Raw genomic sequence first — 65,729 nt, forward strand, 5'->3', positions numbered from 1 at the left:
TGATCTTTTAGTAAATGTCAAACTATATTATATCTTTATTTTTACCCTACTCTTCATGCAACCTTAAGTAATCAGACGTTTTTACAGAGAGTTGTATAAGAGTATCAGTCACAATGATGACACTTTGGGTAATGTATTGATTTAAGTGTAGTGATGTGCTTGATTGATTATCATAAATCTAAAATGTTGCTTATGACTGTATAGCCTGTAGAATGTTTCAGCTAATTGATTTAGCCAATGAGTCAGGAGGTACAATGGGAGAAGAACATAGAGGTTGTGTCACCCTGAAGTGATGTCACTAATGGCTTCACAGCTTTATCTACAGCTCATTAATAATCCATCACTAACATCTTAAAATACAATAGTTCTCCTTTGTTTAACCTGAAGCGGCTTTGAGGTTGTTAACAAGATCCTAGGCCACACTATGTTATTGTGTGTTGTTAGATATACAATAATGTATTAGATTGTTAGATATACTCTCTATTGAAGCTATGTGATGTTTACATTTTTTAATATTCATGTATTTATTTATTTATGGCTCCACTTCTTCATCAAACTGAAGTATTCTAAACATTTCTGGTGTATCATTTGAGACACATTTGACCTCATATCCAGTCTGACAAATTCAGCATTTTTGAAAACCTGGTTAATCTAAAACACAGTAATGTGGGTTTGAGCAATGAGCACTGGATGCACAACCTGAAAATATAATGACCCCATAGTCCTTGCTTTAGCCAAAACTGATTCTTAAATGTGGGTTGAAGAGCTGTTCAACAGCTCAAATGCTTCTAGAAGATCCACAGTGTACTCCTGCATAGAATATGTCTGTGTACAGTTTTTATGCCATTCATAAATCAATGTACAACCCACTTTCCCATTTATTGATAGGTCAGCATTCTCAACTTGGAGAGAGCCATATTAGTCAATCTTCCCGCTTAAATTCCATTTTCGGCCTGTCAGGGAGGGATGCCTCCTGAGGAGTGACTCATCCTAGACTCTTGGTGATGTGTTTAAAGAAATACTCTGAGCGGGACAGAGCTGCGATTTTCCTAGGAAGTGGGGACGCACTGAGATCAGGGCTGTAGCCTGTGTTCTTTCAGAATGACTCACAAAGCTGCATCCTCCAGTGAGGCCTCACTGTAGCTAGTTGCAGTCAGGCAGACCCTTAGTCTATATCCCACACTTAGGTGCATCTGGAGCTCAGTGAGCAGGTAGTTTTGTGTTTCTTTGTCTCGGTTATGAAATTCCATCGGCCGAGTCAGGAAAAAGCATGAGGAAGCTTCCTCAAGCTGTTTGTGTTTTGATATTAACTTTATGTGTCAGTGAGACACAATCAGACCGTAGTGCCACTGTGTGTGTGTGTGTGTGTGTGTGTGTGTGTGTGTGTGTGTGTGTGTGTGTGTGTGTGTGTGTGTGTGTGTGTGTGTGTGTGTGTGTGTGTGTGTGTGTGTGTGTGTGTGTGTGTGTGTCAGCTCCCCAAGGTGTCCGTTCTGTCAGGCTGTAAAGTACTGCAGTCACCTCCACAGGGGCACAGAGGGGTCCCTCTGCTGACACCGACAACAACCAACACACACACACAGATGGAGAAAGAGACAGTGTTAGTGATAGACGAAGGAATCCCTTCACTGACATCACAGCATCTAAATTACACCATATCCTGTTGGAGCTAAAACTAGTGCTTCATTTAATTATGGACTAATCTCTTGATAATACAAAATTTCATTTATAGTCAAATATGTCCGTCACAATATTCTGGAGCTGCACAAGATATGTGTTATATTTCAAACACACAAAAACCAAGGGAAATTCTTGGCTGATAAAATCTAGAAACAGGAAATGTTTGGAATCTTTGCTTGATACATTTTTTTTAACTACTAGTTGAAATATTCTCTGCAGTGTGTGCATGGTAATGAAGGAACATGTGACCGTGTCGGTTATGGTGTGTTTTTAATAGTCATCTGACAACAGTAGAGCTATAGAGATATATCAGGCATTGAAACACACACAGTACTAGTAAGAAGGATGAATGATCCAAATTTTCTGTCGATCAACTTGAGATAATGCAGTAAACCCACACTCTGAAACAGGCACATTCAGTGATTGATGGATGCAATTTTACACTGCAGTATATATTAATCGGTTATTTTATATATTTTCAACACACAGTGTGTGTGTGTGATGGGGGGTATTGCAGAGGAGTGATGTGCATCAGCTTGTAATTGTGAGGGTTCGATAAGTCTTGTTCTTGGCATGAGGTGTGTAAAAGGACGTGGACAGACATATTGCTGTGATGGTGTCTGTCCGTAATGACTGTCACATGGTTCACAAAACATTTGAAAGTTTGATGAAAAAAATGACAGTCAATCCAATTCTGCCATGCTGTGTAAGTTATATTGCTGCAGATGTGCTTCTGTTTAGTATTCATTGCACAGTGGTGCCGAGTACGAAGTATTTGGTGCCTGATAACAGAACAATGCTCAAATGACGGGCTAAGCAAGACAGGTGTCAAATTTACCATCATCCCACAGAATGGTTAGAAATAGAAGCACTTTTGTCAATTTTGGATACCCACAGAACACCTTGTTTATCTACATCCATTTTCAGAGAATCGGTCACTAATCCCCCATCAGGTCAAAGCTTTACAGAGCGCTTGAATTGGGATTATAATGGGAAGTTGGAACGTTTTAGAAAAAAAGCACTGGCATGAGTCCAGATTGAATCAACTCAGTTGCCTTTCCTGAGGTCATGTTTTAGTTGGTGCTCTTATACCGACCTCTTGTCCCCTCTTGTCTGAGTGTTGATGGGTGCAGCCGTGACATTTCCAACAGTTACATGTACACAGATTTTTTTTGTTTTTCCTTTAACCGAATAAACTCCTGCTTGTTTATGGAACTGGCCCCTCCCTGCTGATGCTATATGACTCTAAGAGGCCACGTGCACACGTGAGGAGGATTTACGTATTCCTGCAACTGTGATTAAGGTTTTATTCCGTCATAAATCCCTGAATGCGTTTTGTTTGTGCGTGTGTGTGTGATGTAGCCATGCTCTGGTAATCTTGTCGAGTCAGGGATGCCCAGGCTTTCCTCATGTCAATCACAGCAGATCTTATTTCAATATCAGGCCTGAGTTATCTCGAAATGCAGCCAATCCACATACATCAGCCCAGTGGCCAGTTCATCATTTCTCTCAGTCAGTTCGAAATGCAAAGTGAATTGATTCAGATGCATAAGAGCCATACATAAGAGCCGTATATAATTGTTACTATTTTTGTTATAGTTTTATCATTAAAATTTTCACACAAATTGCAACCTCAGTAATTTTTCCCTCTGCAGCATTTTGTCATGCCTGGCACATGTGTACAACTTAATGTAAATGTATATGATGTTCTAGTGTTTATTAGTGGTAAAATAATATAGCAAGTGCTTTACAACAAACAAAACAGAAATAAATATCATATTCACAAACAATCATAGTAAAGAAATAATAATAATAAAGATACAAATAATACGGTCATAGACATCCTATAAAAAAAAAGCTGATTTAAGTATCTTAAAAAGAGAAATAAAACCGTTAACTGTTCTGCTGGTCTAATCTCTTCTGGCAGATTGCTCCAAAGAGTAGGGCCCCTCACTGCAAAGGCTCTATCTCTTTGGTTTTCTGCCTTGATTTTGGAATGGCTAGCAATGCTTTACCAGAAGAGCTCAGACTGCGTCCTGGCTCGTAGGGAGATACAATGTTTAAAATTGAGGTTCAAAGCTCAGGTTTTAGTCAAAGACCACACCTTGATTTCTAGTTTAGGAATAAGTAAACAGTGCTAGGTTTGCCTTGATATTATCCATGCACGAGGTGGGACCAAGGAAAATAAGTGATAAGGAATTAGTTAATTAATTAGTTAAAGCAGGTTAATAATTAGTTGGAAAAAGTTGTTTGCCATCCAGTGTTTTATTTCAACATATTCATTGTAATGTATTGAATGAGATCAGTAGTACTGTTATTGAATGTGCCAGATTGAAACAAAATTGAACTAAAAGTCAAAGCCAGTCCAATCTATACCCAAACATTCAGTCTAGATTTTTTGTGCATGCAAGATTATCTCACGCCATAGAAGAGACTATAGCTTTGGATTTTTACCAACTGTTTTTAAGACGGTCTTAGATTTGTTCTGCCTGTCACTTTTTGTAGCTACTCGACAGAAAGTTGTTAGTGGGTGCAGTTTGCAGTGAAGGGAAGGCAGAGTAAATAGGTTTTCAACAAAAATGGGCGCCATTGTACACATTGAAGAAGTCTTTTTCAAACTATGATGTCTTCCTCCCCAGGGGCATAGACAGAGAGACTGTCCTTTAATTACCGCTTAAGTCAGTTTGCAGCAACTTATTACAAAACATAGCTCAGTTTTATTTCTCGACGCAGTTTTGTGCATGAATGCGTTTATGTTAATTATTTTCGTGAACAAATTAGTTTTCATTCGATGAACGTCACTTCTCCTTCTTCCTCCTCGACTTTGAACTAGTTTATTATATGTGTGAACTGGCACAACACTGGCTCGGCGACTTGTAGAGGCCACAGTATTGATGGCAGGAGTGAAAGAGGTCAACTAGCTGTCTTCCCTGTTTCAGGGATGGAACAATATTGTAGCATAAAGTAACTCTTGTATTACTTTACTACAGGTACGTCTGTCTTTTCATAATTTTACCTTTAACACTAAGGACGGCATGGCAATGCTGTGGTTGGCACTGTCACCTCATATCAAGAAGGTTGCCTGTTCAGTGTGGAGCTTGCATGTTCTCCCTGTGGTAGTGTGGGTTTTCTTTGGTTAGTACAGCTTCCCCACAGTCCAAAGACTTGCAGTTAGGGTGAGGTTAATTGACCATAGATATGAATGTGAGAGGGAATGGTTATTTTCCTCTACTAATGCAAGGCCCTTTGTAAACATGCCTCTTTGGAATGGGCTGTTCTCTTGTCCTGTGTAAATGCCCTGGAGCTACATCAGAATTAGTCTTTGTCTTTAGTGAGTCCTCCTCAAACAGTTCTACAATATACCGTCACCTTTTTATTGTTGGCATGATAAACGTTGTGTGCAGAGCTTTTTACATACTCTCAATATTTCAGATTTCTGTAAAGCAACCGGCACAATTTTGAGACCCAAGTTCACAACTCTGTAATTCAGCTTGGTAGAAAGCATTGCAGCGACACAACAAATGTTGTGATTTTACTTTGAAGACAACTTATAAGGTGGAATTGATTCTATGAATGTTAAGCTCAATTCAATTCAATTTAATTTGTATCGCACCAAATCACAACATACATTTACCGTAAGGCACTTTACAAAATAAGGTCAAGACCTTACAAAATGATAGAGAAACTCAACAGTTCCAACAATGAGCAAGCACAAGCATTAAGGCATGTTGTTGCCAGGATGGAGATTAGCACCTGTGCAGTGTCAGTCCGATGACCTGCTGTTTGTTGCAATTTTGTTGATGTGTTCAGTTACATGCTGCATCTGTTCCACATCCGCCCTGGGAGAGGGACCCCTCACATGTGGCTCTCCAAGAGGTTTCTTAACTTTTTTTTTAGGTAGTTTTCGCTACTCTTTTTGAGGGTGAAGGACAGACGATGTTGAGCCTTCTCAGGGCTCGTGACTGCGACTGATCTGGTCGCATATGCGACTGGAATTTTGGCCGTGCGACTTGATTTGAAATCACGGTCCCACGCGTGCGCCTATAAATATAAGCAAAAATTTCAGGTGTGCGCCTAGATAATGGGCTGCAGAACCAAGTCATAAGCTGGTATGAGCGCTAGAAATAATAAGATCCACGCCCCGCTGGCGAAAACTAGTCCCCTGACAGAAACAAGCGATCAAATAAACTACTCTGACACAAGCGATAGAATGATAGTTGCTGTCACTCGCCCGCTTACACAGAACCCGGAAGACAGAGACGAATCAAGAGCTCCACTAGAGCCAGCATGGGTGTGGGCACCGTGGAGGATTTAATCCGCATCTCTGCGGATGGTCCTTCACTGGAGGACTTTGATCCACTTCCTTCTGTAAGGAAGTGGATCAGAGCCGGCCGTAGAGCCAGGAGACCGGAGTTCAGCCGTCCCTGCCCTGTCTAATGAGCTGACTGTTAACGTTGTTGTTTTTTCTTATGTACATGTATGATGTTGAGTAAGTAAGAAACTTAAAGGACATTATATATATAGTGTTGTAACACTATGGCACATGTAGTAGATAGTAATATGTTGTTCTACTGATCATGACTGTAAAACTGATTATATTTTTAGCTATTAATGTCAAAATTAATCCTGATCTGTGAGGCCATTCTTATGTATGATGTTAAGTTATTAAGAAAGGACATTATATATATAGTGTTGTAACACTATGGCACATGTAGGAGATAGTAATATGTTGTTCTACTGATCATGACCGTAAAACTGATTATATTTATAGCTATTAATGTCAATATTTTTCAACAGTTGACTGCAGGTACAAGAGCAGTCTGAGTAATAAAGAATTTGGTTAAAACAAATGGTGTGATTTGTCCTACTTCCCCTACCATCTAAACCACCTAAAATACCGTGCAATTATTTTCCACCTATCAATGTAGGCCTTTATCTAAGCAAGGTCATGCCTTACCTTTTATAATCTGTTCAAACATGTTATTCCAGGTTGTTAACATTGATCAATAGTAGTATTACTTGGTTTGGCCAACGTTTTGTAGTGGTGCGCCTAGATTTTTGCTGGTGCTCCCAATTTTTCTGGGTTAGGAGCACAGTGCTCCTAAGCCAAAAAGTTAGTCTGGAGCCCTGCTTCTTAAGCACTGAGAGAAATTGTGATTTGTCAATATGGGCTGTACAATACATTTTGATTGAATGATTATTTGACCCAGTTGGAGACCGTTGCTGTAGTTTTTCTGAGGTTAGGAAGAAGACATGTTAAACTCAGTCCGCAGACTGAAGACACATGCCCCAACCCCACTGACTCCTACAGGGTGCTGGTCACCTTTTTATTCATAAAGTGAACGAATCATGTGTCGAAATCACACCAAAATTGGCACTGCATTTTCTGAGTAATTCACCATAGACGTGCATCACTGGTCAGCTCAGTTTTTGAGACGTTGCACACATGTAGGCAACTTGGTTTTTCATTGAGGGCACCCAGCACATATTTGTTGAATGTTACCAAACCTTTCGGTAAAAAAACTGCCTCTCAGACCATTATAAACAGGCAGATTGTGAAGGAACATGCTATCCGTCCTCAAATAACGAGCTGGCTGTGGTTGAGACTCTGACAGCGCTCCCCAGACATTTCCAAAACTGGTTACTGTTAATTGAAGAGCTTCCTGGGAAGCAGATGCAGCTGCATGTCTCCCTTCTCTGTTTTTACTGAGGCTGCTTTACAGAAACGCAGTTGCAAAGATGGGTATGTGTGTGTCTGTGTGTGAGGGCTAAGAAAATGTTTCATGCATTTCTTTTTCAAGTAATCTCACAGACATAATGGATTTCAAATTAGATATTTTCAGTTTACGCTTCTCCACAGGGGGTAGTGTTTGTAGCAGCAAGACAAACATATAGACTTTCATTAAGTGTTTCATTAATCATTCAGAGAAGTAAACAGAACATTGTGTCAGCAATGAACCAATAAAAATAACTTAAATGTGTTCTAAAAATATAACAAATTGTCCACAGTTGAAACACATTTCCTCCTTCGTTGTTAATGGGATGTCAGAGAAGAAAGGACAGAGAGGAATGACTGCAGGATTATTCATGTTGGTGACAGGTTTTTTGACAGCAAACAACCTGACTGGTGACTAATGTTTGTTCAGTCATTTGCTGGGTGCAACTCACAGTTTACAATTATTGCTTCTGTTGTGTTGCAGCAAATGTGTCACTGATGTCTCTCTGTCTCTCCCTCTTTCCCCATCTACAGGCTCCAGTTGCCATTGGATTACATGGAGTAAGAGCGGCAAACATTGGGACTTTTGTGGATATCTTCAACTGCAACAGTTCTGTTGTGATGCATGGAACAAACGCGCATATATCCGGGGTCTATGAGTAGAGGAGATTGCCCCATTATTTTTACGGCTCCTCTCAAGTCACGCCAACTTCAAGCTAACTCTCACTGTTGAAACATGAGAGTTTAAGATGAGTCAGCAAGTCGAAAACAGCAAAATGCCTCATCACATCAGCAGTCAATAAGACTTCTTGGGCTTCTCCTCAACTTTTTTTACTTCTTGTAGCTGTTTCTTCACCAGATACAGACATGCGCCCGTCCCTGGCCACAGCGGTCCTACCACCCAGGACCCGCTCCCACAATCCACCCAACCTGGCTGTGGGGGTTCGGGATCACCTGTCAGCTCCAAGAAGGCGCAGCCCCCACCTCCGGCACACCCTTAGCCCAGACAACCTGCGGACCCTGGCAGAGAGGGGTGGGGCTGCTATTGACTCTGCCTCTGTGATCAGCAGTCCTATAGGGCTTGCACGTGCCAACAGTGATACAGACCTGGTGACCTCCCAGAGTCGCTCCTCGCTTACAGCGTCCACTCTGGAGTACACGCTGAACAGGGGTCAGAACCTCGTCATATCTTGGGACATCAAGGAGGAAGTGGATGCTACCGACTGGATCGGGCTGTACCACATAGGTTTGCTGATTTTTTGAACTCATGTTGTTACTAGTTGACCTACTCAAATTATTCTGGCCAGACCAAGGTTAAATCTCAAGTCTTGGTATATATAACCTCTCAAGTTTTGGAAGATAGGTTAAAGTAAAGTCACCGATCCTCATAAGAGGAAATACCTGAATGCAGCTTATTTAAATGATATTTGAACAGTTTTCTTTCAAAATTGTGCCGTTGGTGTGCATTTTGGAACAGAAATACTTGAGGAGTACCTATAATAAATACTGTATGCGAGGCAATGCCAGACCTGCAGTTAGCTGGACCAGGGGTTTTTAACTGGTTTTGTCCCAGGGACCACCATTCTGACTAGAAAGTAATCCGCGGCCCAATGATGTGCCTACGCGCGCGCCTGCCTACGTGTGTGTGTGTGTGTGTGTGTGTGTGTGTGTGTGTGCGTGCATGTGGATAGAAGGAAGTTTTAACATTTGGTTTTCCATGTTGGTTTTATTTAAAAACCTCAAACAAATCTTGAGAAATCTGTGTAAAAAACAACAAAAACGGTTGATTTTCAGTGCTTAAGAATTGAAAACAAAATTAAAATGCAGTTTGTACTTGTACTGAATCTCAGACCCATATGTACATCAATATATAACGTTCATGACTTAAATGTTCAGACATGTTGAGAGAACATTAATGTAACGGTGATCAATAACAATCAACATAAACTGGGGCTACAACTGAAGTAATGCAGAATATGTCAAAAATGATAATCATACAATATCACACAAACAATTGAGTCCTACTTAAGTTTAACCTCTAATCACCAGCAGCAAATCCCACCTACTGCTAGTGTTGGGGTGGAGGATGGTGGGTAGGGTTGCAAAGGGGCGGAAAGTTTCCGGTAAATTTCCGGAAACTTTCCGGAAACTTTCCATGGGAATTTTGGCTCGGGAATTTTGGGAATTTTGAAAAAAAAAAAAAGCTACGCAAATTAAACGCTAAGCAATAAAAACATCATTCAAAACTCTATTTTAAAGATGTATGGAAAGCAGCACACGCTGCATGTTGAATTTCAACCCTCCACTGTGCATTCTTCCATCACATGCACAGATAACTCCCAGCATCCTTCACTCTACAGCAGGGCTATTTAGGCCTGCTGTAGTGTGCAGGACTAGTCAGGTAAATTTCTATGATATTACTGGGGAAAATATATTAGCATGCTGATTGAGGATTGTTCATCTGTTCATCTAGCCGATTTCCATTCATTTATCCATCAATTGTAAAATAGGTTTACAGCGGTTCCAATTGTTTGGCTAACTATTTATATCTCTGGCATTGCATTAGTGTTTTTTTAAAAACTTTTTTCTCATCTTATTCTACAGAGTAATGCCACGTGCACTCTCTCATCTGTGGAGAGATTTAACCCCATCCAATGTAGAAGGAAAGGCTGTGTACATTTGCAAATACTGTGCAAAGACCTATAAGAATGACACAACAATGCAGAAGCATATAGTCAAGTGCCCAAAGTTTCCTCAGGGCTCAAATCAGCCTATGACAAAACAAAATGTTTATATTTATGTCTGTATATGACAAGGTAAATACAGTTAGTATAAATTACCCACAACATTTCCAGTTTATTCCCGTTAATTCCCGTATATTCCCGTTTATTCCCGTTAATTCCCGTATATTCCCGTTAATTCCCATGGAAAGTTTCCAACTTTGAATATTCCCGGAATTTTGCAACCCTAATGGTGGGTGAGTATTACTTCTGTGTGTATGTGTGGAGAAAGGGGAGACCTATCATTCTTATTACAAAGTATTTGTTTTTCGCTCTTGTTTTATTTAATATTTTCATTATTAATTCTGCCCTTTTGGGCCTTCTTTTTGGGAAAATAACAATTCCCATCATACAAACTACATCTCATAGACCATGCACAGGGGAAAATTACTGGCACTTTCTAGCCCCAATGTTTCAAGGTTCCCCTCAAAACCTATATATTATTTAAGACATTTTTTCTTATTTTAGATATTTTTCACAATATTCAAGAGTAATCTGGAAATGTGTTGAAATATCAAAGCGATTTTTGCAGACCCCCTGCAATGCCTTCGCAGACCACCAGGGGGCAGCGGACCCCCGGTTGAAAACCCCTGAGCTAGACGATTATTTGTTTAATGTTTTTCAGCATTGAATGTACTTCAGCCACAAGTGACCAGAGATCTTCTTTGTTTCGAAATGCCATTTTCAGACAAAAACGTAGATGCATGGAAGTAGTCTTACTCGCAATATATAAAGGGTTATAATCGTCAATTTTGGGCCACAGCAGATGTGTGACAAGTGACAACTACTTCATGCTACATTTGGATTGGCTGGATTTTTTACATGAGTCAAAGCAACAATCACATTTTCAACACTCTCGACAACATCAACAAAACAACATCTCAGTTGTCGAGATGTCTCGACAACCATTTTGGAATCTGAAACAAGCAAAACACATAAAAAAAAATGATTTGTTAATTTTTTTTAACCCAACAATTGTCAGTGATATTCACACTAGTCTGTTGTATGTGCTTTCCACCCAAATTATTTTTGCTGAAGTCTTTTGGAAACTTGCAGCCACTCATGACCAGAGCGAACTTGACCCTACCTGTCCTCAAAGCGTATAAGCTGATCCTGGTGTTTTATTATTGGAAGCCGAGAGTAGCCAGGTATAGTCTTGTGCAGGAGCTTCCATCTCTGAGTCAATACTGAAACAGGAGCTGTTGAGACTTTACACAGGACTGGAAGCTGAGTCAACATGTAACAGCTCTGCCTTGGTGTACGATAACACACACACCATCACAAACCACACAGGTCTTAGTGGCAAGCAGGGTGGTCTCCAATAATAAATGCTAATCCTGCTTAGAGACAGGAATTTGACAGGGGGAAATACATTGACCTGTGTGCTGAAGAGGGCTATCAGTCTCAAACTGTCTTGCAGATCTGTCCATCAGGGTGAAAAGCAATACAGCAGTAACTGTGTTCCACTGGCACATTTGGTCTTAACAATCTATGAATTTTATGCCATCTTGCTTACTTAGTAAACAGCTGACATCACCTTACTTTTGCACCTGTAACCCAAAGCAATCTCTTATTCAGCATTTTGTTTCTGAGAGAAATTAAAAGATCTGCCAAAGACCACCTTGGTATTACCAGTTGAAACCTTTGACCAGGTTAGGTGATCATTTGACATCATACACATAGAAAGGAAGGGTCAAATGCTATTGGTTGTATTATTGGAAATGAAGGAGGCAGTGTGTTTGGAGCATAACCCATACTAGGGGTATTCATTGCTTCAGTTGTAAAGGACTGAATATCTAATTTCACACATAAAATACATACTGGAGACATCCTGCTGCCATGATCTAAAAGGAAATTATTTTGAAATAGTAGCATCATTATTTTTCAAGTCCATACATTTGCCTCCTCGTGATGTGGTGAGTTGATTGATGCTCAGGGAAAGCTGCAGCCTGTGAGCTGTTCAGGAAAATCTATTGTGTTAATAATGGATTTCTGAAAACAATGGATGTCTTTGACTTCCCGAGAGGTCATACAAACTCTGAGTACAACAAACAGCAGTGGTTTCTGGGCACCGTGTTATTATGTTTACTATGATCATGGTCATTTTAGCTTGTTTACCAAATGATTAGTTATGTTGCTGACGACCACCAGGACTTAATTTGTTTGGAGTAGTTTCCCTTGTAAATGGGACCCTATATGGGGGACATATAGTGTAAACTGCTGGTGCCTGGCGAAGGGTCAGGTCATTTCATATTGATCATAAAGCTGCCAGGACTTATTATCTGCTCCGGGGTCTTATACCTCAGAGGGGCTACTGCTTTCCTCGACTAAGCAGACACTCAATAATAAGCGACCTGCCTTCCCCTCTGTCACTCCCCTTCACGCACACACACACAGGCATGCTCATACTCATGCACAAACACACACACACACCCACACATGCACGCACACAACACAAACACACACACGCACAAACACACACACACACACACACACACACACACACATAAACACACACACGCACACTCACAAGCACACACACACACACACAGTAACTGTCACAGTCCTGTATACCTTGAAACTTTCCACCAGTCAGCTGAGGTTGGTGCTTCATTAATCTGCGTGCGAAAGTGCTAAGTACAGCGGAATTCCCCCTCCCTGTTTTTAACTGAGAGGAAGTTTGGTGTTTGTCCTTCTGCTCAGAGGTTGTAGGGAGGTTATTTTGGGAATAGATTCAGTGATTAAAGAAAGAGTGTGCAGACAATACATGCTTAAAAAGCTGAACAGATGCCGCTTGGTTGCAGTTTTAAATAGCAGCTTGGTTGCAGCTTGAGCAATGTTGTTTGATTTAACATTGTTTGGTTTGATATCAGGAGGGATGTCAACACAGCAAGAACATGGTTTGACTGAACCAAGAATCTGCACCTTGCAAAGCCAACTAACGTCCTTTTTTTTCCAGATGAAACCAATCCATCCAATGTGTGGGACTGTAAGAACAGAGGGGTGAATGGCACCCAGAAAGGTCAGATTGTGTGGAGACTTGAGGCTGGGCCCTACTTCATTGAGCGTAAGTGATGGGTCTCAATGATATGATTTCAATACAAAGTATAAAGAAAATCAATTAATTCTTATTATTGTAAAACATTTACTCATCCAGAATGTCATAAAAGAAAAAAAGAATAGTTTTATGTATATTTGTATGAAAAAAATCTCATGTTCAAATTGTTTTATGAATAACTATCACAAGTTACAATCTGTCATCATTTAATCATCATTTAATTGAGTGTATTGAAAACATGATTCCACAGACCCCAGTATAACTGAAGTAAAGCCAACAATAGAAAGATCATTTTTGCAATGTTTCCATATCCCTTAACCCTTTGCTGTTTCCTCTGCAGCTGAGACCAAGATCTGTTTTAAGTACTACCATGGAGTGAGTGGAGGCCTGCGAGCCACTACCCCCTGCATCACTGTGAAGAATCCAGCCATCCTGGTGAGTGTGTGTGTGTGTGAGCGTGTGTATATTAGAAAGAGAAAGAGTGATTAAGAAGGTAAGATGGGTTAGGTGCTGTAGAATCTGTAATCTCTTAGTCATGAAGGGTCTCAAGCTTTAGCTCAAGTCCCATTTATACAGAGATCCTGGTATATTCCCATTAAAAATACCCTTCATTGTGCTGCCTCAGCTGTATCATTAAGGGTAATGTACTTTGCCTTACCAGATGTAGTCTTGGCTATAAACCTGCCATTGGGCCCCTATCCTCTGGCCGCACTCTCTTCCCCTTTCACTTCTGGCCTGTTACTATTCAAACTGAGAGCAACCTCTGTGCTGCCACCAACATACAAATGGTTTAGAAGCAATGGATGCTGCCATCACACAGTCAACAGACATTTGTTGCTGTTTTTAGTTGTTTTGTTTTTAGTTGTTTTTAGTTGTTTTGTTTTAGTTGTTCGACACAGTGTTGGATCTAGGATTTTTCTAAACAGGGGGTCATAAAGGGTCATCAATTCACACATTGGAGCCAGTTATCTGTCTAATGTCCATTCATAATTCCTGACTCAGTAAGTTTTGTTTACTGCTAGCTCTACAGCTGAGCAAAGCCATACATCATTGAATAGATTTGAAAAATTTTTCATGTTTAAGACAAATAAAAATTCTAAAAGAATTGTCATATTTATTGTGTAGTTTTTTAAAACACTATTAACAGGGGCTCTTCAGAGGCTAGTTACATTTCAGCTGGGGCCAGTGCCCCCTGCCCCCCCAGCCCCCCTAGATCCACCCCTGAAGCCACAGGTTTTTCCCCAGAACAGAATGAAAGTGACCATTCTTCAGGACTGACAGCACTGTGGATATACCATAGGTTTACCTATGGAAGACTTTAGCATTTGTTGATTCAGGCAGACATTTTTCTATACCATGTTTCATGTAGTCCAATTGATTGATTACCAAATACTCATAAATGACAGAATCGATCTCTGACACGAGGCTGCCCATGTAAGCAATGTAATTCTCTCTGTTGCAAACATTAATGAGCAGAGCATCCACGCTGCTCCAGTGCTGACAGTCTACAATAAATTCGATTTAAATTTAAGTTGTATTATATTCTTCTGTATTAGTGTTTATATTCATTAGAATTCACAAGGACTAACACATGTGTGAGGTACGTGCTGCTAGGTATATAAATGTGTCCTGTTATATTTCCTGTGCTGGGTAAAGTGAGACATTTTCTCTTCTCTCAGGTGGAGGGGCTGGCAGAGCAGGTGGGCAACGAACATCCTCGGAAACTGATCAGCTTCACATTGACAGGTGATATGAAGTGCTAAGCAGTTTTTTGTGTTGGAACACATTTAGGCTGAAATTAAAAAGTGCATATTTTAGTGGCACACCTCTCTTGTAATCCTCCTAAAAAACTAACCAGAGTAAATCTGTACAGAACTTTAAAATAAATGTAATTCAGTCAGTATCATATTGAGTGTACATGAAACAGAACATAATTTTTCATCTTGCTCACACAAACAGCTTTGCTCTGTTGGCCATCATGTATCTGCATGTCAAGTTTTGTATCAAAAAGTCCACTTTTTTACCTGGATATTTGAGACTGTGATTTTAAGACTGCTGTCTGAAATATTTTGTGGCAGATTTACGTGCCAGTGGTCTAAAGAAGGGCATGTTTTTTAATCCGGATCCATACCTGAAGATGTCCATCCACCCAGGGAAGAGGAGCGTCTTCCCCATCTTCAGTCATCATGGACAGGAACGACGATCAGCCATCATAGCTAACACCATCAACCCTCTCTGGCATGGAGAGGTGCTCTTACACACTTTATTATCAGTCAGGGGACAGAAGGAAACACAGTATATTACCAATATATTATTTAGCATGTTCTGACCATATCTGTTTTTGCCTCTCTGCAGAAATACACATTTGTAGCTCTAATGACAGACATCCTGTATATTGAGGTAAAGGACAAGTTTGCAAAAAGCCGACCAATCATCAAACGCTTCCTCGGCCAGCTGACTATCCCTGTGCAGCGGCTAATTGAAAAGATACCTGGGTATGAACGGCAAATATGAGTTCACAAACACACACACACACACACACATACACACACACACTGACATACACACGCATGCACAGAACATACTTCATAATCACTGACATGAAACTATCCAGCTTCAGCAGGATCTACTACATTACTTAAATGTTGTTCTCTCTGTCCAGTGTCCAGCCTGTAAGTTTATCTCTGTGTCGGCGCCTGCCCACTGAACATGTAAGTGGTCAGTTGCAATTCAAAGTGGAGCTCACCTCAACTGGGCCTGATGGTAATTCTGTCTTTAAACTATACTTACATTTTTTACATAAAATTTAAATGATTTGTTTTCTTCAACATGCATCCTCTGCTGTCCACTCTAGGTGCTTCTCCTGATTCTATCATTGGCATTTCATCCTTAAATGGAGCACCAGGGACTCCATCTGATGACGAGGACCTGCCACATCACCTTCCAGGAGTGGTTTCTGTGGGACTCTCACCTACCGGCTCCCAGGGCTCACAGGGCATGTGGGAAAGTGGGGCCTGCGCAGAAAAGGACCTGTCTTTTATGGGCGCTGCGGCTAGATTTGTGGGGCCTGAACGCCTGTTGGGCCATGCAATGCTCCAAAGATCATTCAGTGAGGGCCTTGATGCTATTGAGGCCCCTAAGGGTCCTGGTGAAAGACCCTTGGGTGCAGCCTCACCCAAACTGCGCTCTAGCTTCCCCACACACACACGTCTCAGTGCAATGTTGCACATAGATTCAGACGAAGATGATGACAGGTCGGGGGCCAATGACATCACTCCAATACCGCTCTCACCGCTACTGATGAATGGAGAAGCTTCAGATGTTGACGGCCCAGATGATGATGACGCGTTTCTGGAGTTCCAACAGCCTGAGCAGCTGGAGCCCTCCTTGCTTGAAGAGGAGCCTGACGGTGCAGATGCTGTGATGGATGACTCAGCGCCTGAGGTGGAGGGGGAGACAGGTCTTGACTTGGGGGATGTTTTGGACCTAGATGTATTTTCTGAGGTAGAGGAGGGTCCATTTACAGAGGCTGTGTCCCATAATGCTTTGCTAGAGGGTGTAGTGATACTTGAGGAAGAAAGGATGCCTGGAGAGGAACCCTCATCAGAGATTGACACCTGCTCCATGGCAACAGCCCCACAGACAGTCGTCTCATCATCAGAGAGCTGTCCGGTCACCCTGACCACAGCTGTGGTGAGTTCATCAAGCTCTTGAACAAATAACTGATGGCCACTATTGCTATTGAGAAGCAATACATGCATACTTTGAGTATTTGTTGCTATCCCAGCCACCCACACCAGCAGATATTTTTAAGTAAGGCTTAGAAATAAATATCATATAGATTTGTTTTGCATTTTTTTATTTATTACCAATTATATCATGTTGGGATATTGTAAATTGTGAATTTGATTGATGGATGGATTGATATTGTGGGGTTTTCTAAAAAAAAACAAATACGTATTTTTATGACGTGTTTCTTAACTAAATAAGCGGCATATATTGTTGAGATTTAACAAACCTGCTCTGGCATTTTCATGCCTTTGAAATTTTGGCCAAGCCAGTATTTCAACATTTTAAATTATACTTTTTGTTTGCGTGATACCATTCCTCTAATTCACTGCCTTTGTTGGTGCATTGCTACATTTACTTGCTCATAACTGCCACCAACAAATAATAGGAAGTGAATAGCGTGGCAGCTGTGTTGAGACGTGTTTTTTAAAAAGAACATTATTTAATTATTTAAATTTTATGGGATATTTTGTAGGAAGCGGAGGAGGGAGCAGAGACAGCCATAGATCCAGGGGGACATCTAGTTTCCAGCACCTCACCAATCCCGCAAGCTGTGGATGATGAAGGGGGTGGGCGAGCTGATGTCACTGAGGCTGAAGGAGAAGCTCCGGCAGCCAGCGCGCCGGAAGAGGTTGAGGAACTCAATGTAAGGAGGCTCAGCCTCCAGGCTGCAGGGGGCGTGGCTGAAGCACCGGACGGGGAGTCGTCAAAGCCAAATGAGGAGGCGGGGTCTTTGGATTCAGAGCAAGATGGAGAGGAAGGTATTCAGTTTGTTCACTTTTGTTGGCGAGATATTTGAATTGTGAGTCCTAAAGGTGACTTTAAAGAATGAACTGAACAACAGTGCTCTTCAAAACATATTTCCCTCTGTCTTTTGTGTGTTTTCTATGTTCAGCTGCCCATGTCAACGGCCATCCTGTACGTTCGCTCCCCTCTGTACGTCAGGACATCCACCGATACCAACGTGTGGACGAGCCTTTGCCCCCCAGTGAGTGTGTGTGTCTGCATGCACCATATTGGTTTACTAATATTGCCATCTTTGTTTCCATGTGTTGGTGTGTCAGTGTTTGTATTTATATCAGTGTGTCCATGTCCATGTTCTTCGGAGTGAAATAAAACTACAAGCCTTGGACTACAAATGTAGTCCTGATGATGCAGAGAATAATTGTCACAGCGGTTTCTCACTCTGTAATCAGACATGTTTAGAAATTAAAAAAAAAAAAAAAAGGTTCATGTACTTTTACAGACCTTTGTAGCCACACCAGCAGGGCTTTAGGGATGCTAACATCTATCACTGACTTTGTTGATCCTCAGTCTCTGGACAGATACAGTCTATCTTGATAACAGCCTCAAATGTTTTAACATTGATGTTATCCAGAGAATGAATTCTAATAACTTTGGTGAGCTCTTAACTTTTTAATTAGTTATGTCAATAGATTTAAGTAAAATATTAAGAAAACTAGATGACTTTCCTTGAAATTTTGTAACGACATTTATGTTCCCCATGTGGATGAAGTGTTAAGGTGTAACTGATCCTCTGACACAGCAAATGATAGCTTACAGATTTCAGTGTTGGACTACCCGAATATAAAGTCTTGATACATAGTGGAGTTTCAAATCCTTTGTCAGATGTTTATGTCATGTCGGTCATTCAATGTCTACTTGCATATTGTATATTCCCATGAGGCATTAAACATCTACTTTGTATGCACTAATAATTGCTCCTCAGACTGGGAGGCTCGTATCGACAGCCATGGGAGAATTTTCTTCGTGGACCATGTGAACAGGACCACCACATGGCAGCGTCCCACTGGACCTCCTGCCCCGCAGGGCCTGACCCGCTCCAACTCCATTCAGCAGATGGAGCAACTCAACCGCAGGTAGGCTTTGACTAAAGAAATGTGATGTATCCAGCAAAGTTATTTTTATGGTAAGTGCTGTTATTTAGAAGTATATTCAATACTTTACTAAACTTCATGTTTACTTTATCTTTACTTTAATGTGTTTTCAATTAATCAATCAAATTGTATTTGAATAGCCCATATTCAAAAATCACTGTCTCATAGGCAAAACAAAATGCATGCATAAAAAATTGTCCCCTCAGAGATTTAGGCTTGTAAATTGTATGTTTTCGCTTAATACAATCTCCATGTTCATGTAGAAATTAGGGAATCAGTTAATGTGTCTATTCTATTCTGCGTATTCTATTCATTCTATGTGTCTATTCTATGACTACCTTTTTTGCTGAGCACTCTATTTTTACTCCCCTCTGAATGACAGATACCAGAGCATCAGAAGGACCATAACAAACAGTGATCGGACAGAGGAAAGCCCTGTGGAACCACCACCTGAACCAGAAAGTGATCTGATGCCCATTTCTGGTTTGTGAAATTATAGCAATTCAATTACACTTAAAGGTTTCCGAATGGCAGTATTCTGTAGGAAGATTTTTATATTATTTTTTGACTGGACTTGCCATGATTGCGCCACATCCCCAGATGACTTGTGTGAGTTAAATTTGTGATCAAGTTCTTGGTCAGCCGAGTCTGGCCATGACTGAGTGTGTGCGCTGTGTGAGAAACAAATGCTGCTTTCACGTCTGCACTGCAACGGTGAACTTTACCCGGTGGAGGTAAAGTATATATACACATATATACATCATGGCATTATTATTCAAATGAAATTTGAATAAGCCATATTCACAAATAAAAATTTCGCTTAAGAAGTCAACAAGGCCTTAAGAAGGTGCAACATCCTCTGCATAGATGACTTGCTTACATGATGCAAAAACGCAAATATGACGCATTCAATATATGAATTGGTGTATTCCAGTTCCAAAACAATTTTCAACTATGTGCTCAATTTCATACATGAACAATACACCAGCCAAATACCAGGTTGCTACTCAGTCTTGTTTATATCGCTGGTACAAAATGCTAGTTATGCTTGGCATAATGTCTGTTTAGGTTAACCTCTCCTTGTTGATTCTGTTGCAGAATACAGACGAGACAGTGCAGTCGCTCACGGCAGTGGTCGCACGCGCCTCTCTCTCCTGCTGCAGTCACCCAGCGCCAAGTTCCTGTGCAGCCCTGATTTCTTTACCGTGCTGCATTCAAACCCTGTCAGTGTAATATGCGTCTCCTCCTCTAGCACCTTTGACCATGCAGTTCTTTTACACTGTATGAGCTGTCTGCATACTCTTTTCCATTCAGTAGTTTGACCTGTTCAGCTTTGAACACTCCAAACAACTCAGAGCCTCCTTCATTGTAACTGCTGCCTGAATAAGACTCTCTATATTCAGTATCTAGTGCTGTAATTCAGTACTGTAATAAAGCAGCGCTGCACATTTGCACTATTGTTTACTACAGGGAATGAGTTAGAGTTGGTTATAAGTAATGATCAGTAAATGCAGTTATCAATGTTTTAGTGATTAATTGTTCATTAAATAATGAATTATGAGCCTTTTTAAAGAGAATATAGAATTTCAGCTGAATCAAAAATCAATCAATAAGATCAGCAATGAACTAAAGTCTCAAAGCAGATATTATTGTATTATAGCCTGATAAGGAAGAACATTAATTATACAATTATTACAGTATTCAAGGAAGGTTACATATAACCGGTTGTACACTGACAGTACATATAATAGACTACACACATACTTTCTGTACCACTGGTTCTTTAGTGTAAGTACCTAGCTGAGAGACTCTCTGATTATGTATTTCATTCAAAAATGTTAATCATTAGGTAATTGGCTCCGTCTTGAATTTGATGTGACTCCAAGCTATTCTGTAGTGCGTTTTCTATCTCTTTCTAATGACCTCCCCTCTTCGCCGTCTCTCTCCAGAGTGCCTACCGCATGTTTACGAGCAACACCTGCCTGAAGCACATGATCAGTAAGGTGCGGCGGGACGCTCATTACTTTGAGCGCTACCAGCACAACCGCGACCTCGTCACCTTCCTCAACATGTTCTCCAACAAGCAGCTGGAGCTTCCCCGAGGGTGGGAGATGAAACATGACCAATCTGGGAAGGTGTGTGTGTGTGCGACAGACCCCAAAACTTTGACTCTTGACCTATGATTACCTTAACTCTTTTTTATTCTCCTTATTTTCCGTGCACTGAATGTGAAGATACATTTTTGTGTACACAGTGTAGCTTGTCCTTGCATAACAGTGGGTATTTGGACCTCAATCTCCAGGCCTTCTTTGTGGATCACAACTGTCGCTCCACGACCTTCATCGACCCACGGCTACCCCTCCAGAGTTCTCGCTCGACTGGGCTGCTGGCCCATCGCCAGCATCTGAGCCGCCAGCGCAGCCACAGTGCCGGGGAGGTGAGAGACTACCCAGCACTCGTCACCTGGTGTCAACTTAAGGCTCACACAACACTGCAATATTTATAGAGGCTGGTTTGAAGGAGAGAAATGCTTAGTTGCTTTTTAAATTCTGCTGGGATCCTTAGGTGAAGTCATCAGGCATAAAGTTAATGCTACTGGAAGTGCAGGAATAGAAAAATTCACCCAATTTTGTTTTATATATCCCATTCTTACTACTTGGAATTTGGAATTTACATCAGCCTTTAGTTTAATCAAATGTTAAAGAGCATTCATTAAAAGGTTTTATCAGACACAGAGAAACTAGAAAGGTCAAATCATGAGGAAGAGAGCAACTGACGGGGAAATAGTGAGACAACATCAGCCAATAAAAACATAAGTAAGAGTGGTTAAAGAAAACATTACTAAAAATTAAAAAATGCTTAAGAATGTTAGATACAGTACAGGAGCTCTGTGTTCACCACATCTCAAGACAGAAATAGCCACCTTACGTTTTCACACAATTGTACCTTTTATTTTCTTGCCATATTCATGTTCTGCTCCATTTTCTAGTTAAGGAGTCACATGAGTGTCTGCTATTGAACCAATATTCAGGGACACCTTGCTGACATTATCATAATTACCTGTTTAAATCTGTTGTATAAGTATTTCCTCATTAAATAAATAATTGCAATATTTGACATCCACACAATAATTTGAATTCAGCATTAATCTCTTCAATAATATACCTGAGATTCTGAATTATTATTGTTGTTAATGGGTGAGAATATGCTAAACTAACAAGTATTCAGCTGTTGATGATGTGGTAGCGTTGAGGTCAGTTCGGTAGGTCGGCGTCAGAACTAGGATGCGACCTGAACTGAAGTGCTTCCTTTTGTCACAGGTAGTAGACGACTCTCGCCAAACCAACCCGCCTGCCATGCCCCGCCCCTCCAGCACCTTCAGTGGCTCCAGTCGGAGTCAGTTCCCCGATGTGGTGCCTGTCGGTGAGTCTGGCAGAATCCCTTGTACATGTGCATAGATGCAAGCATAAAGTGTAAACCTGCAGACACAAGACACAGTGCGCACATTCCTAATTGTCTTATCTTATTCCTCCAGCCTACAATGACAAGATAGTGGCATTTCTACGGCAAACCAACATCATGGAGATACTGCAGGAAAGGCAACCCGAGCTCGCCAGGAACCACTCGCTCAAGTATGTTGAAATCTCTCTCGTTCTCTCTTCTGCTCAGTGTTTTCTCTCTTTCATTACTTCCGTTTTTATTCTCCCCTTCCAGCCTTGTTCCCCTCCAGCACCTCCGTTATCATCATCATCAGTCAACCTCAACACACAGTTAACCTTTAATCCTAATGGATTGGCCAGTTTACCCATTGACAAGTATGTGTGTGTTTGTGTGTGTGCAGGGAGAAGGTCCAGTTTATTCGCAGTGAGGGCGTCAGTGGGTTGGCTCGTCTCTCTAGTGACGCTGACCTCGTCATGCTGCTGAGGTGAGTCCTCTGCATGTGTGTGGTTATGAGGGGCTGGTTATTGCTCACATGTGAACATTATAATCAGTAATAACCCCAAAACTTCCAATACAAGTCGTAACTCTCCGTTTTTTCCACCTATGCTGTCCTGCTGTCTCCAGCTTGTTTGAGGAGGAGGTGATGTCATTTGTGCCGCCGTTACTTCACCCAGGTTACTGCATCTCCTCTCCTCAGAGCTCCCCTGGTAAGTCTCTGTCTCACTCTGTCTGCACCAGGCAGTCCGACCGCTGCAGCTTTATTGGCCTGAGACTCTGCCTCTCATCTTTATTAGATTCTTACCTGTTATGAAATTCCATGAGATTTGGTGCGCATTGTCTGATTAAATACAAGAAGCAATTCCATAGTACCATCATGCTGTGTGACGCAGAGCTTGATGTCTGGCTAAAATAAAACATGAGACCTGAATGTACAATCACACAAGTAATCACACTCCCTTCACTTCCTACCCACCTACCCTCTTCATAAAGACAGTTAATACTGCACATTGTCCACACTTAGCTCTGCCCTGTATTTTCAAATGAATATAGATATTTTTGAAATATCACATCACACTCATTTCATAATTACCTGAGAGATTTGGAGAAAAAATATCATAATGAAATGTACAGATTTCACAACATGTAGACTGTAACTTGACAACTATTTGATTGTACAGCTTTTCCCACGGAATTAATTAAATCTATGGCAGTAACATTGCTCTCATGTACAACACACTCTGACCTCTTCATATGTGTTATCTGACCAGAGCTAGAAAACAACTGTATGTAGTTGTACTGAATGGTCTCTTTTGAAGTGAAAAGCTTGCAATCATAGAGGTACGATGACTGTATTTGTCTCAGTGGAAATTTAGACGTAAAGACATAGCGAGCATATAAATACATACAAACGTTGGTGGACACAATTTTGTTAAAACTATAGGGATACTGGTGCATACAATGTGACTAAGATGCACTTGAAAACTGCAACAAAGAAAGAATGATTCGAGAGCTGCTCGCTTTCTTCCATCTGGCCACCTGACCATTCACTGATACAGGCTTCTATTCTTCAGCTCATCAGTCCCAGCTCATCTACGTCTGTCTGGCCCTCTGTCCAGAGTCTTTATGCTCAGCCCCCTGCTAACTTTTAACTATTCAATGAGATTACCGACATTTAGATACAGTAGCAGAGATGCAGCTGTGAGCTGAAAAAACAGGTTCTGTCTGTGTGTTTCTTTAAATAGTATGAAACAAAATACTAATCCAGGATTAACCTGCATATAGTAGGCTATGTCAGATTCTTAGACTCCTCACCCATCAGGATTTAGCCTTTTTCCAATTGAGATCATTACATTATTTTATCTCCCTCTCCCTATATCTCTGCCCCCTTCTTCTTTTCTGTTTTGCCTATTGCTTGATGATTACTTTACATTTGCTCCCCCATCTCTTTTTCTTTTTGTGTCTGTCGTTCGGTCTGCTAACGCTCCCTCTCTATCTCTTGTTTATATCTCAGGCACTCAGCGAGCCAATGCTCGTGCTCCTGCTCCCTATAAGCGAGATTTTGAGGCTAAACTGAGAAACTTCTATCGAAAGCTGGAGACCAAAGGTTACGGCCAAGGACCAGGAAAAGTCAAGTAGGTTAAAATAATAAAAATAGCAATAATTCTTATGGCTGGTTCATTAACGTTTCTTCATTTACTGTTTTAAGTGAATGGAAACACAAAGAGTGATGTGTTTTCAGTGGTGGGTTGGATCTCTGTCTCATCATCCTTGACTGTCACATGACTGCCTTAAAAACTAAGGGGACTGTGGCAAACGTCAGTGCCACGGGGCTCTCCCACACACACAACAATGATATGACATTGAGCTCCTTTTTGACCACAAACTATTAAAAAAACATCAGTAAATTACACTGTCGCTTCACACACACACACATACACACACACACACACACACACACACACACACACACACACACACACACACACACACACACACACACACTTAAAAATAGTCCATAACAATAGGACTATAAATACTTACAGTACTCTACTAGTACTATTTAAGGAAGTTGCACGTTTAAAAAACTTGTTTAAAAAAATAAGATGTTTGTCTTTTCATGGGCTTAATGTTAAGACGCGCAATTATGATAAACATACTCTTAACTTTAAACCCAAAACTGAAATAATATCAATTTTACTGTAAAGTAAAAACTGGCCTGCATATAATACTGTGTGCCTTCTTCTGTGTGTGTGTCCGCTCCCAGGCTGACCATACGCAGAGACCACCTTCTGGAGGACGCCTTTAATCAAGTCATGTGCTACTCCCGTAAAGACCTTCAGAGGAGTAAACTCTATGTCAGCTTTGTGGGGGAGGATGGGTGAGGATGACTCTTTTTCCCCAGTTAATTTCCTTATCATGCTGTAGACAGTGCAGGTGTGAAATGTGTGTATTTCTCCATCTGTTATTGATCCAGGTGAACTTTACTGAGCATTCAATGTTATCTTGAGCTTCATATCTTATCATTCCACAAACCTTGATAACATCTCAGTAATTCCACCATCTTGTGGTGTATTAGCAGCTGGTGCAAGTGGGTGGGAAAAACAACCTCTTAATACAGATGATTGACAGCATGTATATTGTGATATTAATGGGTTGTGGAATGAGTGATAATATGTGCTTTGCTGTCATTGTATAATCTTGTATCCTTTTATTGTTGCAAATGCCCAGGAGCAGATGGGTGTGGGGGTGTATCTTTGCTGAAACAAACACCAGTTGTCCAGATTTTGCTTTGACTATTTTTGTCCAAAGTTAAATCTTGTAGATAAATTGTACACTGTTCCTTTAATTTGTTTGTGTGACTGCACCGCAGTTGCTGAAGAATATTCACTGCTTCCCTTCTCCTACTGACGTGTATTTACTGTTCATGTGTTATGATTCTTGTCTTGCAGACTGGACTACAGTGGACCCTCCAGAGAGTTTTTCTTCTTGGTGTCCAGAGAGCTGTTCAACCCGTACTACGGCCTGTTTGAGTATTCGGCCAATGACACGTACACAGTGCAGATCAGCCCCATGTCAGCCTTTGTAGACAACCACCATGAGTGGTGAGGATTTCCTACGTTTGCTCTGTCGCTACAGTATCAGTCTGCCTGTCTGTCTATCCATCACATGTTTGTTGAAGCTACACTTGCTGCAATGCTGACTGTAAAGTGTTCATTTTAGCTGCTCTGACTGCTGTTGTGTTCCGATCCCAAAATAGAAGCAATTCTGCGGAAATTTGGAACAGCAGTCCATGGCTCACCAGTCAATTTTTGCCTTAGTGACAGTGGTTGGATGGACAGATGGATTGATAAAAGATGGGATAGATGGATGATCAGACTGATAAATGGATGGACAGAAAACTACACTGGAAAATTATAATGCCTAGACTGGATGAAGAAGATTACAGATGTGGGTATTTAAGGCTGTCACATCATGGAAGAAACAAGTACACATTAGCCAACCAACGTCCATCCATATGAATCAGCAGAAGTAAAAGAGTAAACCTACTGCTACTCAAAGCAGGCTTCATTGCCTGATCTGGTGCTGGCTCATGAATTATCCTGTGTTTCCTGTGCCATGTCTAGGTTCCGCTTCAGTGGGCGAATCCTGGGGCTGGCCCTCGTCCACCAGTACCTGCTGGATGCCTTCTTTACCCGACCCTTCTACAAGGGGCTTCTTCGCATGTACGTTCCTCCCAACATTTCCAATCAGATCCCCTCCAAATGTCTCCAGTAATGGTTTGGGTTAGATGACAAATGTTTCTGTAATAATAAGGCTTCTTCACCTCATCTACAAAATGGTTCCTCTCTTTACTACACCATCACAGTGCAGATAAACATCTATCAAACATATAGAAATGTATTTAAATACTAATTAAAATAATATAAAATTGAAAAATATAGATAAAATGGAAATAAATATAAGGACTTTATATATATATATATATATATATATATATATATATATATATATATATATATATATATATATATATATATAGTGTATTATATTATTTTACGCTATATATAGTGTATTATTTACTCTATTAATTACTCAAATTTAATTATTATTTAAACATATAGGCATCCATGTATATATATATTTAAACTCTAACTAACTAACCATCTCTGTAGCAACAGTATACCAGTATACGTTCCCCTTATATCATCCAAAGAATGATGGAAAAGGTTTTACTCATCACACACATTTGCTTTGTGTTGGAAATCTGCGGACATAAAGACAATTTACAATCATTTTAATTTCAGCCATAACGTGTGACAAAGGAATAGGTCTGTAAATAACATAAATGTGTGTCGACACAGCAAAAACTGCCAAAAATGCAAAATATATTGGGAATATAGCGTTCAAAGTGTGCACGTCTCTTGATAAAATGTCAATTTAGTATAAAAAATTTCAAATTAGAATGATGTGTTTTGCCCTCTACTTTAATTTACAATCTATGTCGCAGTAAACATTTATCGCTAGGGGTTTATCCTGATATGTAATAAATTTGTACAAATATATTTCCTGTCATGCATTACGTGGTGTGTTATACTTTACTTGCACTTGAGGTACATCTGTTATACATCAGGTAATTGACCTTCAACCATACTTCTTACAGTCAGCCATGGTTTATGAGTATGGCAGTCAATACGTTTCTGACCCTGCTGTAAACTCTGTGTATCTGTCTGTGCTCGTACAGCCCGTGTGAACTGAGTGACCTGGAGTTCCTGGATGAGGAGTTTCACCAGAGTCTTCAGTGGATGAAGGACAACGACATCGAAGACATGCTGGACCTCACTTTCACCGTCAACGAAGAGGTTTTTGGACAGGTAATGGAGTGATTGTTTAATACTAGATACTAGATTTATTTCTTAATGAAAATAAATCTACAGTTAAATCTAATGTTTCCATGCCTGTGATTATGCAGATTACGGAGAGAGAGCTGAAGCCGGGCGGGGCTGGTATCCCTGTGTCCGAGAAGAACAAGAAGGAGTACATTGAGCGAATGGTCAAGTGGCGTATAGAGAGAGGAGTGGCTCAGCAGACGGAGAGCCTGGTTCGAGGCTTTTATGAGGTAGAGCACATTTTATTTTGTCAGTGTTTAGAGACGTTACTGAGGTCATGAGTCTGTCTTAGTTGTGAAACAGGTAGGATTCATAGCACATTAGAGGGACTGTTGTTTGAGCACTTAAGTTGCTGAGAATTTGTATTCAATGTATCTATTATTTTATTTTTTTGTTAAATGGATTCGGTGGATGTTTTTGAAATATCATGGTTCTCAAACTCTCCAGCACCAGAAGAGCTGCTACCTTGATCTGATTTGTCTAATTCAGTGGATGGGTCAGTGATGATCCCATAACATTTCAAAGTTGTTGTTTTTTGCTGTTCTTATAATAAGTATTTCATTAAACATCAACATTAGAAATTAGTTTTGAGTAACGTGATGTTTAAATTATAGTGAAATAATATATAATATATCTATTTCAACATGTGATGTGATGGTACAATTATATGAATAATTCTAGGAAGTGGCTACCAGAAACACACACGCATCTCAACTACACTGTGACATTAGAGCATTACTTGAGGTTACTCTTGTAACCTCGTGCTAACTTTTGTTGGTTAACTTCCTTTTCACCAGGGAGATGTAGGAGGGTAGAAATGAAGTTTATAAATAAAAATAGATGGCTTAGTTTACTCATCTGTTTCCTGTCTGTTATGATTCTAGTCAAAAGGTACTCTCTTTACAACAGACTGAATGTTTAGATCTTGTGCACTGCTCAGTTTGGATGTGAATGTAAGTGCATGTTTACAGTTGTCTGTTCAAACTCTGAAAAACTAAAATGTGTGTGTGCATTTGTGCAAGAGAGTTGGCATTATAGAGAATAGATGTGAGCTCTGATAGTCCCACAGTGGGACATGCTGTGAAAGCCCAGCCTGACAGAATGAACCAAGTGTGGACTGATGTTTAGATTGTAGAACAAACACCAAAATCCCTTGTGTTGACAGATTACTGGGTCTTTGTGGGCTACATGTGTGCCAGTGTTACTTTGTAGGCTCTGGTTTACTCAACAAATCGAATTTACTGTCAACAAACTTATGGAAACTTTTCACCAGCATCGATTGTCCCCCCTGCCATCTGTCTCTCCATGTGTCTCCACAGTACAGATCTTCTGTGACTGTGGTCTTCGAGCTGACATATGTGGGAGGACTGGGATAAATTATCCTCCTTTTGTTTATCCACGTGCACATCAATTTGTACGTGTGTGTGTGTTTGTTAGGTTGTGGATGTGCGACTTGTGTCAGTGTTTGATGCCAGGGAGCTGGAGCTGGTGATTGCAGGCACTGCAGAGATCGACCTGTCGGACTGGAGGAACAACACAGAGTATAGAGGAGGTATGTGAATCTAAAGATCAGTGTGCTGACAGCAACATGGGAAACTAGTGAATTCAGTAGCATAACATGGCCCTTGTGCTGATAAATTCATTTACAGCTTGAATCTGCAAATATGACAACTGAACCTGTATTATGTATACTACATCCATAGTACAATGTTGTTTTTTTAAAACTAAACCGATCTCAATCCATAAAATCAAATTTTTTTCTCTTGAAGTCTTTCTATTTCAGTTCTCAACTAGATTCAAACCAGCAGTTTTCCTGACATCTATAATTATGTAAGAGAATATACAATTATTAAGAGATGCAGATAACTATCTAATCCACTGTCATCCTCCACCAACGTGCCACTGAAATTCAGTGTTAACTTACTCCTACAATAAATGTAACATTATTTTTCCCTAACTCAATAGTAGTTTGGATCATTTGGATTCTTGATTTCAATAGATCATTTCATAATAATAATGTTCAATCATTGTATCAGACTCTGCTGTGATGCACTGAGCACATGAAGCTTTGTTGGCAATTTTACTATTGTTATACATGTCGTGTACAGTGCTCAGATGCAAGCGCCAGTGGCCGAAGCGTTTACAAGAGATCACATTAAAGGGCTTTTTAAAGGTTTGGCCAATACATTTGAAAAGCCGCCAGCAGCGGGAAGAGAACTCAAGCTGACAGTCGGCCATGACTCAGTGTGAGACTCTTTTAATAGAGGAATCGACTGAGACGGACAAAACAGCTCAGCCCATTAAAGATTAAACAGCAGAGCCCATTCAAACAGCTAAGCCGAGAAATAGTGAGGTAGGAGAGAGGAGAGGAACTAGGGACGGAGATCTTATTTGTTATTCATCTGACTCATGCACCATCATCATTTACATCCCCCCAGGTTACCATGACAACCACATAGTGATTCGCTGGTTCTGGGCTGCTGTGGAGAGATTCAACAATGAGCAGAGGCTCAGGCTGCTGCAGGTAGGGCACGTGGGTGACCACATGTACACAGACTGCCTCCGTGTGGAGGCCCGATGCCCTGCAGATACTGCAGAGATATGTTCATCGCACACCACTCACTGTGAAACCTTCATATCACAACAGCCGAGCTTCTACCTTGATAACGTGCTGGAGAAATAATTCAAGATGTTAGAGTGACTTTTGCTATCAAAAAGAAGTTTGCATTTTTCAGGTTTTCAGTGAAATTACTTTCTGTTGAATATATAGAACTAAAACGATTAATTCATATCATATTTAAGTCATGAGTAATCAAATGTGTTCGGCTGCTGTTTTCATATTGATCTTACTTATGTGTCTTTCGTGTGTCTAGTTCGTGACAGGCACTTCCAGTATTCCTTACGAGGGTTTCGCCTCCCTACGGGGGAGTAATGGACCTCGCAGATTCTGTGTCGAGAAGTGGGGAAAAATCACCTCCTTACCCAGGTAGAGCTTCTGTTTAATAAGATAAACTAGTAAGTAAGTAATGGAATGAATATGATTAATGTAAAACACAACTTTTGTGTTTGTATTAGTGACTTAACAGTATTTTACCAGCCAGTTTGTCTGTCAGATCCTAATTATCATCTGATCTCATATGGATTCAAGTTTTTTGGTATTGGGATTCTATGGGTGTTTAGGAAATACTATGGCTCTGAAACTGTCCTGCACCCAAAGAGCTGCTACTTTGGTCTGATTTGTTTAAATCAGTGGGTGTGTCAAACATGTGAATGACTTAAAAAAAGAAATCTGCCATTTTTTGCCATAAAGTTTCATATTTACATGTTCTTTGTATTATTTGCTGTTCTGAGAATATTTTGTTGTTGTTGTTGTTGTGTGTCTCCACAGGGCTCACACTTGCTTTAATCGTTTGGACCTCCCACCTTACCCGTCCTTCTCCATGCTCTACGAGAAGCTGGTCACTGCTGTAGAGGAAACAAGCACGTTCGGTTTGGAATAACCTCAACACAGCTCACATCAAGGTGAAACTTAAGACAGAGAAGCACCTGGACATCTCTGGAAGGACATGGAAAATAAAACTAATATCCTCAAATGGCAACTAACCACCCATGGATAACGCTGCAGTTTTTTTACAACTGTTTTTTCTTCACTCAGTACACAGGATTCATTCCAATTCTCCGCCTCTCTCTTTCATTTTTGACAGCGACCCATCACTTGAACACCCTCTGGAAGAAAGACGGAGAATTGGAAAACAGAGCGAAAAGCCGTACAGTGCAGTTTCTTGTTGTCATGGTAACCTTTGTTCATTAAGCCACGTGTGTGCTTTATCTCTTCAGTTAATGGCCTTGGTTACTGGATTTTTTAGCATCTTCCCTTCTCCTCCTCCTCCTCTTTCTCCCCCCTGCAGCTCAGAGACAGCTGCTCGAAAGCTACAACGCTCCCTTCTCCCTCCCTGGACCTCTAAACTGTGTCCTTCCTGCACTGAGGCTGCAGTGTCATAAACTATAACACCTATAACACACACCCACACCCTCACACACATACAAAAACATGAAATATTTTGTTATTATTGAAGTGCAAACCAGTGTTTCTCCCAAGATTTTTTATCAGCTTGGAAATATGACCTTCTCGTCTTTTAAATGGGTATTCAATGGAGCAGGAGAAACACTGGTGTGCACAAACACACCCTCACACACACAAGCAAATAAACAAATACAAAGCCGTTGACAAAACAGAGACTGACAGTACCTGTTAACTGTTTTGTTGCTTTCATAAGCATCAGTAATAAATATATGGACAGTGTCAGGACTGTTACCTTCACTACAGTAACATCAGAGCTCTTATTTGAGCAAGAGAGGTTAAGACACATTAGAAGCAGCCTTGTTTCTGGAAACAAGGACACCCAGTATCACACACATTCAATACTACAGCATTATCCTTGCACCCTCCAGTTTATTTTCTTACAGTGTCACAGATGCACTCACTCCAGATACATGTATCGACACACTCCAGTCAGATAGAAAGGCAGGGTTCCTGTCTTTCAAACTCTTCCACATATTTATCATGAGCGACCAATGCACTTTCTCTCCCACACAGACAGATGACACACAAGGTCCTGCTCACTGATGCAATCGCCTCCCGCCCAGTGAAAGTGATGAATGTACCAAATCAGTGACTGAATGTATGAACCTCAAGCAACTCTGCTCAGCCCCGAGGAAGGGGAATTTCACACGGGCTGGAGAGGAAACACAAAGTTGGATGTGAAGTGAAAGGGAAATGAAATATGACGCAGTTGCTTGAGGAAGGAGGAGGCACTTGACCCGATGTTGGCACCGGATTAGGCCTTGTTAGCTGAGAGACACAAACCTGGTGTCAACCTAGGTTCCTGTTCAGAGTGCAGCGGTGGGATTTTTGTAGTACCTCTTGGGTTTTCCCGACTGTAAAATTAAATTTCACAAGGGAAGCTATTTTATGTCTGACCAGATCCTCGTGTGTCACAAATCAAAGACGATGAAACTGTAGGAGCTGCAGGTTAAGTTCCTTTTACAGATACCAACACAAGGGGGCAGTAAAGTATTCTAAAGCAAAGAAGCAGTGATTTGTCTGTGCTGAATGACCTGACCAGGTGTGAGGATGTAGTTGTCATTAAAAAGAACTGACCTTTAGAGCTGTGTGGATATTATATTTTAGAAGTTTTGTCATGACAGACAATAGTTTTGTCTTTAAAGCCAGTGATATAACATTTCTGTAAGTGCACTACCATACCCCAAGGGACCCTTTCACTTCTCTCACACACTTTCCTACATGCACACAAAAACACACACACATTTTCTATGGGTGCATGCAAGATTACACCTACTGTAAAAAGTCCTGTTGGAGCTTAAACGCAGGGGCTGGAATAATGGTGATGAGCCCCACATGTGATGCAAGATGTGGGGGCAGACTTTTGTATCCCAGCCCCCTCTCCCAGCCCAATACTGCATGTGGGATCTTCTTGGCCAGCTCTGTGAGCCGAGCCAGGGCAGAAACCCCTAGATGGCGTTGTGTTATAGCTCGATATTGCATGCTGAAATAGTGCAACACACTGTCCTTACTAGCTTTTTTTGCATGAGGATATTGCTACCCATTCAGAAAAAAGAGTGAGGGAGTTGGTTAAGTTGTGTCACTTTGGTTGTGGCGCTTACTTGATGCATGCGGCCTTATGCTTACCTGCCACTGTCATACCTTGAGTGTAAAGCTCATGGGAACAAGGTGTGGGAAATCGGTGCTTCAGTCACTTAGTTTTAGCTCTGATAATTGACAATGTGTGACTGCAATCGTTTGTTTTCTCTATGACAGTGTGGTGGCGAGTATCTTGGCAGCATGTTTCAAAAACGTTGTTACTTTCATATGTGCACATCTGCCTATCTTAGTAATAGGTCGATGGTTATGTTTTATTGCTCATGAATCAGTGATGAATTAGTGGGGCTGTTTTGATTTTGTGAAATGTGCGAGCACATGTATGTGTACCATGTGTGCGGTCCTGTTTGTCTCTTTGTATATTACTGTATATGTATGTCTGTCCTGTTGTGTGTATAAATATATATTTTGCACCGAATGTACCAAAGGTTTGGGGCTTTCAAAGTCGACCATTAGGCCTGCTCTCTATTTCACTATGTCTCACACACACACATCCTGCTCCTGGCTCCTGACAAATCCTGACAGAACATCACTACATGTTTGCTTGAGAAGCAGATTTCCGGCATGGGCAACAATGCTTCACGTTAGCATAGACATTACATGGTCAGTTTGACATTTTCCATAATGATGCTAATCTGCTGCAAAAGACTGGTAAAACTGGTTACTTGCTTCCCAGTCACACTGCTCTTCTTTCTTAGTACATTTCTGACGGGACCCGGCTCCACTTTTCTGATTTCCACTCTATGCAAAGCTCCTGTGTGTGTGTCTCCATTTCACCCCAATGATTGTAATAAAAGAGAACAAATGGCAAATTTTGATTAACGATACATGACCCTGATTTATAGACGATGAGGATTTTGTACAGAATGAATGTGTAAATAACAAAACGTATTATCACTAAAGTACATTATGAAACAAAGTTTATAAGATACCATTTTTATCATCAATTAATTTCCCTCTTCTTAACTAAACAACCCACCCCTGAACCCAGGGTTCTAACCTGTTCCAGCCAAATATGTAAAAAAAAAAAAAAAGTGTATATATATATATATACATATATTTTGGCAAAGCATACTCCAGATGCTTTGCCAAATGTATATAAATATACATGTGCACAGCAGTTCAGGAAAAGATGAAATGTTAGAAATGGAAAATTAATAATACTCATGGTAAGGTAAAACCACACAAGACATACTATGAATTGTTAACTACATTTAAAATGTGTTGGAAATGTTGGACAATTTATATGTGGATAATTTAGACTCATGGATCACAACTTGATGCACTATCCAGGGGCTGGACTTATTTCCAGTGTTTGAGAGATGAATACATACACATGCAACATAGTTCAAGTTTATACACTACTAAACTAAAATGTTTGACCTAAATATCTACATGTTTAGATTGTATCAAAATAATTCAAGTATAACATTTGAATTTGAATAAATAAAATTCGAATTAGTATTTTAATGATTAGAAAACAAAACAATACAAAAGTATGCCCCCACATATACTTGAAACTTATACTTTCGATATTTATGGCAGTCAAGATTTGATTTAATATATCAAAGTTTCTCGATTGTTCTTCTGAACAATAATGTGAGCTGTTTATTTTTTTCATTCTTGAACTTGTCTGTGGTCTGACCGTCAGTGAGCTGCAGCCACACTTCCGGTAAAAATCGGGCGCAGGGCACACACCTGTCCCAACTATAGATATATATGTGGTCCCAACCGCTGGGTGCTATTCACTTTCAAACTTACGGCTTTTTTCAAACGTAACGACAGTGCGCATGCGCCAAGCCGTGACGTGTCCAGAGAGTGTCAAGCAGAGGATGTGAGCCTGAGCGGGGACTCCGGGGATAAACTTGTGTGCTGAGCTGCGGAGGCTCGACGCGACGCTGTGGAGGATTTAACAACCACTCTCAGTCGTAGGTGTAGGTTTGACTTAGTTACCGTTGCGCTTCAGCTCAGTAAAGTCTCTTTAATTCACTTTTAATTCCGCGACATTGACCGTCGAGCTAAGCCCGCTAGCCACAGTTGAGCTAACCACAGTCGGTAATCTGAGCTGAACAATAGCACGGTCATCGGGTTTAGCTAACATTAACATGTAATCGATGTGGCCGTCGCTCGCTAGACATTTAGCTTAGTTTGACCGTCCACCCCTCGTTAGCTTAGCGTGTAGCCCGGTCTCCAGTCCGTTAGCCGGCAGCAGGAGTGACAGGAGAGGAAGATGTCTCGGAGGAGACTGGACAGTCGCAGCGGACTCTCCGCAGGTCTGCTCGGAGAAACCCAGACCCCGATCAGCACGGAGCCCCTGGACAGTGTATACGAAGTCACCGGAGAGCTGGGGAGGTGAGGACAACATGTCTGACTGCTACTAAACACAGAGGTGCAGAATCTGCACAAAGCCCAGTGGTTGTTCATCCATGCGCTCTTATATAAGTTATCATACTTACATTTATTAAGAGTAGGTGATATTAATTCAGATTGTGAATATACTACTACTTTGAATAATGGTTCCAATTGTGTTGTATTTCATTTCCCAAGATTTATCTTCTGATTGCTCACAACTATCAACTATGGAATCTGATAGTTTACGGGAAAGTCTAATCAGTAGATCAAGCGCACCCTAAGTGTGTCATACACTTCCATTTACTGTATAGACAGTCGAATGCCATAAACTGAATACATGGATAGATACATAGATAGATAGTGCTTTCCATAAGCTGTCAACAAAAGCTTATCCTCTTACTCTAGTTTCACAGAAAAGAGGTAAGATAAATCCTTTTATATTTGGATTGTCTATCGTTCAAAGTAATCCATTTTAAGATGTCAACTTACACTGTGTTCTGGGATTTCTTCATAATCAGCCATGATAAATGTAAACATAGTTTCCTGATCCATTAGTAACCATGGAACTTATCAATTCCGAAGTCACTACTGATATTGTTTTAGCAGCTTATAACACAACACAAAAGAGTGCTGTTCAATATCACAAAAGCAGGCAGATGATGTCGTAACAAATGCGCCTTGGCTTAACAAGCCCTGGATTGCACTGTTGTGAATGTGAAGAATATGTGTAATGAAGGATGCAGTTACTGAACCATATTGTTACATGTTAATAAATGACGGTCAGTTTACCCTCACAAAGACTAAAGATAGAGACACTATTGAATCACTTTATAGATTTAGAGGACATACGAGTTAAAACTGAACCATTTTCACACATGGACAACAGGAACACTTACAGGCAGCTTGACAAATTCCTATCAGTGATCAAGGCAATCGTGTCCATTAACTAATAATTTATAGCAATATATACCCATGTTTATATTGTCTGTTTGTTTAAAGGCTTAGCAAAGATCAAGCAAATCACTGTACTGTGTTCATGTTTAGCTGCATGTGGGTCCTGGACTGTAAGACTTGTTACCAGCGTGAACACGAGGGCCTCTCCGTGCCAGGGGACTGACTTGATCGTGCTACAGTAGACCTTTGTCATGTGTTTGGCACCATGTGTGAGCCATGGCAAAAGCTGATGGTCAATGACCACATCCATGATCCCATCAGTGGTGTGTTTGAAGTAATGTATCACACCCCAAGTACCGTACAACTCTGCTTTCAAAACCGGAGGAAGGAAACAAGCACATGTGCAAACCAGACTTTAAAAAGGAGAAATGACACATAACACTTCTGTTATGTTCTCTCTCTGTGTGTGTGCGTGTGTGCGCATGTTTGTGTGTTGTCGAAACAGGAAGTTTTAAGGTTAATTGTTTCGCTGAAAATGTTCTAGTTCTACATTTGACTTGTTAACAAATGAGAAATTTACAGCTTTGCTAGAGATGGTTTCAAATAAATAGATGCTGCCCTTAACAGGAACATTTCTCACTGCATGTCCTTATTTCTTTGTGGAACCGCATCTCTAAACTATATTTACTATCAACACGTTAGTTGTTACCCTCACCTAGTAGCTTATGTTTCACTCCTTATTGTTTGTAAGCAAGATAACACAAAAACTACTGGATGGATAAGCATGAATTTAGATTTTGTTGCAGATCCATTCTCTATTTCACTTTCTTTTAGACATTTACAATGATATCCCTGGATATTCCTAAATAATGGATTAAGATAAAAAAACATTTTTATTTAAGTCCAATTGGTGGAGGGAGGCATGTGCTCTACTGTTCCATTCTAGATTTAGATGGAATTGGTTTGGGACGACATGCATCAGTTAGCATTGACTGTATCAACACTGAATCAGATGTTTGAGTAATGTGAGAAGATGTCAGAACTAGTAAAATGCTAGTAAGTGGCTGGGCTGTGTATAGACTCGTAAAATTTGACTCACTGTCCTTTTCCAACCAAAGCATGTAATGCAGAAGGATGTAATGATCAGTGTGCCCATTCTTTTGTCAAGGTGTACGTCTATAATCATTTTTGTTTTGTCATCAGAATTCGAATATAATTTTGAATTTTTTCATGAGACTTCATGAAGAGAAAATATTAGGACTCCAGGGGTGGTATTGAACGCTGGAACTGCATAAATACAAGTATAGTAACAGTGATCGGTAGTGCCATTGTTCTATTGTCTAAGAAAAGTCTTTCTGGGTCTAAAACCTTCACAGCCATCGCTATTGGTGCGTAGTTGTTATTTTTAGACGAGTTTTGTTTTTCTTTTGTTGCTGTAATTGTAAGGCCTTGTGTCCACACATAACTTACAACATCAACTTGATGCAAGGTTTTTAGTGAGGATAACATAGATCTAGTTCTCTGAAAAAAAAATCTCTTTACTAACATGCCAGCTTTATGTTTCTATCCCTATCCCTTTATTTAAGAGTATATTCTTTCAGTTTGGGAGCAGGACTTCTTCATTTCATGTTTAGATTTTAAAATGCTTTCACACCAAATCTTGCGTTCAGTTTGTGCTCACACTGTCCACTTGCACTCAGACATGTTGTCGCTCTAACAGATGTGCTACATTCTAGCTGCAGCTCTTCTCCTACTTCTCATGTTGCTTCTGTGCGCATGTGAAATGTCTGCTCTTAGAGTTCTCATCTGCTGTTGGATTTTTCTATTTGCTCTTGGATATTTTTGTGCTACAACTCTGTCAAAATACCCGACTAATAGATTGCCAGGTGTAGTGATGACAAATTAAATTGTCCCACCCTCGTAGGTGCGCTAGCTTAGTTTCTGCAGGCCCAGATTAAAATGTATTATGTGTAATTTACACCATGCTGAGTCCTGTTAATAATTGTGTATAGTTGAATTGTTGCTTTTCAGGTTCATCAGCATGGATGAATCATGACAGTTAAATCTAGCAGCCAGTAGCCACTTGTCTCTGCCCAGTCTCTAATATCATGAGCAATTACCCTGATTATCTCGACATGGTTTCAGTGTTAACACCAGGTCGTGCTTGAACACATAATTCATACGAAAAAGTTAATTTAGTATTAACTAACTTCCAGACAACCTTGTCTTCTCTCTACTACACTCACATACTAGGGATAGTAACCAGACAGACACTTGTGATGTTCTATGCTTAAACATATTGTTTTGTACTACATATTGATTTAACTCTTTTTCTTTGCGGATCTACTTACTAATTCCACAAATGTCTGTTTGTGGAACTCATATTTCACTAACCGCTCTTCTTATAGGCTTCATACTTGGCATGTGTATTCCTCTATTAGTATTATTCTGGTGCGTTTTGGACACGTGATATGTTCAATATTAATAAAAGTGGAATAAACAAGTCAAGTCAAACAGCTCTCTGTAGCAGTCAATGGGGGCAGTGTGTTTTCAGTCTGTGGACTTAGTTGAACCTGTCTTCTTCTATGTCCTTTGGGCAGCGGTCTGCAACTGGGGCAAACTGCTGGTCCAAATCGCTGCCATTTTGATGATATGATTATTTTTTTCACTATATTAAACTGAGACACAGACATACAGCATATTCACTGATCTCTGTCATGGCAATAAACCAGGTAGGATGAATGCAAGTTTTCAAGTTCTGCACACAACATCCAGCACTTCAGCAAGGAAAAAGTGACAATATAGTGTAGAAGTGTTTGAGGTGAACTCACCAATGACAAGGACTTACTCTAAAAGTGGAAAGCAAAAACAGCCCAATCCAAACAGGCATTTTAGTACTTTAAAATGATATAATGAAACTGATCTTTGTGTCTAATATGGTTCTAAATTAATCATATCTCCACTCTCTCAGGGGGAAGTTTGCAGTGGTCAAGCGCTGTGTGGAGAAGGCATCAGGCAAAGTGTTTGCTGCTAAATTCCTTCGGAAAAGGAGGAGAGGCCGCGACTGCCGGGCTGATGTCATTCATGAGATGGCCGTCCTGGAGATGGCCCGTCACAATGCTCGAGTCGTCAACCTGCTTGCTGCGTATGAGACGGATCACGACATCGTCTTAGTGCTGGAATAGTGAGTCCATAACCGAAGGAGTAACATTTTTTTTAGTTTGAACATATGACACATACATCATTAATCTCTTATACTTAACACTGTTAACACTAGCTCAATTGTTCTGACACATAGCACAGTCCTGTAAATGCCTTTTTGAGGTCAAAGTTCTGTTTGTCCTGTGTCAAGGAGCTGCTACACGATCTGCCTTTTATGTAATACCAAGTGGGTATTATATAGCACAGGTTTATTAACACATGTATAATAGGTGTGAAACTCTAAATGAAGATCACTGGACTGAACATTTGTCCTTCCTTGTGGCATATCATTCATCTAGCTGCTTTGTATCATCACAACAGAAACTAGATGTAAGACCAAGATGGTAAAGTGGTTTTATAACCACACCTTACTCAGAGCAAAGTCAGTGTGAACAATTCTAAGACAGTCTGGACAAGGATAAATACCAACTGAGGCTTAAAAAAACTAGAAATGCCATAAAGTCAGACAAGGAATTATTCTGAAGTAGGCCCATTAGAGCATTTCCACAGGTCAAGCAAGCAGCCCATTCCAAACAGGCATGTTTAGAACTGGGACTGAACTAGTTTATCAAAGTCAGATGAATGAGTCTTTCTCTGTGTGTTTAGGTGACACATTTACACACAGTGCTTTACAGCGAATAACAAGAACAGGTTGCTTTGTTGCTCAATAAGACTTAACCAGATGACCCTCTGAAAACAGGTTAAACCACCAGGACATGAATACAGTATATTTATGCTTATTTTTTCAAAAGTCAACCACATCTTAACTACATCAGATGCCACAAAATTGCATCTTGATTTAATATACTTGGAAAGTTGAGTTTGTGTATTTACAACATATTTGTGTTTTCTCTTTGGCCAGTGCGGCAGGTGGAGAGATATTTGATCACTGTCTGTCTGAGGAGCTGCTACCAGAGGCACAGATCACCAGACTGATCAGGCAAACACTGGAGGGAGTCCACTCCCTCCACCAGAACAACCTGGTGCACTTAGACCTCAAGGTTTGACACACATTCACAGTATATAATGCACTGTTTATGTCATGCATAACTTCTATCCTTTTACTGGCTGCAGTGCAAGTGATCTCCATGTTAGAAATGTTTAAAATATAACTCTAAAGGGAATTTTATAAGAGTAGTTATTTCAACAACCTAGTTAACTTTTATAGAAAATGAAGCAAACATGTATTAATTATGTTTTTACAGTGTCATAGGGTCAATATTTTTTTTAGACTTCAACAAACAGCCCTGTTAGAAATACTTTGGTTCCCAAGTTCAAAGTACTTCTTATTTTACCACCACTTCTGCTTTCACAAGATGTGTTTCCTCTTTGTTTTTTTCCCCCTCAGCCACAGAATATTCTCCTGACCAGCCTGTCCCCTCCAGGGGATATAAAGATCGTAGACTTTGGCCTGGCACGTAGATTGGGTGCGGTTGGAGAGCTCAGAGAGATTCTTGGCACACCTGAATATGTGGGTAAGGTGATTGTTCACAAAACAGGCTTTGATTACTCAAAGACACCAGACACGAGCAGACGTCACCAATTTAACCACAGTAGAGTTAGTAACACAGAGTAAAAGATAGATTAGATAGAAAAGGTTAAAGAGAACTAATTTGCTTTATTAGCATTTCAATACATGCGCACATAGAGGCGTTGTCTCTAAATACAGTCCTACTGCTATACAATAACTACTGGGTTTAATCCATTCACGCAGACCACGAGAATCCTTTTTACAGAAGACAACAAGTTTCATGGGAGAGTCCACTAAACACTTTTGGAGTTTCAGGGGTAAACAGCATTGCGGCCAAATCCAGTACGATTGAAGTAAATGGCGACCACTTCTTCAAACGTAAAAAAACAACAGAAAGCATGCTTCTATCCTGTGGTGGCATCGAGTACCCGTAAGCCCAGACATTCAAAGTTGACCCCAAATGGCATCATTTTAGTCTAAATGTCCGCTGTTATCCTCCTCCTAGTAACTGCTGCAGTCACTGCAGCTATCGTGAGTTCTCGCAATACTCTCAAGTTCTCACGTCTGACATGGGCACTGCTGTGGCTTCTCCCTAGCTTTAACAAAAATGATGAATGAATTAATGGTGTTGTTGCTTAGTGGTGGAGATCCCTGAGCTGATGACCTCTGCGGTGGATCTCAGTACCTACTGGGGGCCTATGTTTAGTACATTAGATATTGATTATTGAAATGCCTTATGTTATCACCATGACACTCGTGGTCTCCCATACCTTTACTATTGTCTTGTCTTTAATTCATGTGAGCTTTGTGTTTGTGTATTTTACTCAGCATTTTCCTTCAATGAGTTAAATTAAATCCATGAAAAAGAAGAATGATTCTAAAGATGCAACTAAAACAGCTGTAGCGGTTAAAAAAGAAAGAAGACACATTCTTGCAGTTTTCAACTGACTGCTGACTTTTTCTTTCCTGCAGCTCCAGAGATTCTGAATTATGAGCCAATTACAACAGCGACCGACCTGTGGTGAGTGCTGACTGGAATATCTTCACCAGTTCTTCATAATACATTGTGCTGATTTGAAAGAAACTGTAATTTAATCTCTTGTGAAGGAGACAGTGATACTGCTACACACAGTTTTAACTCTGTTATCCAAACCAAATCATCTGTTCAAATGGAGCTAATCCATTTCAGTGTAAATCCACAAACTACAAAGTAGCTCTGTAACTTTAAAAATATATATATATATATTTTTTTCTGAATTATGATTGATGTTATCTGCTGTCTTGTATGCCTTTATCCCATAGGTGCCTTTGTTTTGACTGTGCCCTTCACACATGTTTTATCCGCAGGAGTGTGGGCGTTATAGCTTACATGCTGGTGACGGGCGAGTCGCCGTTTGTCGGGGATGACAAGCAGGAGACGTATCTGAACGTGTCCCAGGTGAACGTGGACTACAGCAGGGAGTCCTTTTCCAGGGTGTCTGAGCTGGCTGTGGACTTCATCCGCAAGCTGCTGGTCAAGGCACCAGAGTGAGTGAACATTGCAACAGTGTCAGAGCCTCAAAATGCTGATGTGCTTGAAGGATTGGTCATGGTGCACTCTAACTGTGATGACGTCACAACACCTTTCCTTTCCAACTGTGCTTGAGGGGCAGCGATTAGGTGCAGTCTTAGTCTAAATGCTAGGTGTTACTGCTGAGAAAAATGCAACCATACTGATGGAAAAAGGCAAAGAAGAAACACAAACAAAAAAACAGTTTTGGCCCTGGCTTGTTTCCTCCAGGAGCACTTTTGCCTTGACAAACCGGTTGTGGAGGTTTCTCAATAGTTTCCTGCAAAATGCCTAGTCTTTATCAACAGTCTATACAAAGTGTTTTACCATCTGGTAATCTCTATGCTCCCTTATTATTGAGGCGTAATTGAGATGTCTGTCAATAGGGACCTTTTTGCAGACTCTTTTGTCCTTCATGTTGTGCTAGGCATGCTTGCCAAGTTATAAAGTTTGCAGGTAAACGATGCGCCAGCGGAAGTGATGTATTTTCTGGCCGCCATGCGCATTTTACACCTAAGAAAAAAAATTATGCACAAATACAATAAGATATTTTTGGTTAGTTATGAGCATCAATAATATACTTATTATTTAACAGATATAATTAGCAAATAACCGGCATATTAATGAAACCGATTGTCTGTAGGGCTTGATTGACTGAACTCTGGCTGTTACAGTGGTCCTTTCTAAGAGTGTTACATTGTGCTTTGACCACAGGGACCGTCCCAGTGCTGCAGAGTGTATGAGCCATCCGTGGTTGTGGCAGCTGTGTCTGAGCCCCGACTCCACCGCCTTCACCCGCACCACCCGTGAGAGGAGCTGTGGCACCAAGTGGCCAGCGCCATCTGAAGACAAGGAGAACATCCAGGAGTCCCCACACTCGCATGCAAAGAGGTTTCGCTTTGGCGAGGAAACATCCGCCCCTGGGGATGGTGACTTTTGAAAAAGTGAAATGGGAGGAATCGAAGGCTGGGTTGCCCACCTCTTCCTCTGAGTTTTTTAATTATTTTAAGCCCCCACACAAGCAGCCGTGTGCTGCCCCCCACTCAAGCGTATTTAGGTTGTGTTCATATATCACTAATTTGCAAAATTCCAAGATCAACCACTCAAACCAAAGATAACCAGCTATATTTTGAGATCTATCACTGATGCTGTTAAAAGTGTACATGTCTATTAATGCAGTGTGTTTAACCTAAAGTATTTAATTCTTTTCATTGTTCAGATCTTTGCTATTTTCAACGGCTGCATGAGCCGACTATGTTTATCTGTCCCTTTTCTGGTGAAGGCCAGTCATTCTAGGAAAATCTATGCAATACTTCTCTTGTATAGTTAAAACCTTTTTTTAAAACCTGTGAGAAGTTAACTGCACTCTGTCTTAAGGTGGGATGTGAAGTGTTCTCGTTCCAGCTATTGTTAGTGGCACCTGAGCAGAAATGTGTGATATAGAGAGAAGAACCTCTGCAGGCAGGAAGAGTGATCATGTCCTCATGTGGGTGCCAATGGACAGCACCATCGTGGGAAATCAGGTTGAGTTTAAAAGACTAACCTGGCTTTGTATGTTGTGTCTCACACTGGCCACTGTCAGTTTTTTGAGAAGACACACTGCTGTCCATGTCACTCACTTCCCCGCAGCACTTTGACTTGAATAACAACCAGCAGAAGGACACAATAACACACAACTATATAACATTCCTATTATGTTTGCCTTGTCCCCTGATGTTAAACGTTCATGTTCTCCATGAGGGCTCCAGATGAAGGGTTCAAATTAGCTCAGGGCTTCAGAGAAAACTAATTTTAATAACTGGAACCACAATGTAGCGCCCTTCAACAGAACCCGGAGACCTCCACATTCAGTCTTAAGCTTGTATTCAGGTCATTCTGATAGAAACCAATCATGGCACTGTTGGAATCCTTCTTTATCCCCCCTCAGTAATACAAGGCTGCTCAATATAAAACTAATGAGTCATTCACATGCCACACCCAAACATACTCAGAATTTCCTCAGTAAGGCAGGAGAGAAACACAACTTCAGCACTTAGCTTCACAAGCACACGTTCAAAACTGATAAGCACAACAGGACCTATTTCTAAAAGTTTGTCTGATTATGTGTCCTTGACAGGTTCATTGTCTTTGAATCCCTCACCAAAGCCATTCCGTCTGCTTACACAGCGTCAGCATTACAAGCTCCTCTCGTCCCCCTGGCTAAGGGGATTTGTTCCTGGTGTTTTCATCTCAGGGCATGCAGCTCACTCTCTGCGCACTGTTTTCTTTTCCTATCATTATTCTTGTAGGCCTATGATAAAAAATAATAATTATTATTTATGTGTTGAATTTATACTTTATAAATGTTTGTAAATAATGTGCTCACATGTGTTTTAAGAAGGATTCTGGTAGGAGGCAAGTGGTTTTGAACGATTCTGGTGTTATTTAAAACAAGGTGCTGTTGCGGTTACAGTATAATGACTTATAAATGTTGGACTGCAGCGAATTGGGAAGTTGAAAGTAAGGATTAGTTTTCAGGTGGTACTGGGAAGTAAAGAAGGATGAGTCAGGTGGTTTTAGACAAAAGAAGGTGATGAAATATTTAGAGAAGTGCATCTCTTGAACGAAACATGTAAAGGAGCAATTTTTGACAAATGGGACATCTGAGTATTTCCCAAAATGGCGAACTGTTAGTTTGCTTTTGAGATTTGTAGGCATGATGCAAGGTTTAAAAAAACGGAGATTGATGTTTGTCTCAAGAAGTGAAACAGACACACTGTATCACGTGAAATAGGAGGCACTTACTTGGAAGTGGCTGCCAAAAGAGTAACTGTAATGTCATATGTAATGCTGTTCACTCACAGGAAGTGCCATCTTTTGTTCAAGTGATACTTGAATGAAAAAAAAATCCACCACCTCTATAGTGCAGCACCAGTAACTGTGATTGCTGTTAACCTCCAAACATTCCTCTTGTAGTTGCGAGGTGCCAAACGGAATAGGTCCATGTTGTATTTGTTTGTTGTTGTCACCAGCGGAGACAAAGGCCTTTGTGCGGGAGATGGGCGTCTCCAGCCACAGCCATGCTCTCATCTTCATGATGTCATCCTTTCAAACTGGAGCACCACATTGTAAAAGATGTGTTTTCTTCTGTGAGCAGTTTTCGACTCCAAACCAGCAGACTGTCAGATTATGGAAACAGGAGATGCCACATTGTCTCTTTTTACACTGTATGAAGAAATAAGCTTGGATTTTACTTCATCTCAAGAGTGACATCTTTAAGTCTGGTCACATGTTTCTACCTAATACTGTATCTAGATGTGCAATTGCACCTTAAAAATCTCAATTCAGGCTGATTAAGAAAGTTTCTCAAGGGTTAACTTTGAAAAATAAACTTTCAAACTCAGTTGCACAGAAACAAATGAAGCTGCTTTTCCTGTTGCAGCAGAGTCTGCAGGGAGGATGGACTTGTTTTGCAGTGCAGTGATGTCAGGGATCTCTCTACAGGATGACGAAATGCATGAACGGGTCGGACACAAGTGGCTCGTGTTTGCCGGAATTGTTTATCTGTCACTTGAACATGACTTATGCTGTGGTGTAGGTTTTTGTACAACTATTGTACTGTTATTTCCAGAAGCTAGTCACCCGGTGGCCTCGGTGCCTGGTTGCTCATCGTGTGAACGGGAGGTGCTCAGCTGGCGGTCCTGAACTACCACTGATGTCACCTAACACTTTTCTTTAACTGCAGACAGACTGAAGGTCACTGTAGACTTATGTCAAACCAGCCACAAGCACAAGCAAATACATGTTTGAGATGTTTGTTTATTTTGCATTTTATATATATTTTTAATGTATGAGCATTCTGATTGCATCTGAAATGACTAAAAGAAAAGACATAATCTGTGTTATATTCTGATCAACTGCAGGCTAATATGTAGGCATTGCAAAACAAACTGAAAAAGCTCATTAAAGATTGTAGAAAATATCTGATGGAGCATGTGGTCTTTTGTTCATTGAAAGAAAAAACATGTTTTGCTTTTCAGTTCTTTATTTTCTTTACTTTCTTTATCCAAACTGCTGCCACCTGCTGATTCAACAGGGCTGAAGGCGTGATCCATGCTCTGTCACTGGTTAACCGTTAACGGGACAGAAGAGAACAGAGTGGCGTGGTGTCAATGTGCACCAGTCACCAAGCAGATGGTTAGAAGCACAGTGTGTTCCGTTGGCTGTGCAGTAGGTAAACAACCCAACGCTTACACACAAGGAGTAAACACAATGGAATGCCCTGAAGTTACATTCAGTGAAATGAGCTGCAGTCGTCAGCACAGTGCAAAGGTGCTACATACGCTTACAGATACATACAGACTGGAAGACAACATACAAGTTAATACACATGCTGCCAACACTGACAGAAGCAGCGGTCTCATCACATCTCAGACAACTAGCAAGAATGTGTCATTTTACATACAGCAATGTACATTACTATTTGTATATTAACACATAACTGGGGAGCAGGGTCAAATGATTTAAATCAAATTACTAAATACCTTTCATATATTAACTTGTGCATATATTTTGGCAAATGTTTACATCGTGAACAGCATTGATCTGTCTACTTCTAACCTTTTATTTATATAGGTAATTTTGTATATTGTCAAAAACATGAAAAATGTGTTATGAGGAAACAAATCTAATCAACAGTAAATTGAGAAAATTAAAGTTTGTTGATATTTAGAAAAAAGTGACAAAACAAAAAGGTTTAATTGTCAGGAAGTCAGGTGATATGTCAAACAATGTTGTCATAGGAGTTTTAAAGTTTACTCACAGCAGTTGAGAAAATCTCACCTCGACGTCCACATGATCATTAACCTCGTTAAGATTCCACATCCTCCACTACTAAATGAATCTTGAGGGGAGATTGTGTCATTTACGATAAGACAAGAGTAACAATAACAAGCAGATTTGTTTATGTTGGTAACTAAGCAACCTGACACTCAAACAGGAAAGCTCTGACACATTCTTCCCACTGAGGGAATGACAGAACCGGTTTTAATGTTCTGCCTGTGTACGTGGCTTCATCCATCGCCCACTGGTTGACTAGACAATCTAGGATCATTGAAGACTAAACAAGTCTGAGGAAGACATGTTTAGCGTAATGGATGTCCACATCAGCTTTCAAAGGCTGCATTACATTATTTTTAAATAACTATTATTAATATGGATTAATACACAAAAACAAAAGCCTCTAGGAAAGCCCCTGAAAGAAGAGAGTGAATGTTCCATTTATCCAAGGTCTTCTAGCTGAGACTAAGGAAGGCTACCTGATCATTCCCCCTCAGATTGAGGGCATTAAGCAGCAGAAAGGAAACATAACACACCAGCATCTGTAACATGCTCTTAAGTCTGAACCCTGAAATCTCCAGAAGACTATCTAAAGCGCTCAGTGATGCTTGGACATTCAGTTTTCAGGTTTCTCTGTGTGTAAGTGTATGCATGTCCATCTATAGTTATGAGGGCCGATTTTGCCAAACCATCATTGTGAGGACATTTTGGCTGCTCCTCACATATGAGATATAGGGTAAGGGGCTAGGGAATACGTTATGTCAATGAGTGTCCTCACAACTATAGAGAGGCGTGCGTGTGCGCTCTTCATGTGCTCATGGCCACTCCGAACCACACTCAAAACTCCTGGATGACCCTGAAGTGGTTCTCGATGGAGGGCTGCTCTTCCTCAAAGTGCAGCTTCTTACTCGGACAGGCCCCGAACTCCTCCAGGGTTTTGATGAAGTGTCCATGCTCGCGGCCCACCCAGGCCCGCATTGGGTCGCACACCTCATAAGGGGTTACATGGGCGTGAATTGACACCCCACTGGCAGCGAGCTCCTTCAGCACCCGCTTGTCTGTCACCCAGGTCTCACTGCCCCCCGGGTGGCCACCGTCCAACCAGTACATGGCAGAGAGGCATTTAATGAAAGGGGACATCTGCGGGTCAGCGCGGGCCCCGCCCAGCTCGTACAACATCTGGTTCAGCACCACGCAGCCTTTGCTGAAGCCAACCAGCATCAGTGAAAACTCTGAGGGGATGCCATCAGCACCTCCTTGTGGCTGGAGGGGGTTTGGAAGGTTGGCTCGCTCCATGCCGTTGCTCAGTAGAGCCCTGCAAACAGAAACACCAGATTCAATGCAAGGAATCATTCCAGCAGTACAGGCTGCAGTACGTCCTAATGTTATAAAGCTCATGCAGATGTTGTGATACCTTCAGAGTCTATGGACATTTTTGAGGCATCTACCTTTGACTATGTGTCTCTCAGACTATTTGCAACTTCTCTTTGACAGTTCAGCTTTTTGAACGTTTGGAGGGATATCAAACAAAATAGCGTTGGTACTACTTATTAAATTCATCATATTGTTTCTATTTCTCAAAATGATTAGTGTGTCAGCATCTACAGTATACGCAGCTATACATTATAAGTAAATAACACAAGTAAATCATGAAGCTGAATGTGTCCGTCGGCTTTAATACTCAACTGGTTCCTGGTATTTACTGATGTACTGTAAAGTGCATTATTTTGTATATATAAAAAAATCATCCTCCTCATTTCCAGTCTTTGTGCTTTCATATTTAACATGACCGATATGAAAGAGAACCATTGTATCATATGACTCTGACCTTTCCAAATGAAAAGGACTATTTATTTTCAAATGATAGCATGTGATGTCATCTGAGTCATATAAATAAAATGAAGGCTTCTATTCAGCATAATGAACCTCTCATGTAAACAATAATTACAGCACAGTTTAAGTGTAGGAATTTATAATGTGCTTACTGTATGTTCTAAAGCTAAATGTGTGAGAATGGAACCTTCACGTCACCTCTCTACCTAATGAGTGTGTGAGATGAAAGTGTCTTCACTTCAAATAGGCTAAAACTCATCATGTAAAATAGAATCCAGCAGACATGAGCAGAAAACAAGGCCAGAAACCTGAGATGTCGAAACGCTCCAAAGTCAGGTGAGTACTCTGGTGCCCCGAACATGTTGCTCTCCACAAAGTTGCGGTAGCAGCTGAACTTGTGGAGATACATGCGTGAGGCTCTGACCACCCAAACGTGTTGGTCGGGGAACCGTCTGCCCAGAGTGAGGGCCACCTGCTCCAGACTCCAGGAGAGCCACAGAGCTCCCTCAGGCTGCACGGCCATCTCCTCCTGGAAGTTCTGCACAAACAACACACACAAATAGACTCTTACAATCTAAATACATGTTGTACCTGCACACACTGGATTAACGCAGAAAGTAGGATATGGTCATGTAGCCATGACTCTGCATTTACTTGTGTCTAAGTATAATCAGCTGATCCTGCAGTCTGTCTAAAATTAGTCTGTTTGCACAGATCTTACACAGCTTCACACGATGCAACGAGAGCATGTTGTATAACTTAACTCTTGTTGGGGAGGAGATGGATTTGCAGTGGCTAGGTCAATGGGCCTTTAAACACTTAAAACCTTAAGACAGGACACACACATATTTATTTCTCCATGATATCATACAAGTCGTTTTGTATCTGTGACCAAAAGACACCACTGCTGGTCACAGCCGTGGTGAGTCTGCCCTTTGGTCCACCTAATTAGTTCCATCAGCAGCTTCTTCTCAGTGTGCTGTCACACTGTCGGTGTGTGGTCCAGAACACAGAGGCTTCATTCTTTTTATTTATATGGAATCGTGCGGTGACGGCGTCCAGTGTATATGAGCATCTCCTGGGAAATACCAGGACACTGTGGGAATATTAACACTTGTGGAGAAAGTTGCCTAATGAATTGCAGATGAGGACAGTGAACAGAGGAACTGGACACCTGAAAAGCCAGAATTAATGAAGGAGGCTCTTTAACCCGCTAGATAATTTGAAAAGAAAGACAAGTGTGATGCCTGAGCTTCTGTCACTCATCTAGACACATGCACTCGATGAGTAAGAACTCTTCAACTTCCTTAAACATTTAAACAAAGGATATCTGACACAGCTTTGTACAATCCAAAAGCTGCAGCCATCACAAGGCTGGCACACAACTGCACATGTGTTCAGAAACACCCCTCCTCTTTACTGATCGCCTAGCAGTTTCTCCAAACACATTTCTTTTTTTAATTATGATGTTTCATTCTGAAAAGATAATTCTTCAGGACACCTTGAACAGTGATATTGTTTGTCATTGATGAAAATAAAATCATCGACCTCTGTTGGTGGCTGTAGCGCACAGATGCCTAGAAGTTCAATGTGCATCTTAATGTTATGCAGTAGTGCAGCATCTGCATCTAGACTGCAAAAATAAAGAGGAAATTAGCGCATTCACAAGAGTTTCCATCACTGCTAATCTGAACCTGAGCCGATTAAAACCTGGGACTACTGCCATCATTTGACCCAGGGGTGAATTCTGATTGTATCCACTCCCACTGCAGACACAAGCCAGAGGTTATCTGGAATAAGTGGATTTTTTGACCAGTGGAAAAGGGGGATTATTGGATGGGACAAAGTCAAAGTACACTTTAAATACATTTTGTCATAGATGGTTTTTGTCATTTTAGGTAGTTGTTATCACACTTATGTGTATTCAAGTGTTCATTTTTCTAACAAGTTTGTTTTTAATTAGTTATAAATTATATAAAAACAGGGTGAAACATCAGGATTGACAGCTCAGTTGTCTAATAAATAATGTTCTTAATACAGTGAATAGGTAAAGGGTACGACCGATTCCTGATTTTCACGTTGTTATTATGTTCACACATATTAGATTCAGCCAACATCTTTGTGTTGCAGAATATCTGAATGGATATATAGTGTTTTGATACTCTCACTATAGTGTTCATTTAGTGTGCAACATATAACTGTCCATTATTTGGTGATTCCAAACCATAAACTCCTTAAACTGTGGTATTCTGGATATTGAAGTTTTGTTAATTTTGAGCTTTACTCAGATAAAAACAATGACAGTTTTAGCTCTTACCTCGGTGTTTGACTTTGAAAACACTGTTCGAGCCCACAGCCAAATACACAAACAGCAATATCTGCAGTGACACCACGAATCACAATGCACCCATGGGCCCACATGTCGTTATTGTATGTTCCTGATGCGCAGTATATGCTGTGTGATAGGATTTGATTTTGTGATGACAGAAGTGCTGCTTTCAGTGGAATGCTTTGACTTCATCACTAAGCTCTAAACAGACTTTAATGAACATCCATCAAAATAAACTTCAATTGATATCAAACATCGCTGAAAGCCATCCAGTGCTACAGGGTCAGATACCTAACCTCACACGGGGAAGTCCTCTCTCAGATTTGTGTCCTAAAGTTACAGCAGACTCATTACTCTCCCAGTGAGAGGAAACCTAACCTATTATAACAGGAGCCCAACAGTGCTTCTCCACTTACTGCCTACGGTTATGTGCAGGTCATTGTTCCCTGAGCTGGGTTCTTATGAAGCAATGAAACAAAAAACATCACTTTCTCTGCTTATAATCTTTAACAGTAACATGTGACACCAATTAGGTGTCACATGCTTTGTAAAAGCCATTAAAACTTAACATCTGCAAGATAGGCATCAGTTGTCCAATAAGGGTCATATATATTCACTGTTCATTTACAGTATGTGAGCTATGTGGTCTTTGCACTCAAAGTTTAGTGTTCATGGTCTTTACAATCAGTCTGTAAGAAACAAAAATCCCGTTTGAACTTGAATCAGCTTTTATCTCACAGGTAGTACTGGAGCTGTGCAGAAACAATCACCTCTGACAAGAGTTTACTGGTTTGTCTCAGGTTCACTGTGGACATCAGTGAATATCAATCAATCAAATTATATTGGTATAGCCCATATTATCAAATCACAAATTGCCTAATGGGGCTTAACAATTAGCGACTTCCTCTGCCCTTAACCCCTCAATAAGAGAGGGGGAAAACTGCAGGAATAACATCAGATAGAATCGAAAATGTGGGACTAAAGATGATCGAATCATTGTGACGACTTTTGATTGACAGCTCCAATGATCGTGAGTCTGCGAACCCTCACCCCCCTGGATGACTTTAGATCCCTCCTCCATCCCACTCACCTGTATATCTCCGTGGAAAAACACCACATGCCTGCTGCTCTTCTCCTCCGGGGCCGGGTCCCCCTGGTTGTGTGAGTGACGCCGCAGCAGCAGCAGGTCGTTCACTCGGCTCGGGGGGGCTCCGGGCACCGCAGGCAGCCTCTGCAGCGGGCTCCCGGAGCACGCATCTCGGCTGGCCGCTGCTCGCAGCCCCGGCGGAGGCTCGGAGGATGTCGCTGCGACAGAGGTCATTGCTTTGGCCACAGTTGACAGAGTAGCACCCACCGCAGCTGCTCGGGGAGGAAGCAGCGACGCTCAAATAAATCGGAAAAACGACTTCTTTCTTACCGCAATCGCTCCATGTTGCTGCTGCTGGACGCTAGCGTGGTAACTATCGATAGCTGTTCTTTGCTAGCGCCGCAGCATCACGTTATCTGCAGCTAACATCAAAGCCTCGTCAAGATGCTAAAACCACAATATGTCGCTTTACACACCGTCTTCTACCCGTCGTCTGTCTCCAGCTGGGACAGTTGGACACCTGAAACGTAGAGTTTGTCTCATGATGACAGTGTTTACCGTTTCCTGTCCACCCAGAGGCGCTGTTTGTCTAAACACGAGCACGGAAGCTGCTTAGCAGTGGTGCGCATGTCTGTTCTGCTCCACAGACACCGGAGCGTAGAGAGGATGCACTTCTTTGTACTTCCGCGTTCGGCAACAACACACTTTCCGTTCAGGCAGAGGCAAGGCAGTTTTATTTATAAAGCACATTTCATACACAGAGGTAGATTCAGATTGATTTGCCGGGTAATTTAAGAACACCACAGAAATACATTTAAAATAAGTCAATTTAAAATGTAGAAAGCACAGTTTAAAATAAAGGAAGTAAATATACCATTTTAAAGTTTAATGCCAACTTCAACTTTTTTAAGCAGTCTGGTGAGGGCTGAGGATTAATTAACTATATAGAAACAAGTGAGAGGAAAGTGTGATTGAATAGAGAAAGGATTACACTAATGAATAAAATCATATTTAACCTGCATGTAAAATATGCAAAACAGTCATGAAACACGTTATCCATAGACTCACATATGCATTCATACTTAAATAAAAACAATATTTCATTCAAAATACTTCATACTAAATACACAGAGTGAGAAAAGACTATACAACATGTTTCAGGTTAAAAACAAAGTGCTCCGTCTTTCTGAGACGTTTTCCAGTCGGTTGTAAACAGGAGTGAAGCATCTTGCACTGAACTCTCACGTCATTAGCTACTCATGCTACTTGTGTCGTGGAGCTGGACGAGCGTGGATTGGCTGCTGCACTGAAGTCAGAAAACTCAGTGAGTGTTTTCCTCGTGATCTGCACATGTCACTTCTGAAAGAGATATCAACCAATGTAGGTATGCCCAGTTCCGTGACATGTTTCTAACCTGCGTGCATCAGGTCCATGAAGTGAGTTCGTTTACACCAGGCTGGACTTTGAACTGATCTGTAACAGACACACACCACTGATATGGAGCAGCGCTACTCAGTGTAATAACAGTTCCCACAGGCCACATCGGACGACTCTATTCAACTCTTGGAATCATTGAACTTCCAAATCTAACATATGCAGGAGACGAGTGTTCATCAGTTGAAAGGTAACCTGGACTCTGCAACATACTGTGACTCACATGTTACACTGATTTACACCACTCCAGAAACTTACATTAGATTACTTAAATTGCACATCAGATTTTGATGAACAAATTATTAAAGTTGAAAATTTGTTGAGAACAAAATTACATAACAACTGTCATGAAAACCACAATCATCGACCCATTGTGGGCTGGATTCAAAACCACACCGATAATCAAAGCACAATTTCATAATGTGACTCAGTAGTGGGTATGGCCCCCACGTGCTTGTATGAACTCATGAGGGCCACATGAGGCTGGGCAGGAGGAACCCAGTGCCCACTGCACCTTCTTACCTAACCGCAGTCAGGCTAACATTGGCTATGACATTGAGGTCTGTGCGACCCTCCAAGGATATGCCTCCCCAGGCCATCACTGACCCACCGCCAAACTGGTCATACTGGATGATGTTACAGGCAGCATAACGTTCACCCCAGCTTCTCCAGACTCTTTCACGCCTGTCACATGGGCTCAGTGCGAACCTGCTCTCATCTGTAAGAGAACGGGGGCCAGTGGTCGACCTGCCACTTCTGGTGTTCTCTGGTGAACGCCATCAAGCTGCACAGTGCTGGGCTGTGAGCACAGGTCCCACTAGAGGACGTCAGGCCCTCATGTCATGCTCATGGAGTCTGTTTCTGACAGTTTGGTCAGAAACATGCACACCGGTAGCCTGCTGGAGGCCATTTTGTTGGGCTCTTGAGGTGCTACTCCTGTTCCTCCTTGCACAAAGGAGCAGATACCGGTCCTGCTGCTGGGTTAATGCCCTCCTTATGTCTCCTTGTGTAACAGCTGGTCTTCTGGTATCTCCCCCATGCTCTTGAGAATGCACTGGGAGACACAGTCAACCTTCTTGCGACCGCACGTATGTGCCATCCCGGAGGAGCTGGAATCTGTTACTTGTTCTATGGTTAAAGGCTGCTCCTCAAACTATTGATGGACTGTTGATTAAAAGCAATTATTCATCTGAAATAAACAGTTGACACATAGCATGTTCTGTTCTATGGCCATAGAGAACTTATCCACTATCAGCGACAAATAGCCAAGATGATATAATTGCCACAAATGCACATAAGGGCAAACTTAAATGAACAGGTACAAAAATGAAAAATAAATAAATATCAGTCACATTTTAAGTGAAACTGTGTCATTTTTGGTGCGCATGTAGCCACAGGTTATGATTATGAGATGGATGGATAAAAGCTAAAACTACAGAATCACAATTTGTCATACGGAATCATTGAGTCAGCCGAGTGAGACTAGGTTCAATTACACAGTGATATCTCTGTAAAGTTAGCTTACACTGGCCAATAGAAGCCACTATAGGCAACTGGTTGTACCAGACCAAGTCTCACAGTAAAAGCGAAGCCTCTTAGTGTATTGAACTGAGAAGCAGTGTGCTTTAATGCTTGTGAATTCAACTATTCATTTCAAGAGGAACATTACTGTCTTACTTGAACATTTGTCTTGATGCATTGGAGTTAACACATTCATTATCTTGGCTATTTCTGTCCAGTTTAATTTTAGTTGTGAGTGGAAAATTATAAATCACTATGCTTTTATTTAGCCTTTTTTCCCAATATTGTCAGTGCACCTCATATTTAAGTCCTGCACTCTTTGCAACAGACTAAGAAGTAAATCAGTGTTATCACTATTGCAGTAACATGGCGTCCAGCTCCTTAGGCAGACGACTGGTGGCTTGTCTCCTCAACGTTTCTGAGGCTCGCCGGAAAGACCTTGTGGAGACTGTGGCCACGGCAGCTTTGTACAACACCGAAGGCAAGTACACTGTTCGTCTGTATCAGGAAACATATGAGTTATGACTTACATGTCAAACCTTGGCTTTTGTGAAAGTAGCTTTTAAGTGCACAAGCTCTGCATCTTCCCCACAAATTCGGACCCACGATACATTCAATATTATTCAAATTTGAATAAGACGACCATGCTCTGTAGCAGTTTGTGGGGAGGGGGCAGTGTGCCTTTAGTCTGTGGACGGAGTTGAACATGGCTTCTTCTCTGTTCTCAGATAAACTACAGCTGCGGTCGCCAACTGGGTCAAACTGCTGATCAAAACTGTCTCCCCAGCAATATTGTCTGTCCCGCCAGATCATTTAGATAATTTGATTATTTTTATTACACCATATCAGACTGACACAGACATTCACAGGAATCACTGGTGCTGATGTCTGTCATGCCAACATTCACAGAATTCCTTCCTCTTTAGCAAGTTGTTTTCGAAGTAAAAGCCCAACGTTTGTTTTGTTGCTGTAATGCTTTATATTGAGCTGAATTATGGAGATTTTATTTTGAAAAGTCATGAAGATGTTTAAATAACATGTGTACCATTAGCTGTTTGATTGAGTAACAACAGCTTAAAAAAAGATTCTGCTGATGTTTTCATCTTGCTTTTTGTTTCCATTAATTCTTTGAAAACGGTTTGTCAAAATAGCGCAATTAGTCATGTGATATGTTGGACTGGTAAGATCCTCTCTGTGGAGCCTCCGTTGCTCGGGGGTGAAAGGTAACATTTGTCAGCAAATGGGGACAGTCTAGTTGCATCGGTTTGACACAATCTTTCTTTAATGCAGCCTCCGAAGGATGCAACCCCTGAATCGAGACTGTGACCACACTGCCTGTCGAGCAATACACTCATAGTTTAACAACAAAAACATGATTTTACATCAGAATTGTTTGTAATTGCTATTCATCAGGTGCTAGACGAGAGGGGACCACAGTGCTGAACATCTTTAATGATCATGACTACAACCGCTCGGTCATCACCATTGTGGCCAGCATTGACTCCATCAGTGAGTAGTGAATCTTTATATTTGTTTGCCATTTTTCATTTATTTTGCTGCTCTGAGGGAAAGATAGACACTTTGTCTTTGTTGTATTTCTGCTGCTACAGTAGGGATTCATTTTCTGTGCCCTGTTTTTAAATCCTCTGAGGGGAATTTAATCCTTTAATAAGCTTTGTCAGGGATTTAAACACAAAAAAATCTGGATGAGCAAAGCTCATAGTGAAAAGTTTATCTTATTGAATACGTATCCGAAACACAACCTTCTGACAATGAAGACAAAGCTGTGAAGGGTTAGACTTCTGTACTCTACGCTCTCTTAAACACAAATTAATCCACCTAATCTAATGCACAAAACTGTAACACAACAAAATAACTGCATCAGATAATCAAAAACATTTCACGCACATCACATCTGGGCTTCACTTTGACAGAATATCTCATGCACCTTTTGTTTGATTTGTTTTATGTCTTTCAGGGGAGGCAGTTCTGTCTGCATGCGAGAAAGCCTGCGGGCTGATTGACATGTGCGCTCACAAAGGTGTGCACCCGTGCATGGGTGCTGTCGACCTCATACCCATCTACCCACTGGGGGAGGAGGTGCGAGTGGAGGAATGTGCTAAGGAGGCTCGAGGTGAGATGCCATTTGTGCATGTTTGTGTTTGTGTTTGTGTCACATGTAACATATCATAGCCGTTTTGAAACAAGAACTCCGGAGGTTTTCCGCACAATTTGATTCCCCCACAAGAACATTGCAGCAGTCGGCTCTCTGCTCAGACGCGTTCCCAACAACACAGAAATCTCTGCAGCGTTCAGGTTAGGGCTGGTGCAGGCAGAGGAAGGATGTAATGTATTAATTCTGCTGTGGAGAGCACATGTTTTTGTTTTCAGCAAATCAACACAGGCGTCTGCCCTCATCACCACAAACTCTTTTTTTCATTTTTGCAACTGTTGAGTGTTAAACGTCATCAACGTATTGGTCGCAGTTAACCCTGCGGAGGTCCCCCTGCTGTTCTCTCACATTGGCTCATTCAAACATAATCCAGACTTTTTACTGGAGCCCTAGCAGAGAGAACTCTGGGAAAAGTCTGGAAGCTCTCACCCGGACGTTTGCTTTCTCACAGCCCTTCCTGAGTATGTCTGGAGAGGTAGTGGCTAATGATGTGAAATCTTTTGCTTCCTGTGCTTCTGATTATTTTCACAATTTAGCAGCTGACTTAGCAGCCACGTGTCTAGCAGAGGATGAGCAATAACTCAGCATGTGGCCAAGTGTGCATGTATGTGTGCATGCATGTAACAAATGGCCCATGTCTCTGTATTTCCCCCTCTGTCTGAATTGTATTCCCTCAGGTGTGTTTAGTCTGTCACGCTCCTCTTGCTCCTGTGTCTTTGAAAGTGCATATGATAACATGCACTCCATTTGTCTAATTAACTAACATGTCTGTGTACTCGTCCGGGCTCAGCTGTGGCTCAGGGACTGATAGAGAGGGTCCATGGCACCACTGCCTTCCTGTTTGGCTGGGCAGACTCCCCCCTTCAGCGCGGGCTGGCACAGAGGAGGAAGGACATGGGCTGGTTCAAGAAGACGACAGACTTGCAGGTGATCCAGGTTGACATGGGGCCGCAGCCACAGAAAAGATACGGCCTCACAGGTGAGACAGAGTGTGCCAAAAATGTAAAAATGAATCTCCCAGACATGCTGACGTATGTACATTTTTGAGCCTGAAGGGCAGGTTACAATATGTCTTTGCTAGGATAATACAATGCTGTTGACTTTATCTCTGTATTTATACAAAATTGTTGTATGTTCCAGCCTGACCACAGGCCACCTCTCTCCTCTAGTTTGACCAGATTAATGGCAAATCAACATAGCCAAATAAGATTGTAACAATGCCCCAACAATACAAAACTCACATGAAATATGTAAGATAAAAGAGCTCTAAAGCCAGGTGGACTCTGTTTGCTATGAGCCCAATTTTGAAACAATTTCTGATTCATGTGACTCATTTTAGAGTTGGAACAATTTTCAGTTTTGTTGTGTGACGTAATCAGACTAAAATGTCAAAATGTCACATTATTATTTATTATTATTATCATTCTTTCTCTAGTTTTAAGTCAGATTTTTGCTCATGAGAGAAGGTTGTGGATTAAAACTCTTCTTTATGGACAGAAAAAGACAAATACTTGATGAACAGCCAGCAATGTCTAACAAAACTGTTAATTGCATTTTCTCACAAAGAAAATCAAAAACAAGTGTTCTGTAGCTCTGCATTGTCTGTCCTCTAGGCGTTGGGGCCAGTCCATACGTCATGAACTGCAATGTCACGATCGACACTCAGGACATCGCCATAGGACGTAGCATCGCCACAGCCATCAGGACGTCGACCCCTGGGGGCGTACCAGGGGTGCAGGTGCTGGCTCTGCCACATGAGGGTGCTGTGGAAATCGCCTGTAATGTCGAAAGCGTGAAGGGGAGCCTGCCTACTCACATGGGTGCAGATGAACCCTGGCCGTGTTTCAACATTGAAGGACAGCCTTACTATCATGCCCCGGCTTCTTTCATCACAGCAAGAGTCATGGAGCTGGCAGGGAGGCAGGGGGTTGGCACAAAGGGCACAGCGTTGGTAGGGTTCACTCCCCATGAGTGCAGGGGCTTAGCAGAGTTAGCACTGTCTCAAGGGATTGCTGAATTCTGGAAAGAGAAGCGCAGGATCCGTATGTAAAAAATCTTTGCCTGAACCTTTGAAACCTCAAATAAAGTAGCACAATCTTTGTTTTGTGTCACTGTTATTATCAAGACAAGTCATCGCTTGTTCAATCTACCACACCTCTGTTACCATTTATCACGTTTTCATGCATGTGCTGCACATATGTAGTTGAGTTTACATGACAGTTTACCTCTAAAAATTCCGAGTAATTTGTGACTGAGTAGGTCTGATTTTGCATAGAAGGACAAATCAAATCAAATCAAAGTTTATTGTCACATGCACCAATGACAGTGTCATCGGAGCAGTGAAATTCTTGTGACATGACAGGCAACATCTACGCAGTAGACACACAAGGGACTTTTTCAGCTGTCGCTATCTGCTTTTATTTGCGGTAGCTATCTAGTGTGACGGTCTGTGCTTGTACTGCTGCTCTTTTCACTCATCTCTCATGACTGAGGCTTGGTAGAACAATTAAACTTTATTCTCTGTAACCACAAATGGAACACAATCATTCGGTGTAGTGGAAACTGCATCTCTCTGACACGTGATCGTATAGATTTGCCATAAACTACTATAAACACACATACCTGTAACCACAAATGGAACACAATCATCTATAAAAGAAAAGTTACAAAAAATGCATATTATTAAACACTAAATTAACCATAATTAACTAAAACACTGACAGACAGAAGGGACACAACTTACTCGGTGTAGTGGAAACTGCATCTGAGGGAAAAAAGAGGTTTTCTCCCGCTAATCCCCACTAATCCCCGGAAGTTCCTGTTGTGGCCCTTCAAAATAAAATAAACACGGCAAAATAAAAGAAATACACAAAAAACAATGACTGCAGTTCCAAGTTGAACAGGATTTTAACAATTAACATATTTACCCCGTTACATACACCCCCCTAAAATTCTGTTCAACCCCAGACAAATCCCAAGCATTATCCAAACAACAATAGAAAAGGAAAAAAAATTTGGAGCTACTTTAAGTGAAACCAAATCACTGATGTCAAATACAGTCGATACAAATCCTCCTGGAAGGAGCGTAAAAGGATAGGGAGGTACCAAGCCCAATACCTTTAACAGACTAGTAGAAGATGCCATTTACATCTCCTGAACATCACACTCAAGGCAATACACATTACATACTCCAAATTTACAAAAAATACAAATACTAGTTGGACATTACCAACACAAAACTGGAATGAAAAAAAAATCCTTGTTTAAACCTCGTCTAAACCTCAAATAGTCTATGGAAGAATGCAAAAACAGGATTTGAAACAGGGAAGGTATTCTCAACCTTGTGTGACATCTTATGAATCAGCTTTTTAGGAGGTCTAATGTGTCTCCCATATCTGCTTGTAACTAAACCCTCAAGGCCTGTATGAACACTATCAGGTTGTGTGCAAATAGCAGGGTTCTCATCAACATCATCTGTTGGAGTTAACTGAGACACGCTAACTGAGTTTGGATCAGGTAAGTGAGCTTCACTGACGGGGTCTGGATCTGATAAGTGAGCTACACTGACAGGGTCTGGATCTGGTGAGTCAACTACACTGACAGGGTCTGGAGAGTCAACTACACTGACAGGATCTGGGTCTGGAGAGTCAACCACACTGACAGGATCTGGCTCTGGTGAGTCAACTACACTGACAGGATCTGGGTCTGGTGAGTCCATAAGCCAGTCCATAGTCCGGTTGTAACCACCACATTGTTCCTTTCCTCGGAGCCTTGACCAGTTCCACATGCCACATCCCCGTCATCTGAGTCGATAAGGGAAGCAGGAGTTTCAGGCACATCCAAGGTAAGAAAGTCAACTGGGAGAAGGAGGTTCCGGTGCACAACTCTCTCTTTGTCAGTTAGAGCATCTCTTATCCTGTACACGTTGATTCCTGACCTCACCGACACAACATCATATGGTGTAGAGTCCCATTTGTCAGCGAGCTTCCTCTTGCCTCTTTCACCACGGTTGGCCAGCAAAACTCGATCACCCACAGCCAGTGGAGAGCCTTTGACTTTGCGGTTATACAGCCTGGCGTGACGTGCTTGCTCATCAAAGCTGTGTTTCCGAGCCATCCGCGATGCTTCAGACAAGTCCTGCTTCAACCGAGAGACAAACTCATTCTGGCAGATCACTTTGTCATCCTGTAACACATACTGGAACATGATATCGATAGGAAGACGTGGAACCCGTCCGAATGTGAGATAAAATGCGGCAAAGCCGGTTGTCTCATGTATCGTACAGTTGTAGCAAAAAGTGAGCGTCCGCAACACCTGGGGCCATCTGGCTTTTGCTACTGGGGGAAGAGTTCTTAACATGTTCCCGAGAGTCCTGTTAAAGCGTTCTGTGACACCATTACCCATCGGGTGGTAAGGTGTGGTGTGAGACTTCCGCACCCCTGCCATCTCCAAAAGTTCCTTCAGGAGCTTACTCTCAAAGTTGGCACCTTGATCTGAGTGAATCCTCTTGGGAAAGCCATAGACACAGAAGAAGTCATCCCACAATCGGCGTGCAACGTGTTTCGCAGATTGACTTTGACAGGGGAAGGCGTGTGCCATTTTAGAGAAGTGGTCAGTGATGACCAAAACATCAACGGTTTTCTTGTCACTCAGTTCAGCGGTCCAGAAGTCAATGCACACCAGTTCGATTGGTTCAGATGTCTGAATGCTTTCAAGAGGTGCACGGCCTTCAGGTTCAAGGGTCTTGCCAACTACACATCTCTCACATCGACGTACATGGTTAATTATGTCTCTTTCCATTCCGATCCAGAAAAACCTCTCCCTGGCGAGGGAAAGGGTTCGTGCACGGCCCTGATGACCAGCATTGTCGTGGAGCCCAAGGAGAATCTGAGACTTAAGGCCATCTGGCACAATGAACTGGGACAGCTTCTTGTTCAGCCGGTTATCTTTTCTTAGCCTGTACAGAATCCCATTCTGTATTTTCAGCTTTTTCCAGTGTCGGAGGAGCTTATTGATGCTATCCGGGTCACGGCACCAATGTGACGGTCTGTGCTTGTACTGCTGCTCTTTTCACTCATCTCTCATGACTGAGGCTTGGTAGAACAATTAAACTTTATTCTCTGTAACCACAAATGGAACACAATCATTCGGTGTAGTGGAAACTGCATCTCTCTGACACGTGATCGTATAGATTTGCCATAAACTACTATAAACACACATACCTGTAACCACAAATGGAACACAATCATCTATAAAAGAAAAGTTACAAAAAATGCATATTATTAAACACTAAATTAACCATAATTAACTAAAACACTGACAGACAGAAGGGACACAACTTACTCGGTGTAGTGGAAACTGCATCTGAGGGAAAAAAGAGGTTTTCTCCCGCTAATCCCCACTAATCCCCGGAAGTTCCTGTTGTGGCCCTTCAAAATAAAATAAACACGGCAAAATAAAAGAAATACACAAAAAACAATGACTGCAGTTCCAAGTTGAACAGGATTTTAACAATTAAAATATTTACCCCGTTACACTAGCATAAGCTAATTTACCAACAACATGACTGCGACTTGGCTGATAACCCAGTACTCAATTGTCTTTAAAGGTTCCCAGCTGACTTTAAAGAAAGCCAGGTCTTCAAATGCATTTCATGTCTACATACATGATATTATGCTAATATAATACTACTGATGCTAAAGCTGCATGCTCCAGGCATGCTCAGCAGCTGATGATTCATGTAGAAAATATGAAATCTAAGGAGCAGCGTTTTTTTGTATTGTTAGTTAGCCTCCGAAATATACTACATAAAGTTGTTTTAACATAACGTAACATTTCTGATCCTTTAATGATACTGCTGCTGAGGGTCTACTTTAACCGTAATTCCCACAGAATAATGTAGTTGGCTCACACTGTGCTCTTCGGCTTTGGAAGTCATGCCAGGATACTGCAGTAGTTGCTTAGCCAAGCAAACAATGCCTGCAGCATATGTTGGACTCACAAAACTCCAAACTCATTCTCACTACTCGTCTGGGCTCACCACTTCAGAATGGGGAAACAAACAAAGTGTTTGGCAAATGGTTAGTTAAACTGTTCATGGTGTAATGTTCATTTGATTGTGTACTGCTCCGTGTCAGTTTTAACTTGAATCTGTTGATGGCATTGATCAATGTGATTCCCTTAAATAGCTCAAAGATGAAAACTCCACTGTTGTAATGTTGACAAGCAGTCGTGTCTGATACATTTTTTCACTGGAAATATTAGAGTAAATAAATATTGATCATAGATAATATCAGTTGAAATGTTCCTGTTACTATTTTCTTGAGTACCTACAATAATGCTGAAAGTGAAAGATGAGATTCTGGTTGCTGAATTTCTTCTCTATCTTCTCTATTTTTTGTGTGTGCGTGTGTGTGTGCGCACATACGTCTGCATGCACACGTGCATATTTGCTATTTCCTGTTTTGAGAAAATTGGATGCTTGTGTTTACTGGTGAGTCTTCCTCTATCAGCCTCACCATGCATGACAGTGTGTGTGTGAAACAGCTATTTTTATCACAAGTGATGGGCAGAATGTTCTAGAAATATCCAGGAATAACATTTATCCTTTGATAAACATGTTACATTTTGTATCATTTGTGCTGTTAACCACAACAAAATATATGAAACTAATGTTTTCTTGTCAATTTCTTACACAGTGTCAGGCTGTGATGCACAGGATTAACCATTTAATAATAAAGAGGCGTATTTGGCCAGAGGACAAGTCAGGAATTAACTGGGGCGAGATGATTCCACTCATTCCTTACATAAGGGCAGAGTAATACATTAAATAGCAGCACATTCATGGAGACAGGATGTATGGATTTCAGTCATTAGGTAATAATAACTTGGAATATATAATGCAGCATAATGGCACGGTCGGGGTACGTTTTAAAAGCCATAAAATGCATCATATGATGTATCATATGATATCTAAAGCCATATGTGAAGAAATGTAATGATTCCACTGGCAAGAACTGTCTCTTCTGCATACACAGGTAATAGCTGCTATGCATTGACGACAAGCCAAGGTAGCCTGAATCACAATTTTCTTCTAATTTATGGTCCTTTTGTTATGTTGTGTAACTATTTATTTTGCAGCATTTGACGTTGCATAAGGTTGCCCTGTGAGGCAGAAGCTGTGTAATTTTTCATCAATGTGTGCACGCTTCTATGGATAAGCTCTTACTGCATGAACATTCACGTTGTTTGCCATCCAGCTGAGGCTCTTAGTCACACAAGCAATGCAGCAGGCTTCAATGCAGCTTCATTTCATGCGTACATACATGCGTGCACGCACACACGCCGACACACGCACCGACACAAACACACACACAGACACATATACATCAATTCTATCTCCTCTCCGCTGTCTTTCTCTCTCTTTTGTATCTTGAGCTTCATGCTCACAAATTTACTCTATGGATGGTACAAACACACATGCGCACACACACACATGCGCACACACACACACACACACACACACACACACACACACACACACACACACACACACACACACACACACACACACACAGAGACAGACACACACACTCAGCCTGCCAGGCTTGGGAGCATCAAGGCCCAATCTAGGTCACAGCA

The 65,729-nt window shown here is 41.2% G+C and overlaps 4 protein-coding genes across 8 annotated transcripts; 3 read left to right on the plus strand and 1 right to left on the minus strand.

Annotated features, from left to right (window-relative positions):
- Positions 1-8,260: 8,260 nt before the first annotated feature.
- On the plus strand, positions 8,261-31,263 carry hecw2a (HECT, C2 and WW domain containing E3 ubiquitin protein ligase 2a). Its single transcript, XM_061088781.1, has 29 exons — positions 8,261-8,639; positions 13,133-13,240; positions 13,572-13,666; positions 14,911-14,977; positions 15,310-15,479; positions 15,587-15,726; positions 15,894-15,994; positions 16,086-16,924; positions 17,496-17,781; positions 17,916-18,008; positions 18,750-18,900; positions 19,301-19,401; positions 20,017-20,141; positions 20,868-21,053; positions 21,221-21,355; positions 22,239-22,341; positions 22,454-22,550; positions 22,760-22,843; positions 22,984-23,066; positions 24,371-24,491; positions 25,124-25,237; positions 25,809-25,961; positions 26,484-26,582; positions 27,602-27,731; positions 27,830-27,976; positions 29,184-29,298; positions 30,185-30,270; positions 30,620-30,732; positions 31,135-31,263. Exons 1-29 carry the CDS (start codon positions 8,261-8,263, stop codon positions 31,244-31,246), a joined length of 4,533 nt encoding a protein of 1,510 aa, XP_060944764.1. The 3' UTR covers positions 31,247-31,263.
- A 3,981-nt stretch (positions 31,264-35,244) lies between these two features.
- stk17b (serine/threonine kinase 17b (apoptosis-inducing)) lies at positions 35,245-46,854 on the plus strand. The gene is made up of 7 exons (XM_061087975.1): positions 35,245-35,778; positions 39,644-39,856; positions 40,736-40,874; positions 41,222-41,348; positions 42,317-42,365; positions 42,692-42,871; positions 43,608-46,854. The coding sequence occupies exons 1-7, from the start codon at positions 35,657-35,659 to the stop codon at positions 43,831-43,833; spliced, it is 1,056 nt and encodes a 351-aa protein (XP_060943958.1). The 5' UTR covers positions 35,245-35,656; the 3' UTR covers positions 43,834-46,854.
- On the minus strand, positions 46,674-53,549 carry c16h2orf69 (chromosome 16 C2orf69 homolog). Its single transcript, XM_061087976.1, has 3 exons — positions 52,964-53,549; positions 49,853-50,082; positions 46,674-49,026 (listed from the first exon to the last, which is right to left on the minus strand). The coding sequence occupies exons 1-3, from the start codon at positions 53,192-53,194 to the stop codon at positions 48,549-48,551; spliced, it is 939 nt and encodes a 312-aa protein (XP_060943959.1). The 5' UTR covers positions 53,195-53,549; the 3' UTR covers positions 46,674-48,548.
- A 651-nt stretch (positions 53,550-54,200) lies between these two features.
- Positions 54,201-60,188, plus strand: ftcdnl1 (formiminotransferase cyclodeaminase N-terminal like 1). 5 transcript variants are annotated; one of them, XM_061088164.1, is made up of 7 exons: positions 54,205-54,284; positions 54,388-54,584; positions 56,278-56,396; positions 57,329-57,424; positions 57,894-58,049; positions 58,879-59,067; positions 59,702-60,188. In XM_061088164.1, the coding sequence occupies exons 3-7, from the start codon at positions 56,282-56,284 to the stop codon at positions 60,136-60,138; spliced, it is 993 nt and encodes a 330-aa protein (XP_060944147.1). In that variant the 5' UTR covers positions 54,205-54,284; positions 54,388-54,584; positions 56,278-56,281; the 3' UTR covers positions 60,139-60,188. The 5 variants fall into 5 exon arrangements, with proteins under 5 accessions (XP_060944151.1, XP_060944149.1, XP_060944150.1 ...); XM_061088168.1 differs by lacking the exon at positions 54,388-54,584 and having other exon boundaries at positions 54,201-54,344; XM_061088166.1 differs by lacking the exon at positions 54,388-54,584 and having other exon boundaries at positions 54,201-54,284.
- Positions 60,189-65,729: the final 5,541 nt, after the last annotated feature.

This window comes from Limanda limanda, chromosome 16 (genome assembly GCF_963576545.1).
Source record: "Limanda limanda chromosome 16, fLimLim1.1, whole genome shotgun sequence".
In the NCBI taxonomy this organism is placed as follows: Eukaryota; Metazoa; Chordata; class Actinopteri; order Pleuronectiformes; family Pleuronectidae; genus Limanda; species Limanda limanda.

Excerpts from the sequence above, each read along its gene's own strand:
- hecw2a (XM_061088781.1), top strand. The coding sequence starts at position 8,261 with ATGCGCCCGTCCCTGGCCACAGCGGTCCTACCACCCAGGACCCGCTCC. Across the intron at positions 20,142-20,867 it reads CCGTGCTGCATTCAAACCCT|AGTGCCTACCGCATGTTTAC; the intron begins GTCAGTGTAATA and ends GTCTCTCTCCAG. Across the intron at positions 25,238-25,808 it reads AGCTTTGTGGGGGAGGATGG|ACTGGACTACAGTGGACCCT; the intron begins GTGAGGATGACT and ends CTTGTCTTGCAG.
- stk17b (XM_061087975.1), top strand. The coding sequence starts at position 35,657 with ATGTCTCGGAGGAGACTGGACAGTCGCAGCGGACTCTCCGCAGGTCTG. Across the intron at positions 40,875-41,221 it reads TGGTGCACTTAGACCTCAAG|CCACAGAATATTCTCCTGAC; the intron begins GTTTGACACACA and ends TTTCCCCCTCAG. Across the intron at positions 42,366-42,691 it reads ACAACAGCGACCGACCTGTG|GAGTGTGGGCGTTATAGCTT; the intron begins GTGAGTGCTGAC and ends TTTTATCCGCAG.
- c16h2orf69 (XM_061087976.1), bottom strand. The coding sequence starts at position 53,194 with ATGACCTCTGTCGCAGCGACATCCTCCGAGCCTCCGCCGGGGCTGCGA. Across the intron at positions 50,083-52,963 it reads TTTTCCACGGAGATATACAG|AACTTCCAGGAGGAGATGGC; the intron begins GTGAGTGGGATG and ends TTGTTTGTGCAG. Across the intron at positions 49,027-49,852 it reads GGAGCGTTTCGACATCTCAG|GGCTCTACTGAGCAACGGCA; the intron begins GTTTCTGGCCTT and ends TTCTGTTTGCAG.
- ftcdnl1 (XM_061088168.1), top strand. The coding sequence starts at position 56,282 with ATGGCGTCCAGCTCCTTAGGCAGACGACTGGTGGCTTGTCTCCTCAAC. Across the intron at positions 56,397-57,328 it reads AGCTTTGTACAACACCGAAG|GTGCTAGACGAGAGGGGACC; the intron begins GCAAGTACACTG and ends GCTATTCATCAG. Across the intron at positions 58,050-58,878 it reads ATGTGCTAAGGAGGCTCGAG|CTGTGGCTCAGGGACTGATA; the intron begins GTGAGATGCCAT and ends GTCCGGGCTCAG.